The sequence below is a fragment of the Patiria miniata genome, unplaced genomic scaffold (assembly GCF_015706575.1).
Source record: "Patiria miniata isolate m_02_andy unplaced genomic scaffold, ASM1570657v1 HiC_scaffold_25, whole genome shotgun sequence".
In the NCBI taxonomy this organism is placed as follows: domain Eukaryota; kingdom Metazoa; phylum Echinodermata; class Asteroidea; order Valvatida; family Asterinidae; genus Patiria; species Patiria miniata.
Genome location: NW_024037064.1, coordinates 8,877,733 through 8,935,306, shown reverse-complemented (window position 1 = coordinate 8,935,306; position 57,574 = coordinate 8,877,733). Strand labels below are relative to the sequence as shown.

Below are 57,574 nucleotides of genomic sequence, written 5' to 3'. Positions count from 1 at the left end.
AAGAGGTAAGAATTCCCAGCCTACATGAAGCAGGATTGACTGGCTGTGACTGTCGATGTAACTCGATACAGCTTTGTTTTGACTGTGGGTAATCGATAAGCCAGCTGGGCCCATAACATGCCCGCTTTGTCTGTTCATGGTCTGTTGACTGAATTTGACTAGTCACAGTGCTTGCTTGACATAATGATCTGACTGCTGGTGACTAGCCTGTGTTAAAGGTACAGCAGGGGAAGTGGATAGACATTTTGACTGCCTGTGACTGTTTAAATAGCAGGAGGGTTAATGGATTACTACTTTTTGAGCAAATATTGCCGCTGGGTTAGTGTGCTTGATGTGTATACTGTTCATGCTGAAATTAACGGTGCTACATGTAATTCCTTTGCAATCCACTCTGTGCATGAACAGTAGATTGCAGTTTGTGACCACTTTTGAAAGTCCCCATAGGAGGGAATCACTATGTGAACATACTGGCTCATGCGTGTATTGGCTCGTGCCCATATGGCACGAAGTACCTGACTAATTGTATTCTGAATGTGCACAAAAAACACCCATAGTATCTTCGCATGAGCGTCAAGCATTATCGGCAATGGACCTAACGCCGTTTGCGAGTTAGCCACACCCCTTAGGCAACCCTATGGAGTTTGTGTACACTACTTTTTGTTTGTTCCAGATTTTGCGCGTTCCGCGTCCATTTGTATATCATGTAATTGGACAATATTTCACAAGCTGCATTGACGTGATTCTAACACGATTCTACCGCGATAGGTCAATTCATTTGAATGTCCCTCCCAGTGACCTCCAAGGCTCCCTTTGTAATTGTTGAGGGGTACTTGTGAACAGAGTCCATAGCACTAAGCAGCTCCTGGTACAACATATTTTAGAACACTGTGAGCTATTTCTTAAAGGTAGGAGCCGGAAGAACACACAAGCAGGGGCAAAGTACAATGTAAGTAGAAGAAACCCTCATTTTTTTTTAACTACATGTAGGGCTGTAGATAAACCACTCAACAGATTCAGGAGGAAATTTCCACAGCAACTGTATCTCACTGGAGTAGGGGATAGATGCTTTTAGAAGAGTCCTGTAGCTGGCTGCTCCCAAACCAACTGATGATGATGGTGATGATGAAGATGATGATGTAGACGATGATAGAATCTGGAGAATCCCTTTTGGTAAGTGAAGATTTCTCAGAGAAAGTGTCAATCAGTGTTGATTTTGTTCAGGTGTCACATCTATCACAGAGAGGGTAACGAGAAACTGAAGCTTTCTTGCTAGCCTACCTCTTTGTAAAGAATGGTGGAGACCAAGGGAGGATACAACACGGAACACTCGAGGACTTTGCATTCATCAGTTGGGTAGGTATCACACATCAATTGCAGGACCCAATTTTCCATGTATGAGAAGCAAGTCCTCCCCCCTTCAGGTTAATGGAAGAGTACAGTATGTACTTCATCAAGCATTTTTGGGGTCACTGCATTCTTTGCATGGGGGGTGGTTTCACCGTTGCAACACGGGGCCCAAGAAGAACCTCATTAAAAACGGTGCAGTTAAAAAAAACACTTATCTACAATGCTCTCTAGCTAAAATAAGTAATCTACAAATATTGACAGAGGTTAGTGGCTCACAACGGGGCTTTGTTGTACCACGCCCACCATTGGTGACTCGTCACCCTGTCTTGTTGGTTGTGTCGTCACTAGAACTGGGTTCACAGAGGCTTGCGCTGTTATCGAGTACCCATAGGGTGCCGTCCCCACAGCCGCTGCATAATTTATATTAGCGTTCGTTGCACTCGGTCCATGTATATGGGGGTTACTGCCAGACGTCGTCGTGTGGGCATGGCTCCCTAGTAACGAGTGGGTGTTCCCCCCGTAACCGGCTAATTGCATATTCATGGATCCGCTCTGGGTACAATCCAACTGTCCGTGGTACACATAGCCAGACCCTGTTGTAGCGTCCGAGGCGTTGTAGTGCGCATGCGCTGGCGCACCGGAAGACAAGTTCGTGACGGGATTTTGCGACGGCTGGGGGACTACGATGGTGTTTTGTGTGACCCCACCTGTACTGGAAGGGGACGCATGGTGCGGGTGGTGCTTACGCGAGTGTCCGTGGGAGTGGTACCCCCCGTGAAAGTGTCCGTGTGCACTGTTGTTTGGCCTGGCGGTGATGGAGTTGCCATCTCCGGAACCCCAGGTTTGCGACGCCGCGGCCGTGCCGGCACCGTGAGTTGCAGAGGGCTCATAATCCATCGTGCCGCTACCTGCGGCGGTGTGCTGGGAGGCATGATGGGAACCACCCTGGTGGGAACCAGTCGTGTTTGTCTGGGATGGATCTGAGCGTGCTCGACCTCCAGACCCTGAGCCCGACCCCCGACTCCCACCTGTTGCTCCACCTAAAAGTAAATCACAGAAAATGGTCAATGGAGGAATGGTTGCACTTTTAATCAGTCAATCCGACGAACTCAACTTTCTTCCGTTGATGAAATTTTGTGAAGTCACATTTTGTGATATCACATTTTGAGTTGCATTCAGCCCATGCCTGTCCACTAGTTCTATTATGCATATTACTTATCGCTCACTGCGTTCACACCACTGAATTTGACAGCAGTATTCCATCTATAACCTCAAGTAAATTTGCTTCGAAATTCCAAGTTTGCTAAACTTCAAAAACAGGCAGTAACGTACATGTAAAACCAATGACACATTCTTCTCAAATCTTTGAAAAAAATTGGAACATCAACTCAAGCCTAACATGAAGCAATGGTTATTATAACACCTCACCCACAGATTCTGTGTCTTGACTGGCCGAGAGCGAGTCACATGTTACTTTCTAATTTTGCTATCTTTCTGTGCACGGTCAAAAGTACTATACCCGTAGCAACCAAAGTACTATTTCCACGGCGCGGTATTTGTGTGCAAATGGATGCTGGTGTGCGCGTTGCACGTATTGTTCCAAAGACAGCGCGTCGCAGACTTGGGTTCATACATTTCGTGAAGGGGTAGTTTGGAAGAGAGAAATACATTTTCCACCAATTTTGTATTGAAAATGAAGTTTTTTTCAACTGTGTTCAGATTTAAATAATTTAAAATATTAAAATCAAGCAGAATCTGTGGGTGAAGTGTTATAAAACAAATATTGAATGCTTTTATCTCGTGGTAAAGTAAAACTAGCCTCCCTCGGTGATCCATGGACCATTCTAATGTCCATGGATCACCTCGGGAGGCTAGTTTTACTACACCACTCGAAGCATTCAATATTTGTATACTGGACTCTGCTATCCATATTCCATCCAATAACTGCAAATGTTTGTATTAGGTTTTAGCAGAATTAGTACAGTTTGGTTGAAGTTGACTCTTATCTGATGGAACATTCTAGGCGTGGGGTTTTGGATGCAAATTTGGATACCAGTTGATAAAACTGGATCTCTCTAATATTTTTCAAGTTTGGAAAGATGAAATCTCACTTAGGATCTTTAAAGGGAATATACATCATTTGCTTTTGCTGTAATTTTCAGAAATGGATGGAATTGGGGGGTTGGAAATATATAGCAATAATAGTTACACTGACTTTTTTGAGGTTTTGGGTTCGAAAATGCTATAAAAACCAAGAAATCATTTTCCTGTAGTCTGGTTCCCTGACTCCATTTAAGAAGAAACAGAGCAGTTTACATATATTGGGGAGTTGTAAGGTCAGGGAACCAGTCTAGCTGGCTTGTACCCGTTCATAGGTGTGTAATCGATTGCAAACAAGTGCGACTGGGGCCAGTATTTGAAAAAAAGCCAGTTTTTTTCCAACGCTGATCAGCCGATCAGCGTTGGAAATTGATACAAAAATACCACTTTTCTAGAAAATGACATTATACCAGGTGCCATGATTTTACAGGATGCTTTACACTGTCATTCACTAACAGTCCAGCAAAGGTATTTCAAAATGATTTGCTAGTTTTATCTTTTGATGTTTGCAAATGTTGTATTTGCCCTTTAAGGGGCACTGCTGGGGTGTCATTGGGGAAAGGAGGATTTTAAGATCTCCCATTCATCACTCATGTTGGGAAAATTGTGTTACTCTTAGCAAAAGCAGCTGCAAATTCGTGTCGGATGGTTTGAAGTACCAATAACCTTGTACAGCACCAGCTTGTGCCAGACGAGGCAAAAAGAAAAGAAAAAGAAAACCCAGAAGATACTGGTCTCTTAAAAAAAATCAAAACTGAAGACCTCACCTGAACTTGAGCCCGAGGAAGCATCCCCTGTTGGGGGCGTGGCGGCCTGGTCCATTGCGGGACTTGTGGAGGGGGTGTTACTCGTGTTCGTGCTCTCGTCCGCCGTTCGCTTGAAGAACGAGTGCTGGAGGGCGTAGTAGGGCTTGATTCGCACCGCTGGGTCGTACTCAAGCATTCTGATGGGAATAAAGGTAAGACTTTCATGTAAAAAGATAACAAATCTTACAGTTTAGGTGAAATATTGTCATGAAATAATGAGAGATACATGTAATGACTTTTGATATACAACATTGTTTAACTTTTTTTTTAAATGGCAAATTGTTGCACTACTTAAAAAAGTCAATTGCATAAATGAGACTAAAAAACAAATGTTTTTTGTACTTTTTGGATTGTTTTTTAGTGTGCACTGTGATGTCAAATCTTCAGCATGGAAAGAAAATAATGTAAGTAATTACTTTGAAGTTTTCTGTGATTTCAATTGTGAACGTTTTGTTAAAGTAACACAACTAAAGAGGGCTCTCAGTAGCTCTATAATGTCAGGAATGGAATGCTGGTTCCTAGCCCCTTCCATTATTCCTAGACCACCAAAGGAGGGGAAAGGAACCCGTCTACGTACCAAAACGGACCAAGGCTGAACAGACAAATTAGTTTGAATGGGGTTGGAGCTTGTGTCCATCAGAACACTGTATTCCACACATCACATTTTCTTTGCTCAATTTTCGTAGTCGTAGTCCTGAGAGTCATACCTGACGCACTGTGACCCTTTTGATGATGGAGTTACACCTGTCCAAAGCTGCCCGGTAGGCAGGTCAGAGACATGCCTGTCGGTTAATTTAACTCATCGGCCCAACAGAGTTTCTGTCTGCTATGTGAACGACTGCCTTCAACATTTCCTTGAACAATAATCTCTAGATTATCTACTTCTCTTCTTGAAACATGGCCAAAATACTGCAGTTTATTTTTGTCCTTCCTTTGGGACACAGTGGTCGTATCATCCCCGAACAAATTTCTGACATCATCATTTGTTTTCCACTCCTTCCTTGCTCAACTATATATTCTTTTAAATTATCAATCAGTGAGATGAATCTGACGGAGAAAATTACCAAGAAAAGAAAATCTTGGCACTTGGGAACTTGGCAACCCTACTCACCTCAGTATAAGGTCCTTGAACTTGAGGTAGTCGGACACCGAGTGGCCCAACTCTCCTGCCCGCCTCCCGCCTGGACCCCCAGTCTCCACCCCTAAAATGTCGTGGAGTTTCCTTGACCCTGGTGACTTGTACTGTAGGAAAACAGCCAACAGAAGTGTTATATTTACTTGTTATTTTTTGGCAATCAGCCAGGATAGCTAAATAAAACTTTTTGAATTATTTCCAGGGCTGTCCTGTGGAATTTACACTTTCTGAGGTAAGAATACCTCATACTTACATTTTTTTGTGGAGTATCATGGTCTGGCAGTTAAGAGCACTGGACTCATGCTCTGGTGTTTCAGAGGCAACAGTGGCGTGGGTTCGAGCCCGCCGGGTGGACACTTGTGCCCTTAAGCAAGGCACTTAACCATTATTGCTTTGTCCTTCGAATGGGACGTAAAGTTGTAGGTCCCGTGTGTTGTGTAATACAATACACATAAAAGAACCCAGTGACACTTATCGCTAAGAGAAGGGGTTTGCCCGGTGTTTCTGGCCTCCTGTTGAAACTCCCACGCGGAGTGTTTAGAAGAACCAACCAAGAACCAAGAATCAGGGAATCACGTAGATATTGATAACTGCCCTGGGCGGTATTTGAACATAGGTCACAGACGGGGAAGGTGAGCAAAGTACTGCTACGCTAACCTGATCCCCATCCATGATAGCTAATCAATAATCACTATCCTTAGCCATTATCTGAATACATACTCTATATCTTCCTATCAGATACGGAATCTTACAGCCAGTGCATTGCTGTCTTCATGACCTCTTCAAGTTTATATGATATGAGGACAGGTCTCGAGTCTATATTTTACCATACCCAGGCTGAATGAATCAAACCCCTACCCTAACAGAACATTTTCCCCTGCCTTTAACCGTGTCTGGAGGTTACGGTTTTGAGTTACCCCACACACTGAAGGAAAATCCAGGTCATACTGCAGGCCTGAACTACCTTTTTCCCCTCCAAATTTGTAGTCTAAAAACAAATCCATCACAAATCCGGTCGAAAATGGATCACAATTCAATTCACCAGTCTGGTCATCACAAGAACAAGGAATGAACAATTACAAAAGAATATTTCAATCTAACTTGACCAGAAAATGCATGATTTGTATTATTAAGTGACTTGTGACTGACTTCTGATAGGCTTTGTGACTGACTTGTTACTGACTTATCGTTTCAGTTTGCGGTAACACCATGTAGTAATAACTACTTTCGCTCAGTAGATATTTAGTTCTGATAAGAACTTGTCCAGCTTATTATAAACTTTCGCTAAGTAGTTTTAGTTCTGATACGAACAGTGTTGCTTTAAGTTCTAAAAGAACTTGTCTTTGGTTTCAACGGTTTGACTAGCCTCCTCTAGGAGACGATGTTACTGACTTGTGATAGATTCAATTACAAAACTGTTTTGATCTCCCTGAGCTAAGATTCATACAGGGTGTGAGTGACCACTGATCAAAAGAGCTGAAAACAGCTGAAAAGGGTGTAAAAAAGCTGAACTTTGGAAATCTCCTATAGATACTTTTGTACACAGTAAGTGAGGGAAAAAGCTGAAATCCAAAACAAAAAAAGCTGAAATCAGCTTTAAAGCTGAGATTTCACACCCCTGATCCATAGCTCTCTACCTTCTTGCCGTCTCTCGTCTTCTTGAGCACCCAGACTTTGTCGGATTTGATGAAGTACTTGTGGGCCTTGGGCGCCTGATCAATGATATGCGGCGGGGGCATCCCGAGAACCTCAATGATCTTGTTCATCTGATCCACCTGTGGTCAAAAGCAATAAGTGTAACAACAGCATGTCATGAATGTACCAAAACATTTCATTATTTCATCCTTGGTCCTACTTAAGAATTCAGAATGGGTATCATGCTCCCAGTTCTTTTCTAAGCAAGACATTGATAGGTAAATGTGAATATTTTTTATTTGAAGAATCCATGATCCCTGAACATACATTAAGAGTTGGTATCATGGTTTCTGCCTCCCAAATCAGATATTCACAGGTTCGCAATGAAAGATTCATAATTCAAGGAATGCAAACGGGAAGCAAATTTGATGCATATAACACTAGCAGTGAAACCAAAAACTTGACATTCGCATTCATTACGAGAAAGAAATGAAATGGTCCTCAAGAGTCACATCCAGACATGACAGATCAACTTGACTAACCTCGTTGGAGCCACTGAACAACGGTTCTCCCGTGTGCATCTCGACAAGTATGCATCCCAGACTCCACATGTCGATTGCCATGTCGTAGGGGATACCCAGCAGAACCTCTGGGGACCTGTAGAACCGACTCTGGATGTACTGGTATATCTACAAGGGGTCGATGGAAAGGTTACAAGAAAACCATTAAAATTAAAATATAAACAACAATGGAAACCTTACTTTTAATAATAATAGACTCTATTTGCAAGTATCCACCAAGCAGGAAGTGTGAAACATCACATTAAGGTCTCCGTGTTTGACAGGTTCCTATCCGCCAGTGTTGTAGTAAGGGCCATCCCTAGGCCTCAAAAGTTCATCACAAGCCAACCACAAGCTATCAGGTCCTAAAGTTAAGTCACAAGGAGTGGAGTGTCATGGCCTAGCGGTTAAGAGCACTGGACTCATGCTCTGGTATTTCAGAGGCAACAGTTCGAGCCCGGGCCCGGACACTTGTGCCCTTAAGCAAGGCACTTAACCATTATTGCTTCGTCCTTCGGATGGGACATGAAGCCGGAGGTCCCGTGTGTTGTATAAGGCCCAACGCACGTAAAAGAAGCCAGTAACACTTATTGCTAAGAGAAGGGGTTAGCCCCGGTGTTTCTGGCCTCCTAGTTATACTCCCTTGTGGAAGTCCTTAGGAAAAGAACCAACCAAGTACTAAGTACAAGCTATTCAAATGAGCAGTGACACATGCAGTCTATTGTTAATGTTCATTCTCTGTTACTTGTTAACTTGTGATTTGCTTGTGACTGGACTAATGATCGACTTCGATCGACTCTGATAGAGTACAACACTGCTGGTCCTTCCCCTTCAAAGTTGGCAACACTTTGTTTTGCTCGGTGCCTGGACAATGGTTTGATTACTAAACAACACCACACATGGAGTACAGACATACACAGTTAGTACCCTGCACTGGCCCTTGTTGCTAAGTTGCACAGCGCCCTCATTTGGTCACGCACGAAGTCCATTAGCCAGTAGTAATAACTGGAAAAACTATCCATAAAAATGGATACCACCTTCATAATCCAGATTCCACACCTAACAATCCAGTCTCAACAAACTGAACACGAGTATGAACAACCTGGATGTTTTCAATTTTCCTCACATTTTTTCAACCAAATACATGTACATGCACTTTCTGAACCAGAAATTACTTCAGAAGGCATACATACTTGTGATACACAACAATTTAGTTGAGTATACTAACTGGTGATAGCGCCCTCTTGTGACACTTTAAGACCATGTATTTCACATGTGCCAACCAGTTTGAATAAAGAACCTTTTATTATGCAGCAACCTTTGACCCTTACCCTTTGACCTAGCTGACAGGAGCTTCCAAAGTCCACAATCTTGATTGCACTTCGCTTTGGGTTGCACAGCAAGATGTTCTCTGGCTTCAGGTCGCAATGGATGATGTTCAGCTCCGGCGTGGCCAGAAACAGCAGCGCCGTGCACATCTGCTGCGCAAACTTGCGCGTCAGGTTGAGCGAGACGCCGCGGAAGTTAGTGTTCCTCAGAAGATCGTAGAGATTGTAAGAAAGAAGCTCGAAGACTAGACACAGGTGGTTGCGGAACATGAAATGACGCTTAAGTTTGACTGTGGAGAAGAAAAAGACACCCAGTTAATGTTAAAGACCAAAGAAAACATCTTATTGACCTCTGCCTTTTGCCTAAATTGAATAACATCCGGTACACAGACTCCTTCATGTGCTGCACACATGTCAACTTGGAATTCTCCAGACTAAAGATATTGTTGCCATGTTACCTGATTCAGGCAGGCTCTTTGCCTAGCAACAAGACATTGTCCAATTTGGGTGAAAGTGGCACCATACCATTCCATACAGAGCTTGACCTTCTTTTTGTTTGTAAACATTGAGCCTTATTTTTATGGACAATCATCAGTGGCATAAATTTCAACTGTGGCAGGTGACAGATTTTGCCCCCAAATCACAGTATTTAAAGGGAATATACATCATTTGCTTTTGCTGTAATTTTCAGAAATGGATGGAATGGGGGGGGTTGGAAATATAAAGCAAATATAGTTACACTGACTTTTTGGAAGTTTTGGGTTCGAAAATGCTATAAAAACAAAGAAAAACGATCATTTTCCTGTAGTCTGGTTCCCTGACTCCATATAAGAAGAAACAGAGCAGTTTACATACATTGGGGAATTGTAAGGTCAGGGAACCAGTCTAGCTGGCTCGTACCCGTTCATAGGTTTGTAATAGATTGCAAACAAGTGCAATGGTCAATTGGGGCCAGTATTTGAAAAAAAGCCAGTTGTTTCCAACGCTGATCGGCCGATCAGCGTTGGAAATTGATACAAAAATACCACTTTTCTTGAAAATGACAGTATACCAGGTGCCATAATTTTACAGGATGCTTTAGACTGTCATTTACCAACATCCCATTAAGGTATTTCGCAAAAACTTGGTAGTTTTATTTTTCGATGTTTGCAAATGTTGTATATTCCCTTTAAAAGAAAGGCTTCTTCATTTAACTCTCAGTAGTGCCTGTTGATTGTTCAGTGTTTGAATAGTCAGACAGTACTTTTAGAAAACACTGATAGTTACTTTTGTTTTGCAATGGTTGTTGCTTTAGATTGCTGACCTTTGGACGTTAAAAAGTGCAGAACGTATCGCAAAAGAAATGTCTATTCAAATCAGACTGCTCACTTGTACACATCAAGTACAAGTTCAACAGCTGTAAAATAGCGACACCTCACTGTCCTCACCCCCACAGTTAATACAATGTGTACAATCACGCTGAAACCCAGTAACCTGACACGACCCGGGCAAATCATCACCTGTGCTTAGGTGTGAAAACTATTCAGGTCGTGTTTCGACACATTTCTGACCTGATACTATGACGCAACTGTCAAACACAACTTTCAAGTGATGACATGATGCTCTTCTTTTTATCATATTTATCAGCCGGTTTTTTTTTCATGACCCTTACATCACCTTTGGAAAATAAACAAACTTGGGCTCTAAAACTATTAATATTCAGCCTGGGAAAGTTTCAGTTTTGGTCATGCTACAAAGCTGTGTACTACCGAGTCATTTGTACATGTAATAAGCTCAAACAGTTCAGAAGGCAACTTCCTTTTTTTCAAACAACTTCGGTACCAAGTACGGATGACATTTTTGCCAAGAACATTTCTGAATTTTCAAAAGTCAACGGAGCAGCAACCCAAATTTTCATTCAATGTACATACAAGTAGAACACCTTGATATTGAACACGATGGGGTCCATATTTTTTTTATATAAGTAGTCATTCGTTATAGTGATTGTACATTATGTGCTTGGCCAGTTTCAAACAAGTATGTTTAAAACCGGTTAGGGGCCTGGCCCAATTTCATAGCACTGATTAACAGTTAGCAGAAAAGTTGTGCTTACTATAGCAGAAAATCATGCTGAGCTGCTTAAGCACTATTTCATGCTAACGGTTGCGCGCGCATGGAGATTTGTATTGTTACGTCACTGATTTAAGCAAAGTTTTCTTATGGGTTAAGCGTGCTTTTGCTGTGCTTACTGCTTAACGGTCCCTATGAAATAGATGGAGGCTCGGTAAGCACGAAGTCGGCTGTTAAGCAGTGCTATGAAATTGGGCCCTGGGCGCGCGGATAATGGCCTGAGCTGAAGGCAAGGGTCAACAGATTTTAATATTTCGTAAGCCAAAGGGGCTGTTTGTTACAGCCAAATGTCCTTTTTGACATGTTCGGCATTTTAATGTACTTCCAAAGAGCACCAACCCCTTCGAATTTAGCTGTACCAGCACAAGTACTGCACTTGGTGTTGATTTGCCAGGTACTAATAATGTACCAGCTTACTGTTGGATAATTACATTGTTGTGTGTATCTACATTACACTGAAACCAAAAGAATGACCAGTATTTTCTTGCCAAACGAAAACCAATTGCTTCCCTGTATACACAGAGCATGGAGGTTTTACAGGAATAGAATTAAGCAAATAAACACACCACTCCAGATACATTTCCTTCTTGGAAGGGACTCTCCCTTCGTAAACCCGTTTCCTCTTCCCTGGCCGAAACTAAATATAGTGGATGGTGAGTCTTCATTCGCTATCTGTTTGATCGCTTTGCATAATTTATGCATCAATTAATATTATTAACATATTAGACATGTTTATTCATTTAAAGGATGTTCTAGAGCAGGTGTCACTCTATTCAAGCTCTTCAGCTTCTGAAATGAGGTAATTTAAATGGACTTGGAGTTTTTTCTCACAAAACAACTCATTTGCATAATTCACACCCATTACAAGAGCTTCCAATTAGTACCATAATTTATGTTTATTCACGAGCTGCTTTGAATTAACCGTGCAGGCTTATGCAAATGACTCTTAGAGATTTCCATTTAAGAAGGCTCTATCAGAATTAGTCGTTTGCATAATGAATTCGCACACTCACCAATATAGTACTTGCAATCGGTGTCATGTTTATTCATGAGCTCCAGGAGGCGGACCTCTATCTGAGCTTGATTGAGGAAGGGTTTCTTGTTCTTGATAATCTTGATGGCGACATATTCCTGTTCCTGGTGGTCATATGCCTTGGCAACCTGTGGGGAAACAATACATAAATCCTTGAAAAAATGTGCATTTTACGATTAAGTTTAACAACCATCGTTCAAAAATCCTGCTAAATAAGCCATTTGCGGGTTAAATTTGAATAAAATCTGGAACGCTGACTTAATACAATGCTTTGCACGTTTTAACCTAGCATTCTCCCGACCAAAGAGACTGTTACTATATCACGTGATTCGGGGCAAGCCTTATGCTAGCAACCCCCAGCTCCGGCATGGTCTGGTGTCTTTGTGCCATTCTCACCCATTGTGAGCGATGTATTGATGCTGAGCGTCTCTTACGTAACTATGCAAGAGCTTGCCCCCGAATCATGTGATTAGCAACAGTGTCTTTGGTCTGGAGAATTCACAGTTAAAATGTGCCAAGCATTCTGAGCAAGTCATTGTACCAGACGTTTTTCAAATGTAAATCCCAAAGGGTATAGGTTACACGCAAATGGCTTATTGGTTGAGAGGGGGAAATAAATTTGCATAATGCCAGAGGAGATTGTGTTCAATGCTTACTGTTTGAAATCTATCGGTAGCAAAAACAAGTCGCTAACCATACAAATGAAATTAACCAATGCAATACAAGAGACCGTCTGAAAGAACTCTGATTTATTTTTTGGGCACATTATTAGAATCCGTGGAAGAATTGACAGTCTAAAACAAGGAGAAATGTCATTCAAATGCCTGTAAAAAAAAAAGAACACGGAATAGACTGAAATTGATTTAATAATATCCCAGAGATAAGAATTAAAATGGAACACTAAGCAAACACATTCACAGGCTATGAGGCAGAGATAATAACTATAACCATAGAATACAATTGATAAACAAACAAGCAACGTTTAGCAAACTGATACAAGTACAACACTATCTCAAAGTTTAACAACATACATGTAGGCCAATGGAAAATCAAAGAAGTCAGAGGGGCTGATGATTCGACCCTGTAAGAATTTTTCTCGAAGAGTAAAAAGACAGATCCCGCAAGGCTGAAACGTCATGCCCTCTACCAGTAGCTTTTGTTGATTTATATATCTCGGGCCAATCCAGTCACTAAGCAGAATGTACAATGTAGCAGTTCTATTTATTTCATATTTCAAATGCACAAAGGAATACGCTCAATCAACTCTTCATCAGAAGAGACACCCACACGTGCTGTGTACACAACAAAAGGCAAAAGAAAGAAAAACATTCATTAAACGGATTGTTTGGGTCAGAAATTGCCTCAGGCACAGCGATATTCTGCGAGATTATTCACATAATCGCAATGGACCTGTCTGTCCGTTGATCCGATCGCAGACATCCACCCAGCACTAAGGACCCCCTGCGGTGCTTGCAAAAGTTTGTTGAACCCTCCTGTGACCCGCTCATGACAATAACTCAGTGACATTTAGGGGAAACATGTATGCAGCTTGCTTGGTAATTTCTCAATGGCTTATGCATGTGCACTTCAGTATGTTTGCAAGGCTGTTATTTTGTACATGTTGGAGATTCCTCCCCCCCCCCGGCTCAAAACAGGAAAAAATAATTAGTCTTTGAAAAACAAACTGCTTCCCAGATTAGAGTACTCTTTTGCTCTATAGATTCTCAAGCAACACACTGATGAACTCTCGTTTCACAAAAAGTATATATTACATCCACATGTATGTGAGTTAATCATTAATTTGGGGTCCAAAAGTGTGACCTTTTGAGTGTGTCCCCGTTAAACCTAACCTGTGTAAATTGCCATTCAAGTATCATTAAAATTGATTGCACACTATTGTGTTATTTGTTTGGCATGTACTTTGCTTTACATAACCACTCTTGGAGACTATAGAAGGCATTGAAGAATGTGTCCTACATTGTAAATTACAAAATCTTATACGTGTCAGATGTAACTGGGACACACAGAAATTGGACCCCAAATTCATGGAATGACCCATTTATACATGTACACTAATTTCTTATTTTTGTGCCTGCGAGTATGTAAACACCGGCAATCGTGGACCTAGGACAAAAGGGTTAGGGCACACACAATACATCCACGATTGACCGATAGTCTGCGATTGAAATTTGTGTACAAAACCAATGAGAATGAAGATTACAGACAATACGGGGTCCCCGATTGCCGGTGTTAACAAAGATGTTTGTGTGTGTATGTGTGAATGATACCTTCATTTCAAATGCACAAACCAAAAGAGTTTGTATTTTGTAATTGATCAGAAAGGCATTATTTCTGAAACAATGGACGCTCTGCTTCTACCATCTAGGTATATCTTTGGTTACATTTATAGGATTTTAAGCTTCATTCGAACTCATTGTGGATCAAGGAAACAAAACTGAAATTTAAAACCCATATCAATAAAAGCTCACAATTATCTTCTGTTTTCAGCCTTTTGCCACGGTCTCCTACCAACTGGATCCAGTGTGCAACACGTATAATTCCTGTCTGAGTATTTTTTTAAACAGACCATTCCTAGTCATTAACACATTTCCATTTGAAATCGGACAAGTCCCCATTAAAAAAAACCCTACATTGCAAACCAGCGTGAAATTAACCACCCCACCCACTACCACACTCATGAACATCAATGTGTAAACATTAATTCAAGCTCGAAAAGGAAAGGGAAAAAGAAGTCGGCTATTTTTAGAAATCCATTAGGGACGACAGAGTTTCCGTTTACTGGGAACCCTAAACAATCACATTGTAATAACCAATGTTCCGTAACGGAATGAGGCCAGTGCATGCATGATCATGTGCCGAAAGCTCGTAAGGTTTCCATGCGCACATCAAAATTAATTGATTTTTGGCCCCCTGGAATGTCTGTGTTTGAAGAAGACAAGCCACACGTAAATGTATGGTGGCAAACATGCAACAAACTGGATTTTTGTAAAAACTTATCAGCACAGAAAGTTGGGTGAATAAGCAAGTCAAAATTGTCAAGGATCTATATGTCAGTTATATAAACCAAACATTGAGTGGCTTTAAATTGTGAAATGGGAGGAATATTATCGCTCTGTAAAATCTGGACTTTTTCAGTTCACTCGGCTTCGCCTCGTGAAATGGAAAAGTCCAGATTTTACCTTGCGATAATATTCCTCCCATTCCACTCTGAGCCATTCAATATTTGTGTAACAGTTCATTAACGACTAATGACTTGACTTGAGACTGAAAGACTTGTGATGGACTTGCAGGGGCTCGAATGCAACACTGCCCAAAATATGCATCAAATGAAACCGGAAGGAAAAAACTCCCTCTATTTCATGCGTGACTGAGCCGTAACCCTGTATGCAATGCATGACGGAATGCACTCAATGCACGGGGTCATATTTGTGGGTCAAACTGTGTCGTCTAGGGAGCCAATGCCATACATCATACCACAACTAGATGATTAAATCCGGTCAAATCATCCATAGTAATTCCATTTTGATGTATGAGGAAATCAGCTTGAAAAACCGGGTGGATGGGTAAAATGACTTTCGGAATTCCCCTTTTGGAATTCCGTAGCCAACTGCAAGAATAGTGTACTTCTTTTTACGTGTACACTTGTCTGGATTTTTTTTGGTCAATTTCCAGGGAAAGATTATTCAAGAAGGTTAAGTTGGTCATTTCCGCATCAAAATTGACTCTTTTATTGTTGGGAAAAGGGAAACCTACATGTACGATTGTGCCATCAGATTTGGATAAATGACATACTTGAAAAGGTGGTAATTACCTTTACATTTGTAATCGCTTGTTTAAATATAACTGTATTGTACTTACATTATCCAACTTTGTATTGGTTTATTGGAGAGTGCTAAATAAATGTCAACTGAATTGAATTGAATTGATCAATGAAAAAAGATTCAAGAAAGGTACAAAGGACTAAATTACTGAATTTGTTCACAGCATCATACCCTGGTAACTTACGATGGTTGTACTTATCGCAAGACTCATCACTTCTAATATTCCTTAATTATGACGAGTTTGGTCAAATCAACCCAGTTTTGCCATGGATTTTAGCAAGAGCGGAATCTCGGCATCTTTTAGACACCCGCCTGTGCTAGGAATGCTATTTTAAGTACTCAATTTTGCTGTAAAATTTAGCAATATGGATACCCCACTTTTCAATGAAAAAAAACCACCTCAAATCACTTACAGAAACGTTGCCAATGTTCGCAAATGATTTCCCATTTGATATGCACAAAATCAGCTTGAATGTTGCCTATGAAAGTTGGAAAGGTTTGCACAAGTGGAACGCACACTAGCCTTGGTCAAGGCGTTCGTCATTATTTGTTCATACGCGGTAAACGATGGCCGCATATCCTCCCTATACAGTGCATTATGTTTTTCTTTATTTTGTGCTAGAGTTCCAGCGCACGACCTCATATGCGAATACAGATAAGTGTAGGCTGGGCCAATATGTGGAGTGTTCAATCACACCTTGATAAATCTCGACGTCATCAAATCATTTGCAGCCTTTCGCCCTTTGCGGACGTGTCAGAAACCACATTTTTTGTGCATTTGTGCGGTGTGTAATGTGAGACATCGACGTACACAACGTGTGTATGTATTACAGAATGTACAGTACACGTCTCGCCAGTACCGCTTGCTAACAATGCAAGTTTCCACGCAACAATTGACCATTAAGAAAACAACTTTTTTAACATTATGAGCACCACCCCCCAAACCTCACATGGAGGCGATCGTCTGGATCCAAATGATTTGCATAAAAAAGTGACCGCATGAGGTTGCTGTTCGCGCTGTATTTTAAATGCACTCCCTAGCTAGGATATGCCGCCGATTGTTTATCGCGTACGGACGAATAATGACGAACGCCTTGACCAAGGCTAAACTTACACCTGTTTTCTTTATGTTTTCTTTATGTTTTCTTTATGTTCAAGCTAATTGCTCACCTGACCGAAGGAGCCCTTCCCGATGAGGGAGTCAATCTCGTACCGATCTTCCCACTTTTCTCCGTTCCGTATGATGTAATCGTAATTATCGTCGTCGTAGCCATCGTTGTAGAGCCGTTTTTCTTTCTTGTGGCTCGTGTCGTCACCCTGAGCTGGCAGAGCGCGACGCTTCTTCTTAGCATAATAAACCTGTGTTCGGGAACAAGTAAAAAGGTTGTAATGAAAATCTGCCTAATTAACCAAAAGCTTTCAAGTTTCAGGCAATGTCCATATATGGGCTTTCAATCAAAGATCATTTTACCCTCTTTAACTGAAACTCACTTCCTATTGGCCCTCTCACTCTATCCAAAATCTCCATGATGCACCTGGGACGACCCCCCCCCCCCAAAAAAAAAAAAAAATTGGCAACCCATATCACACTAGCCAGTGTTTCCCCTGGCTAATGAAATGAGCGAGGTGGTAAAAATTCAAATTGATGATTGAAATAAAATAAACACAGTTTGCGACCTCCAAAGGATGCAGCCCTTACAAAAATGCGAGATGATTCCATTTACACATCCAAATTGTGAGTTCTTGATACATAGAGGTCAAGGAAAATGCTCATTAATTACACAAAATGAATTTTTTTGATTAGTATTTCCTTTAAGGCAAATCTTCACAGCGAGGTGGTGATATTGGCAAAAATTGAGCGAGGTGGAAAAACTGACACTAGCAATAATCCAGCATGGCTTCTACCGTACATGGTTTTGTACTTTTCAACGTACATGGGTACAATTTGTCCTTGTCAGGACTACTTTGAGAGGCTCGTACCAAGTTGAAAATCGAACAAATTATGGCTGGCCTATGAACAAATCAAAAAATGGCAGGCCTTGCTGACGAGAACCATGTTTGGAACGATCTGGGTCTGCTACAGGTGGACCCAAGTGGATTTCAACAATAGGTGAGGCAATGAAAAGGCTTCTCACTGCTGTGGCCTGGGTTCAATTCCTGGCTCAAATCATGTACTTTTTGAGTTGTTCGTTGGTTCTCTCCTGTGCCATGAGGGTTTTTCTCGGGTTCTCCGGTTTTCCTCCTTCTGCAAATATCAACGCTTTTTAATCTGGCTGTGTTCAGTGGAAAGACATGGGTCGTATGGCCCTGCCTTTGGCTTGACCAAGTTGTAGCTGCGTCCTTCGCAATTCAGCTTCTGCTGCGAGTTAAAGGATAAGCCGTTCAAAGTTATTTATTATATTTGTCTGCTTACCTCGTTGATATGCTTGTAGGTCTTGATCAAATCCACACTGAGCTTGCGCAGCGGGGCGGTTGTGGCGTCGCGAAACGTCTGTGGGATACGATTCTGCATGGCGGCCATCTCCTCTTTCTGGTTAACGTAGCCTTGCTCCTCAAAGCTGCCTGCTTGCGGACGGGACGAGCGCGTCACGTGATTGGACAGGGAGCCCTGCGCGGTCGCCATGTCAATGGTGTCTAGATGGCGACGGTGAGACTCCACGAGGTCATCGTCGTGGTAACCATTGGCCGCTGTCAGGGTGTAGCGCTTCGCAGTTGGGCCTGTTCAATGATGAGATCAAAAAAGGATAAAGAGATGATAGTCTTTGTTCGAACAGAAATGCCACCTTCACAAGATTTCACAGGGAGTATAGTGTCATTAAGTCTTCAAACAATGTGAGCTTTTTAACAATAATTTGGTCGGTTACTTTCATGATGATTGCGATGGAATTTGATTCAATGTTATAAATGTGCTTGAGATTGTTGTGCCTTTGCACAAACACAAAAGGTGCGAGATGGAATTTGATTCAATGTTATAAATGTGCTTGAGATTGTTGCGTCTGTGCAGAAACAAAAAAGCGCGAGAATTTCTAGTTGATTGATTCCCGATGTCATTGATCAAACACACTTTTTGGTCCTGGTTCCCTGCTGCATGTGTGCATTGTGATGCACAGCTATTGGTTACCAGCAATGCAACCAACCAGTAATCTGCTACTATTGTCAAACTTCAGGTGAAATTGTTTTTTAAAATGTTCCCGTTTTAGACAGAATTTAAAAGAGTCCTTTTCTGTATTCTTCCAATTACTAAGCAACTTTTTGTGTTTCCGTAACTTTAATTTTATTAGAATTATTGTTTTAGTAAATTCTAATAAATTTTATTAACGTTTAAAAACAACTTTTAGCAATGTATAAAAATAAAGTGGACACTAAAATTTCTCAACGATCAATGTGTTTTTTCGAATTGCATTCCTATTTAAGTTTCTTCATTAAGCGATTTCCTTTGACTCGCATCACAAACTGACTTGATGATTGTATTATTTGTTTCTTTATACTTCTGCAGTTCCAATTAAAAATAGAAAGCCAAACTTTATGATGCAAATTATTTTGAATTTCTTCAACATGTAGATGTTATTAATTTTTTAAATGACAAGACCTTGTTATACAATATTTATGATCGATGCACAAAATGTATGTAAAGCATACGAAACAACCTTCAATAAATCTTTTCTGAAGTGTGTACATTTTGAAGCCGATAACCCCTTTTTTCTTCAAACGCAAAGTACAAAAATCCTCAACTTTGTGCGAACTTTATTTGATGGGTCAAAGGTCAAGTACACCCGCTCAGTGGCTGGGCCTATCAAACGATAGCTTGTTATCAGCCCCCAGAGTTAAGGGATGTTTTTGGAAGCGTGAGAATTTGCACTTGGAGATAAACAAGAAATTTCCAGAAAAACTTGTTACACAAAGGGGGCATGTTCCATCAGCATTTCTATTACATTGTACTACATTGTATTACATTGTATTACATCGTATTTACAATGAATCTATAAAACCATAGAGTGATGTTTTTGGAAGCGTGAGAATTCGCACTTGGAGATAAACAAGAAATTTCAACTTGGGATGTTAGAAAAACTTGTTACACAAAGAGGGGGTTTGATAACCCATCAGCATTTGTATTACATTGTACTACATTGTACTACATTTGTATTACATTGTATTACATTGTACTACATTTGTATTACATTGTACTTCATCGTTTTTACTCCTTGATTAATCCATTAAACCATTGCGTGATGCAGCATTTTATGGCATTTTATGGCGATATAAGGAGTTACAGGCATGACACTTTGGGGGATATAGGGACTAACAAAATGGATTAATATTTGAAATTTTCTCACTTAATAAAGATTAATAAATACTCTAACAATTGAGTAAAATCTTGTGACTTAAAAGTTATTTAATCAATGATGAAGTGTTGAGATTGTCTTTATTTGTTAAGTTTATAACAATAACCCCCCCCCCTAAAAAAAATAAAAAGACATGTGGATTTGTGGTTGATTCCACTCAAGCAGAAACAAGATATTTTGCAGCAGTGGCCAGCCCTTCATTGTTTGATCAGACCGATATTTGGCAATATTTTCCCATTGTCAATGTGCAAATATTTCACAATACAGCAACTCTACCCGATCACAATGGGGCTGGTGCGATAGTCGGGAAGTGCAGGGCAATTGTAATTGTTTAGCCATTCCATCATGGGCCAGGAATGTGCGACTTAGGAACATGTAGGGACACGTGTTAAATGGAAAATACAACATTTGCAAACATCAAAAAATAAAACTACCAAATCATTTTGAAATACCTTGCCGGACTGTTAGTGAATGACAGTGTAAAGCATCCTGTAAAATCATGGCACCTGGTACACTGTCATTTTCAATAAAAGTGGTATTTTTGTATCAATTTCCAACGCTGGTCGGCCGACCAGCGTTGGAAAAAAACTGGCTTTTTTTCAAATACTGGCCCCAATCGACCATCGCACTTGTTTGCAATCGATTACACACCTATGAACGGGTACAAGCCAGCTAGACTGGTTCCTTGACCTTACAATTCCCCAATGTATGTAAACTGCTCTGTTTCTTCTTATATGGACTCAGGGAACCAGACTACAGGAAAATTATTGTTTTTCTTGGTTTTTATAGCATTTTCGAACCCAAAACCTCAAAAAAGTCAGTGTAACTATATTTGCTATATATTTCCAACCCCCCAATTCCATCCATTTCTGAAAATTACAGCAAAAGCAAATGATGTACATGTATATTCCCAGTTCAAAAGGAGACGTGATTTAGTGTTTTTGTTCAATTGCTGTTTGCAAAATAAAGTACCTTTTCAATACATATTTCCCTTTTCATAAAGTTGGGGATAGCTATGACATTAACAAGGGTTTTTTGTTGAAGTCACATGAATGTTTTTCTTTTTCTGCACAAACAGCTGTGAACTTTCCTCACTCTTTCAGGGACAAAGTTCCAGATACAAAAACATAGCACTTCCCTTTAGGGAAATGCAAAGCAAAACAAGTTAGAAATTTATACAAACAACATGGGCCTATAGAAACGATTTGTTAAAAACTGATCAGCAAGAACAAAGACACAGAATGGACTTTGTTCCTGAGCATTTCAGACGCCAATGTAAAGGAAACACGGTATTAGACAAGCAATATTTTCTGGCTATTGCCTCAATAAATGAAACATGAAGAAAGCCCCTCTTGTTTCAGACAAAGACATTCCGAACATAAACACAAAGTTCCTCTGTCTTCCAAATAAGGAGTTTCCAGCTGTGCCCAGTTTGCCCTCACCTCAACCCCCCCCCCAACCGCAAACCCCCCAAAGGGAGATTTACTCAAATTGCTAGCTCTATTTCACCCACTACAGGAAGTATGTTGTGATTTTAATGCAGCCATGTTGAAATACTGAACATTCATGTGCTGCTGGTGCGCTGTAGGGGGAACATTTTTTGTAGTGAATGTTGTGAGTCATGCATTCTTTCAAAACATTTACAAACTTTATATTTCCTAGAATTACATTGCACTATAAATAGATGTGTTGATTGAGATTCAAAAGGCCAATCTTTTCCCTAGCAAAGTCCAAAACGTTAATATTTCATTCTGAATGTCAGTACATGTATACAAGTTTGTACATCAGTAAATGAGAAAAAAAAAATCAAACATTTGTGTAGCTCTGAAATCCTGGTTCCCCTTAAATTGTTACCCTTATGTCTTTTTCAAAACAAGACATAAACGTCTTTTGTAAAAGAGATTTATTCACATGGTGCTACCACAAACTTATCTTGTCTTAAGGCCGTGTCCGAAATGGGCTTCCAGAGCTACGGCTACGTCTATTGTCAGCGCGTCCCCGCGTATTTTCAATGGGCGCAGACCTAGACCTAGCTCTAGACAACTGATTCGGATGCAGCCTTAGTATCTTTCCACCATGCAAACCTTCAAATCTCATTGCTTGTTCAATTAACAAAATGTTGTTTGTTTGAGGAGAAACGAAAAGCTTCTTTGGGCAACCACAAGACATCAAGCAAACCACTGTTGACAATTTCCAAAAATCACAAGATGCATCAGCAAAGTGCAATGTAAGAGAGAAGAGACTTTACACACTCGGGCATCAACTTTACACTTAATTTTTTTCGATCATTTAATTGTTCCTTTTTCGATTACGGTTTCGATTAATCGAAAGGCCAATTTTTTTGTCTTAGAAAATGCAGGTTGAGAAAAATCAACGATTGAAAAATGATATCGCCTATCTCAAATCTTTTTTAATTTCTTAGGAGATTCCGATTTTTTCAGACAAACATCATCTTCGTGGCGATAAAATTGTATCACCTTATCGTCCAGTGCTACATGTACGTGAAATGTTTGAGATTTCTGTTTTAAGACAGTTTTGGCCGTTCTCTTACACCTTCTGAATGGAAGCCTTTATTTTCACAAAGTGGTTAAATTTGATTAATCAAATAGAAAAATGTAACCGAAGAACTGACACTTTGATCGCTAATAATAATCAAGTCCATCTGCCCTCAGATGGAAGCCCAAACTCCAGGGAGTTGATCCTTGGCTAGATTTACACAGTTCCACTGTTTTTAAAGCCACACGTTCTCCTTTTTTAAAAGCAATTGTGGGGTCACTTTTTATGCTAATCAGCCGGCGTAAATTCTCGCTTGAATTAGTTCACTGCACCCCACAACAACAACAGAGGAGTGTGAGAGATTCCTTCCATCACCCTGCCGGTTCCTTGGCTCGCCAGACAGAATCCCAGTCAAAACATTGTCTGGCTGCCCTGGCCGGGTGGTGTCGGCAGGCCTCCTGTATTTGGTTGCTAATCCAATCCTACCTTGACATTAGAAGACTGGAATACATTAAAGGTACAGTCCACCATTTGCAATTTGTGCATTTTGTTCGTTTGAAGCAACAAAAGTGCTCAAGATCTAAAGAAGCGTGCTGAACAACTAACCTGATGAAGTTTCAGCTCAGCTTTAGCTGTATATTTCGAGAAAAACAACAATCTAGGATCTCGATTTCAAATCAAAAGTTGCTGAATCATGTTTTGAATTGGGCCTGAATTCAGCGTCCGAGACACGTTCTCACTCAAGCTGATTGCAGCTACGCGATGTCGCACACTGATCCGACAACTTATAACAACCGCACGCGCGTGTGTGTTGTGCCAAAGCTTGCGCGCGCTTTGCCGAATAACAAAACGAACTTCTAATTTGAATTTTCTACGGTGCTTCTTAAGAAGCACCATTGGAAAGGACTTCTTTGGTTGATTACTTCAAAATGACAGCCTGCCAGAAAGAATAATTTCACAGGGAGTTTAGTCCCCTTACTATCTTTTAACCAAATATGTTTTTCAGCAATAATTACGCTAGTTACTTTTGGATAGCTGCAAATGATGGACTCTGGCTTTAAAGAAGAGGACCAATAGCAATTGCATCTGTTGGATATGTTCAGACTTTTGGGGGGAAAAGAGATCTAATTACATCAGGACGATATTTTACACTTTAAATGACTCTTTACATATGTGCTCGGAGTACAGTTGGATGGAATTTCATTCTGGGGCTGTGGTGGAATGTTTTCCTTCGTGAAGTGACTTTTGGCAGTTGGCATACTGAGGAGCCTGCTGGCTCAGTGGGAAGTTAGTGTTGAGGCTGGTCCATACGTGTACTTCACACGAATGCCAATGGAATTTGACGTCAGGAAGCAGTTATTAATTCCTGAAACTTTAAACATGTAATGTTTATCAACCCTTAAGCCAAGGTGTGCATATTACTATGACGTCATGATGACATCATCAGGTATGTCGTATCAAATTACCAGCGATTTTTTGTTCAACGTATGACAATTTTCTGTCCTTTATAACTCATTAGAAAAACGGCAAATTTGCAGGGGCGGGTGACATGTTAAATTGTCAAGCTTTCCCAGGGTCTCTGGCGGTGGACATGTTTCCACGTTAGTGGTTCTCATTGTTTTTGTGCACACCGTGTGTTGAACTTGAACTTGGCATCTGTACAAGGCCCGTCATCGTAGCAAGTAGGCCTATCGCTCTATGGCAGGGCTTTGGGATGTTGCAAAATATGATGTTATGGTGAGAAGTATCGTACAAACATTGTACAAATGACTCACGAGAGTCAGCATTTGTGGTGTTTGACTAAAGTTTTCAAATTTGGCCAATACATTGTGTCTTTTTCCATATGGTGTTTTTCAGCCGAAAATGTACGTTAAGTAGTTGTGAATACATGTGCATCAACCCCCACATTTTACAGTTCACATGCCTATACATGTAGTTCCTCTGCTCCATGCTACCCATAGTGCTGTCAAACACACCACATATTTGATCATCTACCGAAAATCGGATCGGCGCGTTTTTTCCAGGTTGGGCGCGTTTGAATCCAGGTTCGAATAATAGACCACTCAATTATTCCAAAATGCACTAGCTGCCCATGATCAAGGGCGGATCCAGAACACAATTTTTTGGGGGGCCCAAAAAAAATTTGGTCTCCCAAAAAAGTGGGTCCCAAAAAATATGGCGTGGGGTTCGGGGCCCGCTTAAGGGCCCCGAAATTTTTTTGGATTCTAGATGCTCTGTGGTGCGATCTGAGGCAATTTCTGACCACTTTAACCAATGTTTTTTTTGAGGAAAAGATGTTGGTGTACTCATTGCCAGCCTTTATTGCGATGTCACATAAAAAAAAAAAAAAAATGGTTTCGTTTTGGGGGGGGGGGGGGGCCATGGGGGGGGGGGGGGCATGGCCCCCTTTGGCCCACCCCTGGATCCGCCCTTGCCCATGATCAGGGCACATTATTTCTAACATGTGCCGGTACATGTACCAGCTGTCTGTTTTGCCACTGCCTTTTCTGCCATTTAATTTCTTCACCGTCCGCAACAATAGAATCCTCTTGGTTTTGCTAATGTTCTTTGCCACGAAAGACCATGATTCATCCATTATCTCTAACAATAGAACATACTGCTGCTGATCCTCAAAATAGAATCGGAGCCTCAGCTAAAACGGATCTTCCTGATCAAAATGGCTGCTACTCCAAGGCCAACTGTTCACGTACTCGTGTTGCCATGGCGACAGGATAAAAAGCACTTAAGTACATGACACATGTGTGGACCACTAGGCCAGTGAACTTCCATGTACCGGTAGGGCACATGAATTTTATTATTTCGCTGACGAAAGCTCTGGTATCCATAGCGACGAAAGACGGTGGCAAAAACACAGAGGATTTGACAAGCACATTGCTACGTTCTGTTCTTGTATAAAAATGTACACGCATGTAGAAAAAAAGTTTAAGTGCAAAACCTAATTTGATTTATATCATCCGACGCAAAATTCCATCTTATAACATTGATTTTGTAATAAACAGACAGACAAGGAATTTACAAAATAACGAAATTCCAAGCTACTGGTATATATATATGTGGTAGTTTCTGTATTTTCTTTTTCTTGATTCTTTTATCAAATGGCAAAAGTCGGCTGATCCAAGGAAAAGATGCACATCTGAAGAAATGTTTCTGATTTTACTATGCAGGACATACACCTTCATGTACTGTACGTAAAGTTTGAACGGTTGTAAACTGATGCAAGAACTATGTGCAAATTGAATCGATGTAACTCAGTCTAAATTGTCAACATAAGTTGTTACAATTTTCTGTAAATTAAATCAGTGTTCAACGTGGTACAAAAAAAAATTAAAGTGACAAGTAACGTTTCTTATCATCGCAAAACGGAATTGATCACGAGTTGCTTTATTTGCACCTCGGGCGGCAAAACCCACACATTTTTCGCACCAGCCACGCTCTAACGTCATTAGGCCCCCGCGGTGACGCGACATCGAAGACAAGGGGCCCCTCCGGGTACCGGTGACATGCCCATATCAGGCTAGCTGTCAGAACGGCCCTCCTGTTGGTACTCCGCTCACCGGTATGCAGGGAATGCTGAACATGAGGCTCCGTCATGCCAACCATACCACAGCCCAGAAAAGGAAGGTCCCTTTTTTCTTTTTTGTTAAGAGTGGAATTATCGGAATCGTTTTTAAAAGGCCAAGCAGATGTTATCCGGTCCGGGATCCTTTGATCTGATACACGCATATCATTGATGTTAATGCCATAAGTGACGTCATGTTAAGCTCAATCCAATCCATTTTTAACCTGATTTTTGTTTGGGGGGGGGGGGGAGGGGAGGGGAGGGGGGGAAACTGACGGAAATGAGCAAGGATGAGTTTTAGAGTCAATTAGAGAGATAAAAGCCCTAAGTAATATGAACAGGTGCGAATGGTTAATTAGTTCTTTTCTCCTCTCTGTAATATGAAATGTCGTCATTTTTCCTCATTGTTTTTAAAGGTTGATTGCTATTTTAATTGGATATTTTACTTAAATTGAAATCTCTCTGCAATGTGAATTGAGGCTGTGCACTACGACAGCACAATCTGTAATAATTTTATAGATACAATATGAAGTGAAAATTGCTGAAAAAGTAGTGTTTCGGAGAAAAACCAGAGGTGTGTCACATCGGTAATTCTTTGAACCATCTCGTTTTTAGAGACATCATTCACCTCACATGTACATTATATTCAGTGATTCAGTGCTGTAGTCATGTCCATCACAAGTCCTTTCATAAATCCAGTCACAAGAAACAGGACGAACAATGAAAGGAATACTGATTGTAACAGTTCAAATCATGTGACTAGCTAGTGATTTGAGATGAGACTGAAGGACTTGTGATGGGCTTGTGATGGACTTGTGATGGACTTGTGATGGACTTGTGATGGACTTGTGATGGACTTGTGATGGACTTGTGATGGACTTGTGATGGACTTGTGATGGACTTGTGATGGACTTGTGATGGACTTGTGATGGACTTGTGATGAAATTGTGATGGACTTGCAGGGACTTGTGATGGACTTGTGATGGACTTGTGATGGACTTGTGATGAAATTGTGATGAAATTGTGATGGACTTGCAGGGACTTGTGATGGACTTGTGATGAAATTGTGATGCACTTGCAGGGACTTGTGATGGACTTGTGATGGACTTGTGATTGGACTTGTGATGGACTTGTGATGGACTTGTGATGGACTTGCAGGGACTTGTGATGGACTTGTGATGAAATTGTGATGGACTTGTGATGAAATTGTGATGGACTTGCAGGGACTTGTGATAGACTCGACATCACCAGTACATATTGCATCCATAAAATTCTCCCTAGTTCCCTGCACTGGCTTACTATTACACTGTCGCTCATTCACTAGATTAGACGTGACGCGATCTCATCTGTGACCGTTTGATCTGATGGACGCAAATCACATTTCTGTTGTGACTGACGTGATGTCATCTGCTTGGCAACAACCACCATAGCAACGTGCATGTCTGCATAGCTCCATTCAACTGGAATTATCTACATTGTAAGACTGCAGTCTCGCATCAGCCAATCAAAACTCTTCTTCAGGTGCATCTTATATCATTCTAATTTTGTAATAAAGTTGAATTTTGATTGTTTTTTCCCCAAGACCTTTCCTTGTCAATGTGATTATTTGTTTGTAAATAGTGTTGAGATATTGTGTATAGAAAAAATATTATACAACGTATCTGTTTAAAACAACGGAGGGAAAATGAATAAAATGTGCCAACATTATCAGACATGAAAAGTAACATTGATACTTTTAACTGGTATCTGATTTTTAACTGGTATCTGACAGAAAATCTTTCGAGATAAATTTACAACAAAATAATTTGATGACTGTTTAACATCTGCAAAAATGATGTTAATAACTTGCAAACTGTGGCTAAAAGATGAGCTTGCGCATCATTGGTTGATGGCACCAGTTTGAAATTCACAGTGAATGAATCAACAAACTTCCACAAGAGTGAGTCAACACTTTTGTTTTTTTTTCAAAGATGGGGAAGGATCAGAAAAGCATGGTTGACGATGTAATCATTCACACGGAATATTATTAAGAATGCGAACTACCCATCTTCTGTCTCCCCTGTCATCCTATGATCCTAGTAATGGAAGAGCCCGATGGTCAAATAATCCAAAGATGACAATTCAGAAATTAACCTTTGGTTGAATTCTCGAATCATGAGTGTAAGTCTTAGTCATAAATTCCACCATATTTTCTTTTAAGAACGAGCACTCCAAAAGTGAAAGATACTGTAGACAGATTCATGCACATACTGTATTCCCTAATTAAAAAAGTGTTTTATTCAAATGAAAATATTGAAAAAGAGTGGTCTTTTATTATTAAAAATTGACCTGATGTTAAAATGTTGGCTTCTACCACTCATGGGGGGTGTGTAAAGCAGGGGTGTAAGTGGAGGTGAGTGCGATAATAATGACGCAAATACTCCGATCTTTGGGATGCGGAATATGACGGATTATCTCCAGGGAGATGAGTGAAGAATTTGACGGGGCTTTTTATAGCAACATTGGCAATGAGATTAAATTCTTGAAGTATTTGCATTTTTGCATGATTAGGATGACCTCTGCAGGAATCTTCACATCCACTCCGGCTTGGGTACCGTCAACAATTCTGAAATTTTCAGAACAGAAATTCTACAAATTCAATTTGACTGAAACGTTTCTGAGCAAATTAAAAATCTGGCGCCTTGCAGGATACACCAATAAAATCCCCCCCCCCCAAAAAAAAAATTCACCAAGGTAAATCTTTAAACAGGAAATTACAATAAAATCATTTGTACTGCCAAAATTCTGAATAGAAAATAATCTACAAAATTCAATTTGACCAAAACATGATTTAGGTGGAATTTAAATGAAACTATCTCTTTTGCAATTCAAACATCCACTAAAAGGTAACTAAAAGGGGAAGGGGTTATAAAATAAAACAAAAATAATGAAAATAAAATAATACAATTAAGTTCAAGTAAAAAATATATCACGACTTCCCTGACCACAACAAATCTGTTCTGCTGGCATTTTTGTTTCATAATTTATCAGCTGGCACAAGCACATCCTAATTCACTATTCAATTTAACAAAACTGATCATAAAAAAGCAGTGCACTACTGCCATCAATAATTTCTAAGATCCCAAATCAAGTGCCTCCTTCCCTTTACAAAAATAAATCAACTCAAGTCCGGAAACGATAATTAATATATGAGTGGCTGTACCAATAAAAAATGAATGGCTCCACCGGCCTGAGAAACAGTAATTAGTTTATGAGTGGCTGCTACTAGGCAAACCATGGATGGCCATTGGCTGGTTGAATGACCTCTGTGTGACCTCAGCTGTGAATAATGCCACAGGCTTGCTCATTAAAGGGGCTCACCATGTACTGCCGTTGGCCGTTTGCACAGTAGATTGTGTATTGTTGGTTAGATTATATTTTGTGGATACTAGATAGGGCCAATTTGTTTTCCCTGATGTCTACAGTAGTTCCCTGCAGGATACATACATCAGTACATCCAGATGTCTTTCTTCAGGTTGATTGTTGACACTTTTGAAAAGTCCTACATTTAGTACAGATCTGTAGTGGTGTGTATACATTTTCTAGGACCTAAGGTTTCAGGAATAATAATCAACTTCATCATAAATCAGACATTAATGATCAAACCATACTGTGTATATTTCATGTACAGGTACTGACAATAAACACAGTACTACAAAAGAGACAAAGTAATAAACACTGGAAATGAAATGTATTCTTTACAAATATTTAAGTTAAAGCGGACGTAAAAATGAAGGTGGTTTGTTTATTAGACAATGGAAGTTGATATCTTACTGGCATTATGTTTCTACATGTACTAATTTTTTTTTTTTCTTTTTTTAAAATCTTTTTTGCATTTCAAATGATTAGGATTCAAGATTTTAGCCTAATATCGATGCTCTGTGGTACAGGCAATGAAACTTTAAAAAGTATAAATGCCTAAATGAAAAGCGATACCCTGTGCAAGAAATTAAAAAAAAAAAAAAAAAAAAAAAAAAAGGAGATTTTTATTTAGTCATGAATGCAATTTAAATTTAGGAGAAAATAAAATTATGGAAAGTTATGAAAAACAACGCTAGAAGTAGAAAAACTCAAACACACTCAAATCATATTTTGCTAAGCTGGGATCAAAAACCTTTTTGATGGTGACCAACATGTTTGGGTCAAATAAACAGCTGTTGTGAACAAGTCTCATGTGCACATATGACCATGCTTATAGGGCTACATGTAGGCCTACATGTACATGTACATGTATGTACTGTACGTCCTATCATTTTATCATTAAGATTTATTGCAAAACAAAACACGCTCTGTTAGTGTCCCCAGGCAAAGTCAGACTATTTTTAGACAAAATATTCCAGCGAACAATTCCATTATTCAGGTCCGTGTGCATATAGTGTCAAAACTATTGTTTTGTTCATTTTTTGTGTGTTCATTTTCACAACATAGGCCTACCAGTACATTTGATCCAGTGACGCAGTGTGTCAACGATCATTGGGTTATTGCCCTTGTGTCACTTACAATTTATGCGTTTATTTTCAGAGAACGATTACGCACTTACGACACCTGTTCCAAATATTGCCTCATTCACTTGTAAAGAACTGTTTATCTGAAAAAGTACACTTGCACACACTGTGTGCAAGTGGCTGATTGTGAATTTAAAAAAAAACGTGATTGGAAAACAACTATTGGTAAAATGGTAAATTGTCAAGTCCAAGAAATCGCGGACGCTACACACACACACACACACACTGTGTAAATATGCCCCATACATGTACATGTACAGTATGTATGCAACGAAAGTTTAACCTCGTGTCCATACAGTCATCAGTGTTTTTATTCTACTTTTGGGCATCTGCAAGGAGAATACCCACAAGAATTTGTACGTTGTATGTGATTAGTCTTGGTGATGATTAAAAAGAAAACATGGCGTTACGTGTGAGACAAAAAAAGGACCTTGTCTTGGACTTATCCAAATTCATTTGTCAGATCTGTGACGCTACATGTACTGTTCCGTGGGGGAGGAACTTTAATTTGGTTGCACTGCATTCGGTAAAAAATGGTACAATTTCATGTGAGAAATAACTGAAAATTCTGCTCACACCTTTGACCAAAATGTTTTCCTTTTTTTAGCATGCACATTTTGGCTGGATTAGTTTGGTTTTTCTTTCTCTTTATAGATTTTAAAAACTAAATATAAAACCTGATGTACTGAAATACCGGTACATAGTCTATCTTTTTCAAATTTAGGCAAAATGATGTTCCATTGCATTTTTATAACTTGAAACAAAGAGAAACAAAAGTAAAACTGAAAAGTGAAAACGGTTTCCCGGAAAATTGGGTGTACCGGTACCTGAACACAGCTTGCGTAGTACATTGTAGCTGGGCTTATGACACAAACACAAAGGAAAAGGGAAGTTTTTCACTGAAAAGTGAAAACAGTTTCCCAGAAAATTGGTTGTACCGGTACCTAAACACAGCTTGCGAATTAACAAGGCAAGACGAATTAATAATGTTTCCCTCAATGGATTATTAATTCCTGACTGCAGGATTGAAAATTTGGATCAGCTATAAGACAATCCTAATAAACTGCACGTATGGGTGATCCTATAGATTTGGGGCCGAGATTTTTCTCAGTGGAATGGCTGATATTTAACCCTAACGTCCTAGCCCTTACTTTGGGATAAAGAACTGAGTTCTAGGCCTACAGAATACTACATGTATGAGTGTTGTGCACACTTATGCTGAAGTAGTTCATACCGTTGTAGCGTGAATTTAGGTTGCTATGAAAATCGGACTCATTGGTAATACTGCGCATGCGTAAGTATGATAATTGGGAAAGTGACCGGTCACGTGAGAGGGATTAACCAATAAAAGGGAAAAGGGGTCCGATTTTCATAGGAGTCGGATTTTCATGTGACACCGGTACTACAGTTTACTGCTATCAGTAGTAGTATTTTGTAGCTTTAGGTGAGGCTAGGGTTAAAGTGCTTTTAAAGGAGAAATGAAATGCATGAAATAAGTCCCTTTTTTAAATCATGTGTAAAACTTGCCGCTTTAAACAAAAGTGAGGCACTTGACGAACAATAAATAAAACAACGTAACTTGGTTAACAAAAGAAAATTGAGAATGTTTTTCATCGTCTCCTTGAGACCACTCACATTTTGTGAATATTTGAATGGGCCTTATTCACGAGTTGGCCATTTTTGTTGAGTTCCCTGCATGTATTTCATTAATTGTTATCTGTTTAATGGGATGGCACCAGACTATTTATGCAGGCATAATGCAGCCTTATTTTACTGTCATTTTTTTTTCTTCAAATCTGGCTTTAAACATTAGGGAAAGTTTAGATACAAATTTGAGATTATTCACTGAAGCAGACTGGAATTAATTCGAAATTAACTTGCTTTCATTTCTCTACACAACTTCCAGAAATCAAGATTTTACCTTACTCTCAATCCAATATGGCCGACTCGTGAATAAGGCCCATTAAGGAATCTGATTCAGTTGACGACTGAATATTCGGTATATTATATGCAGGAAGTCCCCTACGTACTGTATGCATCATACAGGACTTTAATAAACACTGAATGTAACAGCTCATTCTCGATATTGACTGCTCGTTCAAAAAAATCCAAACAGTTTGACGTGGTACACAGTAGCAGTGCATTTGCGTCATCAGTCGGATGATATGACATCCCCCCTTTCTCTATATTCTTGAACGATACGGACAGCATCCTTTTACAGGTAGACCCCATTGCTTGCATACCAATCAAAATATTCCAACAATTCAAATCAACTCTCGCGATACCTGTCTTGCCTTGCACATCAGCCAAGACACGAAGAGGTCATCCTCTCGGCCACCCCCCCCCCCCCCACACCTTCCCAGACATGCAAGTGACTATGTTCTATCCCAGTGTCCCCTGGTTGACATCAAGCACGCCTAACCAACACGGACAGCAGGGTCTTCCTGCAAAATGTCACGATACCAACGCTGGATTAAGCACCCTCGGTTCCCAGACACAGACAGATTTATTTACCCTACTTATTTCCAAGCGACTGATCAAAGCCTCTCTATTTATTTGGGTTAACCGGCTTTTTTAAAAGCCCTGGCTATTCTGGGCAGCATTTATTTTAAATAGGAGATTAGATGAGATCACCATGGGGTTTTAAATTGAAAGCAACTTAACTTCCTTATTTTTTAATTTCTTCCGGGGACAGAAGGCTCAAAGTTTGCACATCCTGGTTAACACATGTGTTTTCTTTTTCCTTAAAGAATGTACACATTGATCCTATTCCAACTTGACGACCTTGACATACAGATAAATATGGTACAACTTTAAAGTTTTATCCTGCAATTGTCAGTCTTACATGTACATGTATCAATTTTTTTTTTTTTACTCCAATTTTTTTTTCTTGAGTGGCATCACTGTCAAATCCTTTGTTTACATTTAAACAAAATCAATGTGAGATGTGCGCCAAAGTTATCATTAAGGAAATTTCTGTGGACAACTGTATGCAGCTGTATGCATTAGCCACCATTATACATAAAACCTAAAATTTAAATTTTTCACATTAAATTAATTGTAGACTCCATGAAAGCATAGCAGTATAAAACGATCACAAAATTTGAACAGATTTAAAAACTACATCATGTACCGGTGCATATTTATATTGAACCAATCCAAACTACAAGCTTCCCTCCATTTAAATGTACCGGTACTGAACCACTACAATTCAAATTTCCGTGCCTATTGTAAATCACAACAAAACTCCCACAGCTGCAAAAAAATCCAAAATATTCTACGCAAATGTCTGCCAAGCGCTCACAAAATCGGAGCACGCAGGCACGTACATGTACCGGTAGAACGCAATCTGTGTCCCCGATACCCAGCAATTAATCAACGAACGAGAACACAAACACCAACCAGCATTGATCCGGGTAATTTGGGGCATCGGAACGACGGACAGACGAACAGGAAAGATTTAATTTGGGAGGGGAGCGACACTGTCTGCCCACGCGATTTCCGGTCGCCACTGATTGTGCATACGGTGCTGCGTCTTCTGACGGACCATGTATAAAATGGTCCATGGACTTCCGCACTATCCAAATCACTAGTTGTTTTTAAAGGGATCCACTATTAAATGAGTATGTATTTTAATGTCACAAAAAACGTTTTAATAACATAATTTTGAATTTCTTTTGGAATTTTTTCTTTATAATAAATATTGAAGACAGCTTGTTTTTTTCGGGATGGCAACTAAGCGAGGCAACGTGGCAAGGCAATATGTGATTCCAGACTTATTTGGTTTTTCTTTTGGGGTGGCCTTTCAAATTTATAAAAAAAAAATTTAAAAAATTCCAATCATGTAATTTTTTGAGGAGACATAATTTTAATTTATGGCAGGGAAATTTGAGCAGAATATTTCAGCAATAAAATACTGTGAAATATGAAAAAGTTGAGGATGGCTTCGGTACATTTAACAATTTTGTCAATAATTTCCAAATTTCACCGAAAAATGTCATGGCTCCAATTATCAACAGAAAATAAAGATCATCGATTTAGAATCTTTAATATTTCAAAAGATACCTAATTAGATTGTCAGTTTCTTTTGACTGAGCAGCTGTAGGAATCTACATGTGGAGAACACAAGTCTTTTGAATGTCTCAATAAACACCCCGCAATTTTATGTATTGATGACTAAATTTCATGGTTCCAATTAGCACTAACACAAAATAAAGATCTTCGATTTAGAATCTTTAATATTTCAAAACAAACCTAATTAGATTGTCAGTTTCGTTTGACTGAGCAACTGTAGCAATCTAAATGCATGTGGAAAAAGTGAGTCTTTTAAATATCTAAATGCACCCCCTGGAATTTTACGTATTGACGACCAAGCCCGACCGTTAACAAACACACATGACTGCTTCCGCCGCGCTCAGCTTGGGATTTTAATTTTTTCTAATTGTCCAGATGTTCGTTTGCCCGTCCGCCCACGTACCGTAAGCCGACTGGATCTTCCATCCGTCCACACTGACCTAAAAAAGAAACCTGTCTATGGAAACCGGTGAGCAGACAACCGGCTAGGTGCAGGGCTGCGGCGAATGCTACGTCGCACGCAGGATTGCGGGGGCGGATGAAGGGAGTTGTTTATTCAAAGAAGGTAGGGAACAGGAAAAATAGAAGGCTAAGTACTAGGCGTCTACGATTGTCAATTTGCTACATGGGTTAAAATGAAGAGTTTGCCTACCTTTAATTGAAGGGAAGGGTGAACAAATGCCAATTCTTTGAAATGTATTAATAGAAAAATGTAAGTAAAGTCACAAAATTTAAAATTGTGTTAATTTGTTTTATAAAATAAAATGTTTTCCTTATTGCTAAATAGAGGATACATGGGCAATTCTCCATGGGAGAGCAAAAAATGTCAAAAATAAATATTTACATATTAAACCTTTTTTGTACTTTTTCCAGACCTCAATTAAATGGTGAATTCAGTTCAAAAATCGAAATTGAAAAAAAATACATATTTCTGGTAAAAACAGTGATTTTTGCAATTTATGATTAAAAACGTTCAGATTTGGTAAAAACATTAACTTTTGTGTATGTATTACTTTCTGAATTATAGGGAAAAGGTTTGATTTATTTTATGATGTTACAAGTTACTAACATTACTCAGGGTCATTAAAAAAAAATCTAAAAATCTAAATATATAAATATATATAGTGTAGGCCTTCATTTAAAAATGTCAAAATTAGCATGTAATTCCGTTACCAAAAAAATGGCAAAAGTTACTTATTTCACAAATTTTCTTGTTTTTTTTCTTCAAATCATGTATGTTGAGAAAAGACCCTACTATAAACATAAATGAAAAATAAAAACTTTAAAATAGTAATTTCTTGGCATTTTTCCAAGTGGTAACGGAATTACGAAACGGTAACGGAATTACGGTAACGGAATTACGCATGCACAAAGTATGCACATTTCCTCCAGATTATGTACATGACATACATGTATAGGAGATTTGCATGTAATCTTGGACAATAACTTTAAATACTAAATTACTTGTTAAATCATTTCCCTCTTTAATTTGCTATTATACAATTAAAAATAATCAGGTGTTCCATTGATATTTTTTACTTTTACTTTTTCTTTTTTACTATTTAAAAAATGCTAATAGTTGTTTGGATGCTTAAAGGGAATATACAACATTTGCAAACATCAGAAAATAAAACAACCAAGTTTTTACGAAATACCTTACTAGGATGTTGGTAAATGACAGTCTCAAGCATCACCTGGTGTGAAGTAATTTTCAGGAAAATGATATTTTTGTATACATTTCCAACTACCTAACTACGGTATTTTTCAACTACTGCTCCAACTTTACACTCTTTCCAGTCCAAATTTGGTTTGCTACCGCGTATAGACATGTTCATGAACGGGTGCAGGCCAGCTAGTCTGGTTCCCTTACCCTCCAATTTTCCGGCATCTATAAATTGATCCATTTTACCTTTAGTGGAGTCAAGGAACCAGACTAATTGAACAGTTTTGTTTTTCTTGGTTTTCCAGCATTTTCGAACACAAAACTTCAAACATGTCAGTGTAACAATATTTGATCTATTATACTAACCCCTCAAATAGTTCATTTCTGAAAATTATAGCAAAAGCCAATGATGTACATTCCCTTTAAATATGTGTTGCCAAAGCCGTTGTCTGGTACCCACAGAAAATATATTCCACAACAAGTATATGAAAGTTGAGTACCAGACTGTACTTGTACTTCTACTTGGCATAACTTAACATCTTCCCTTGCTCAGAGATGCCAACCAGTGCAGTTTTATTGTATTTTCCACGATAAACTAGTGAAATACGATAATACAATTGTTCATAGTAAAATTCGATTTTCGGTAAAATAAAATATACATTGCTAACAGGCAATGCAGCCATCACCAGACTGCTTCATTTGACCTCGACCTTTGACCTAAAAAATGAAGCCCAGACATGTTTAGGCCTACATTTACATTTTGATCTGCTAATTTTCACTTAGCTTTCCCCTTGTGGCATTTTATAAACTTCTAAAATTTGTATTGTGATGAGTATATGTTGAATTCAATGTAATGTATTGCATTTACCTATTACATGTAAACCTATGGCGTAATTCCGTTACCGCCCAGGCGTAATTCCGTTACCGTGATTAAAATGCAAATTATGAAAAGAGTGATTATTTTTTCAACTTTGTTCTGCATTGTAGTTAACAACACCCCTGAACTCTACAAATAACAGGTAGTGTCCAATTTTAAAATTTCAAAACTTCAGAGAGTTTTATTAATTTATGCGAGAACTCAAATATGCTTGTCCTCCGTCCGTAATTCCGTTACCGATATTAAGCTCCGCCCCTTAAAGGGTAATCTTGTGGGATTTTTTTTTTTAGCGGTCAATCAATTCTATTGGGTCTTGGCTCCCTTTCCATGTTTAGATTAGTTGCCTAGCATAGAACATATTTTCTTGGGAAAGAATAATCCTTGACAAAGTGACAAAATTCCGTAATTCCGTTACCAAAGAATTGCCCACATGCATGTTTACACAGTATTGAGAGTTCCAATTTTTTGGACTAATTTACGCCCAAATAATACAGTATTTAAAGATATCTTCCGATTTAAAAATTGACATGAATATTGTACTATACAGAATCATAATTTTGTTGCTTTTAAATGTTACTCCATTTTTTGTCTCGGTTTTTTTATCATGCTTTTAAATAATATGATCAGCTGGATGGGGATTGTCAGTTTCAGTGCAATTTTGTAATTCTAAGCGTAGATGTATTTCTTAACTAATTGCCCTTAAGATAACTTGTTTTTAATAACTTATTGTTGTTCTTCTTGTCAAGGTCTTGTCTTTGTTTATATATTTGTCTTGATGTATTTGTTTGAAATGTGAGGGCCCCAAATGATCAGCTTCTGCTGGATGGGTTACCCTCATTAAAGAAAGTTTTAAATAAATAAATAAATAATAAATAAAAGGTACTATTTTTAGGAGAATTTAGAACAGTTTTTTTTAAACAACAGAACTGAAGCAAGGCAAATTTAATGCTTAAAAATGCTTTAGCCTTCAGGGCATTTGAACTTCAGCACACATTAGGCAGTAGCCTAATGATCTTATAACGCATGTGTTCTTTCCATTAGTGTGAAAGTAGCCACATCACACGTGGCAAAATCCACTAATTAATTTACATGTAGATAAGCTGTTCCATTTAGTGTGCTTGACCTACTGGATTCCATACACGTGCGTATGGGAGATCTAAAGACACCGGTGGTACGTACATGTAACGTAGGCACGTTAAATGAAACGAACAGAAAGGTAGGGTAATCCTGTAAGAGTAATGAGACTGCACACCGGCCGTGGGGCAAAGTACCAGCAGATATGATATTCTTCTGGGTTTGTCAATTAAAAACCTGGACGCAAAAATGCCAGTATAAAGCTGACCTTTTCTGTGCACTTTTGTGACAGGGGTGAACTTTTGCATGTAATGCCCTTGATCCAGTCATAAAACTAGAAGCATATTATTCTACTATACTGCATAAAAATAAATTATGGAAATGAATAAACTCAACAAAGTCATGAAAGAGTACTACGCAAACTACAGCTACCCTGCGCATTTAGTATTTGATTATTCGATCTTGGACTTCGATTTCAAAATGTACTGATCCAGTTACATATGCGCCAGCCTAAAGCAGGATAATTTGCGTACAGATGCGCTTGTTGAAAAATTGACAAAGAAAATAGTATAATTTAAAAAAAAAAACAGGTAGCGAAACGGCTGGTATTTGAACAATGTTAATTTAAAAAATTTGAGCTACAGAAGTTCTCAAATCATGTATACGTGGAAGTGGCTTTCAATAAAAGTATGGCATTTGACAGACAAACACAACTTTATGTGATTAAAACAACATTGTGGACATTTTCAATCATCTCCCCCTGGGGGCCGCTCAATGTTTTGAACATTTAGTACAGCAGATAGGTGATGGGATTGTGCCTTTGATGATACAAGCATCAAGCATGGTATTTGGCACACAGAACAGGAGTTTGTATGCATGGAGGAAGGAACATGGGCTATGTTGGGCCATTACATATTTGTCCTTTGAAGAAATAGGCCTATAGATCGGATAACAAAAAAAGTTTGAAAATTGCTAGTTATTCTACCAGCATACATGCATTTTTTTCAAGTGATGAATCTGCGATGGCCCTATAGCAAAATAACTTTCTTAAGACATACTCTGACTGTGTGCCAAATGTCATGCTTGTATAGGCACTGTAGGCACAATTCCCCCAAATATTTCCCCAATCGCATTGATCATTAATTTGGAACTGCGCTATTTAAGCACCGGTATTATTTATTATTAATTTCAATGAATAGACAAAAACGCTATTCTGATATTCATCAGCTCCTTTGTTATCAAACGACATTGTTTAAACATATAGTCCATCATTTGTAATTTGTGCATTTTGTTCGTTTGAAGTAATAAAAGTGTTCAAAATCTAATGAAGGATACTGAACAACTAACCTGGTGAAGTTTCAGCTCAGCTTCAGCTGTATATTCCGAGAAAAACAGCATTCTAGGATCTCAATTTCAAATCAAAAGTTGCTGAATCATGTTTTGAATTGGGCCTGAATTGCAGCTATACGCGATGTCACGCACTGATCCGATGAATCGTAGCAACCACGCGCGCCTGTGCGTCGTGCCAATGCTTGCGCGCGCTGCGCCGAATAACAAAACGAACTACTAATTTAAATTTTCCTACGGTGCGTCTTAAGACGCACCGTTGGAAAGGCCTTCTTTCGTTGATAACTTCAAAATGATAGCTTGCCAGAAAGATTAATTTCACAGGGAGTTTAGTCCCCTTACTATCTTTCAACCAAGTATGTTTTTCAACAATAATACGCCAGTTACTTTTTCGGATGGCTGCAAATGATGGACTATAGCTTTAAATGGGCACACTTTCATCTATTTACAGAAAAAAATTGTCTTCAAGATTTTCCTGGCATTTCAAGGAAATCAACCTTGATTCCGTCCCCTGTTTAACTGTATATCTGTGTCGAGCACTGCAGTCACACCCCCCTGTCAAATAAATAATAAATAACAACCTCCGAAGTTCTTCCACCCAACCAACTTCAACCCAACCGAATTTCCTTTTCATTCATAATCCCTCCAACATACAGCCCACTCCATCTTCCAAAATAGAAGCCGAAATAATTGAAAAAAAATCTCTCTGTCCCAATAAGAGGATTAGTGGATGGTGTGGGATGGCTTGAAAACTGCCTATTCAATGTGGGTACTTCTTCCTTATTGCCCCTAAGCCCCTTTTTGTGATTGACTTTTTTGTTTGCTGTGGACAATCGCTTTTGTGTTTGGACAATCACCAGTGAGTATTTTTTTTATAGGTAACCACAGATTTGCATGCAATGGTGTGGAGGAAGGGTCATTTACCTGGTCTGATTACACAACACAAGCCAGGTTTTTTTTTAGTAGTCATGTGCAGACCATGTGATAGGTCATGTCTGTGGTTTGGAAACCACAAAGATTTGGCGGGAAACTTTAGGTGTGAGAACACTTGGATCATAGATTAAGGTACAGGCTCTGTTGTAAACAGCGTGGGTTAACTAGGAGTTGCCATGTTTGTGTTCCTTCCTCCATGCCATAACGTTTACAACTGCTGCTTGTAGAGTATTTTGTAAAAAAAAAAAAATCAGCTCTTCGACTATGGGTTTGCTTTGAGCAATTCAAAATTTTTTTTAACTGATTGTAATTCCGCCCAGGAGCCACGATCCCGTTCACGTTCAACACCACATTTATCTATTAAAAATACACCCGTAAAGCCTCCAAAGTCACTTAATGCTACAGTTAGTTGGGCGCGGACAACCAGGCATTTTTTTTACATTGGCCTATCTAGATCCCAGACCCACTTTCTTTGAACTCAATGGTTTTTGTGTCTGGAGTGCTGAATGGTAATACATAGCAACCGATGAAAACTGGTGTCCGAAAGAATAGATGTTTTCACTGGCTGACGTCAACACGTCTGCACCTATAGACAAATCCGATGGCAGCCATTTTCTGCAGTGGTGTAAGGCTTGTGCGAGTTGCTCTGGCTCATGTAGGGCGCACGCGCTTCGGGCTCATTCAACCAATAGGAAAACCAAAATGCGTGTGTGCCGCGTCTTTAAGAACGCGTGCAGCATGCGCGTGAGCACAACACCACCGCAGTAAAAGCTTCTAATTCTGGTCGCCGGATTCCACTACAGTTCTGAATCACCGAGTGAAATATCACTTTTGTAATCCCCCTGTTAGAAATGAACTTTAATCACTAGACAAATTTTCTAAAAGTGTCTGGAATCTAATCTTGTTGGAAATGAAATTGTTACTCCTGGGCCAAAAAGTGAGTGAGGAGTCACATTAAAGCTACAGTCCATCATTTGTAATTTGTGCATTTTGTTCGTTTGAAGCAACAAAAGAGTTCAAAATCTAATGAAGGATACTGAGCAACTAACCTGATGAAGTTTCAGCTAAGCTTCAGCTGTACATTCCGAGAAAAACAGCAATCTAAGATCTCAATTTCAAATCAAAAGTTACTGAATCATGTTTTGAATTGTTTTGAATTGCAGCTATACGCGACGTAGCGCACTGATCCGACGAATTATAACAACCGCGCGCGCCAGGCGTCGTTCCAATACTTGTGCGCGCTGCGCTGAATAACAAAACGAACTACTAATTTAAATTTTCCTATGGTGCTTCTTAAGAATCACCGTTGGAAATGCCTTCTTTCGTTGATTACTTCAAAATGGAAGGTTCCCAGAAAGAATAATTTTACAGGGAGTTTAGTTCCCTTACTATCTTTCAACCAAGTTTGTTTTTCAACAATAATTACGCCAGTTACTTTTCGGATGGCTGCAAATGATGGACTATAGCTTTAAGGCAAGTAAAACTCCGTGCGTGAACCTTACACAGTAGCGCATCATGACCACTAACTGCAGCTCCAGCCGTGGGCCATGGTGCGTAGTGGTTCACATGCAAACAGAACACCAGGTTTGACAGGGCCTGACCCTCAAGCGTTCACATTATGGAAGTGTGCACATTCAGAATAAATAGGCACAATTGCAGAATACCCCGCCACTCACCTATCCCACCTCGTATCCGGATACGCGGATACGGAGACACACTTGGATGCTCAACCAAAACCACACGCGTGCGCCACCCCGTATCCACTTCCCGGCACCTACTTTGGACTTAAACGTTTTTCCCCTGCTCCCCATTCAACTCACGTTGTCTCTGCCTTCGTTATTTTCCAACACATGGATATGGATGCTTCGTTCTCAAAAATAATACAGGGAAATAGCGCCCTCTTTAGATCCTCCAGCGCTCAAATCCACCCCGTATATTGTATCCGCGTACGTATCCACTTCCCGACATCTACATGTACTTTGGACATTTGTGCAACATTTTCCGACTGCGTAGCCATTTATTTTTAGGGGGTAATTTTCGCGTGGCGGGGTATTCTGCAATTACTCCAATAAATAATTTGATGTGCGTACTTCGCGCCATACGCATGTGAACCAGTGCACCATGCAGTGTGTCTCCTGCACTGAAGCTGCCAGTGTGGTGACGAAACACCATCTTAAGTTCAACTTCATGCAAGGAATTCAGAGACGTACGTTGAGGGGGTAGTGTGTGTAATCCATGAGGCTGCAGAGTACAGACCAGTAAATCGTCTCCCATAGGCAGGCATGCAACTGGGAGTTTAGAAAATACGAGGAAATTCCAAACCACACAAGACTTTGTACAGTGTTTTTCAATATTCCTAAAACAAGGAAATCAGCCAATCCGAGGAAAAGTTGCATGCCTGCGTAGACCTCAGTAATTTATTACGCGCACTTCAAAAAATTATTTAAAATACCCACAACTCTCCAAGGTGTGGAGCAACCATCAAATTGAAGCTTATTGTATCATTTTTCATTTTCTGTTCAATTTTCGGGTGGTAATCTGATGACTTTTGGGAAGAGAATGCCACCCAAAGATGATGAATGCCACCCCTACAAGTAGTCCTGTGGCCCATCGCCACATGATGCCTTCGATCCAGAACAATTTTACGGACCAATTTCATCTAAATTTCACAGAAATACGAGCTCGCAGTCCTGTGCACGACTGCCACCCATCTTTTTATCAAACCTTCAAGTTGATGGCCCACATAATGCTCTAATAAAAATAGCAAAAAAAATGAAGGCATACAAAATTGTGCTTTGGCCCGCATAGGCAATTTTGTACCTATGTACTGGTCTGCACCCTTTATAGAAACAAGAAGAAAATGTGAAGTACGTACGTCTTCCATTGACCCTCCTACGACTGGCTACGGTGAGGGGGTTGACAGGCAAGTAGGGGGAGCCTTCAGTCTTCCGCCACGAGGCGGAAGTGTCTCGCGACAGCATGCCTTGACTTGGGTCTCCGTGACCTTGCTGAACCATCGGCAAAACCACCGCTTACACCCTCCGCTCCAAAAAAAACCAAACAAGCAATCTCGGATTTTAGAAAAACGCAATCCCAACGTTTCAGAGTTTGACCTGTTGTCCACCTCTCAGCAACAATTTTTTCTTAGTATTTGATATCCTGGGCAAGGAATAAAGGTGTATTTAATCCAAAGCAAGCTTCTGTAACGGTGACAACTTTAAACCGCATCCAGGGTTCGGCGTTTTTGCAGCACCAGTGTAGAGTTTTAAGAAAACATTTGTCCTACCAGTTAATATCAGCGACACTGTCATAGTTAATACTGATGTCATCTTTTCAACAGATTCCAATTTCTCCTTTTTGAAACCGCTTAAAAATCATACACTAATTCCTGGGGCAAAGTATTTCAATCTGCAGACTTCTAAAGCATCCAGAGAAGCTGATCAGTGTTAAAGCAAAGCTCCCGAGGAAAAAATGTGGAGATAAATTGGAAACTGGGTAGGAAACAAACCTTCAAATTTGTCAAAAGGCAAACACAGTGCTTTTAACATCCATTTGTGCAGCACAATTACAGACAATTTCCCATTTGATCATGAAGGTGGGTATGTAGATCGATGCAATTCCATCAAAGGGACCTTCGTCATTCGCAGCTGCTATGTGACATTTAAATTCCACAGATTTGTGCGTCACAAGCTAGCATCATGATTGAAAATTAAAACCAGTTGCTGTCGCGTCGAACTCTTGACGGTAGATGTATAGTGTTTATACAGTTGAGGATGGAGGTCATCCGGGGTATGTAGTATGTTCATGAAGCTATAAAAAGGATTGTTAACTCCACAGTGCCCTGATGTCAAAATATAGAAATCACGTTGCTGTTTGTTGACAAACAAACCAAACAATGCCGCCACGTTCCTTCGTTGACATTCAACAAATGTGGAGGTCACAAACTATGCTGGCACTGCCAAAAAAGGTGAACGTCGACAGGGAAGAATTTGAGTGAATGACAGCGACGAAGATGGTGATCCAGACAAGCTGTCCAACAACTCATGCCATGAGCATCGCGCTGATCGCTTCAAACACGACAATGCTGAATATTTCCTTCCGTACTCAGAATTCCCTGTTGTCGGTGTCACAAACTGGAGTAGGTACCGGTAGAATCAAGGTACAATGAAGCTCTATCAAGCACCTCTCTTGTGTTTAAAAGATGCCGCTTTTGATGAACCAGACGCAACGGGCTGATCATACAACCGTCAAAACATGCCGGCGTTTGGCTTATGCCCTCGCGTACATACACAGGTTTTTTCCCTCTAGCATAGATCCAGTGTGATGCACTAGACAGTTAATTTGCCCAAACATGCAGGCTGCTCGATGTAGCTCGCACAGCTATCTGCATACGCCCACCAGGGTACCCGACAACCCTTAAGACCACCCAGCTGATTGGTCAGACACAATGCTTCTGGGATTACAGCCCCGGTAACAGTCAGCCAATCAGAGGTGAGGTCAGTGAGGGGTGAAGCATTGACTGCCTGGCCACTCAGCTGACAATCATTCTGTGGGTAGAATTTGGACCGTACCATTCAGCCAGACAGGGTGAGTCATAATGAGTGCAGTTCTCTAGGGAGGGGACACAGTTCAGTGGGTAGTAGTGTTAATGTGTACGCCTTGACATGGTGAATTTACATAAATATCCAAATGGTGATGCATAATAAACAACTTACATAACAGATTACTCATTATCAGTCATAGTAACAATTTAATCTTATGAATAGAAACAATTTAGTCCCGTATACTGTACATATGTAACAAAAACAAGTCCTTATTGTACTTCCAATTTTACAAGTACATGTACCTTAATAAACATGATAAAAAAAAAATTCTAATGAAGCGATTCAGATTTGTATTAATCATATTCATAATATGAATCCTACATTGTATACATACAGGAACAATTTGGTATTTTTTAATAGAATAAATAAAATATAAAATTTTCGGCAAAAGAAAATTGTTTTGAGGCATTAATATTTATAGCCTATGCATCAAATTTGAAGGCCTTGAAGAATTAATTAAAAGTAGGGGGCCTACCACTTCAATGTACTTTTCAGTAATATTAATATCAAATGCTGATTTTTTTTCCCCGCAATTTGGATAAACTTTGCAAAATGCATCTCTCCTGCACAACAAACCAATGCAAAGCATTTTGGCTATTTACACCGAAGACCATTCCAATCAAAGCCATTCTAGAATTAATGAAGAACAAAAATCATACAAGGCCGGAGTCTAATTGCACCATATTGTAACTCACTAATCACAATACAAACAATGCAGGCTACCTGCTGAGTTTATTATAATGAGGATTAGATAAGATAGGGTAATATGTTAGAAGGTATCCTATACTGGGGAAGCTTACAGCGACACTCCGCAATTTTATCCATGATCTGAATATCATGGAAAGTCCAACTGATACGACTTTCCAAAATTGCAATGTTAGGGAAAGATGTCTACTGAGAAACATAGGATATCACAGAAAGAAGTAGTTTCCGAGATGGAATATCTAAAAAAGATTTCTTTTTGAGAAAAAAAAAAATTCAGGGAAAGACGTCTTTACACAATGTTGAATCTCAGAAACTCTTTGGGCTTTGCCAAATATACCAAATATTTGAATATTCATCGATCATCCATCAAATATCCGAATAGCAGTTTTGCCATTTATAAAAATGTGCATAGTCTTGAGAAGATGATGAAAAACATCTGCGATGTTATTTTAATCCTATAGCCTACCGATAGTTGCATGGTTTTGCTGTTTGACAAATGCCACATTTTTGTCCGAAGTCACTTTACAGTATGCCTAATTTGAAGAATTAGCTCTAATTTGCATCTTTAAATCTGTCAAATATCAGCCAGTTGGCTAGTCTGAGTATCATCTCCGCAACCAAATGTGAGCTTGCAAATTTTATGTGACCCCATTCAAATTTCGATCAGAAATGTGAACTGAGCTGATTGGTCAATCAACCTATCGCGTTAGAATCACGTCAACGCAGCTTGTGAAATATTGTCCAATTACATGATAAAAAAAAAAGATATACAAATTGATGCGGAACGCGCAAACTCTTAGACAAACAAATTTAACGTACAAAATTCAATAGGGTTGTCTAAGGGGCGTGGCTACGGTAACTCACAAACGGCGATAGGTCAATTCGGCTGCCATGTTTTTGTAATGAAACGGGTTGCTGAAGACACGACAGAGGGCGCCATGCTGAATGGTCAGAATCTCGAGGTCAAGACGCAGTCTTGTTTTGCATAATTCATCACCAAATCTGCTCGCATATCACAGACACTTGCTGTACAATGGGATATTCCATAGACTACCAGTTGGCTAAACATACACGATAATGTTAATATTATTGTAATGAACTCACTGTCAATTTTGAACAGGTGCAGTGCACACAAATTCCGATCGGTGACCCATTTTTATTCCTGACTGGTGCAGGCAGTTTAGGCTGGTGCATGTAAAACCTGATCGCCGCGTTTCGAATACGTATTCAAATATTCAATCGAATTCTGTAAATGGAACAAGTGAATACTGAATTATTCTATACTAAGCTATGTTTAATCTCAGAGACACCACAGACAACTTAAATGTGTATCTTTGCATTATAACTTTGAATAAAAACAGATGTTCACTTTTAGTTTCAGCTTCAGGCCCGCAGTTCATCAAATGTGAAATAAAACATTACAGATGAGACCGAGGCCTAAGGGTTTGCGCGCTGGACTTGATCAATAAATGGGAGGTTTTTGGAACAATGTGTGAATGATACATGTGCAGAGGTCTCTGTGTGATTTGTGTGGTTCTGAGAACTGAGAACCAGGGCCCAATTTCACAGCTCTGCTAACCGTAGAATTCCGCGCTTACGATCACCATCCTGTGCTAACCGCGCTAGCAGAAAGGTTCTGTGCTAACCCTGTACAAATGTAAGGCACACAATCCTCAGTTACGGGATGTACGCATGCTCAGAAGCCAAAATTCCTCGCTAACCTGTGAAATACGCTTACCGTAAGAACGGAATTATCTGCTACAGTATGAGTAAGCAGGGATTGTTTTGCTAACTGTAAGCAGAGCCAAAAATTTGGGCCCAGTTGGTTTAACTCCCAGCTTGAATCAATCTGTCTCTTATCCTTGTCGCAGACAGACAAATATTTGAATTTTGAAAATGAAACTACAGCGGCGAAAACAAACAGCCAATAATTAAAATGAACGTTAATGTCTGAGCATAGTCTGTGCACTGATGTTTACTTCAATGACTCATTTGATTGATTTTTCAACTGCGCTTTAACAAAAGAATACAAAAAAATCTTTGTAATTAAAGAAGGTAAGTTACCAGTTTTTTTACAAAATTGGCACAACACCTATCAGCAGGCATGCAACTGGGAATTTAGAAGAAACAAGGACATTCCAAACCACACAAGACTTTGTACAGTGTTTTTTTTTTCAATAATTTAATGGCATTCCTGAGAAATAAAAACGAGGAAATCAGCGGATCAGATGAAAAGTTGCATGCCTGTATCAGGCATTTTAAAAACAAGGAAAAATAATAAGAAGAATTAGGAAGAAGTTACAAATAAAATGAACAAACAAAATGACTGACAAACCAACTGGACAAGAAACTATTTAATTGAGCTACAGTTCAACTTCAAGTACATGTAGGTAATTTTTCAGTTTGGCCAAATTATACAAACAGAAAAAAACCTACATGTAGCTCAATTAAAAAGTCCAAAAACAAAACAGACAAAAAGAACAGGAAAAAATCAATGAAAAACAATAAATTGGTGGCATCCAGACACACAAAATAAATTCAAAGTACATAAAAACAACAATGTAGAGAGCTATTTCATAACAGCCAATTGTGATGCAATTCATCAAAAAATAAATCCGTGCATTTTCCGCAACACTGGGCAACAATAAGTACGACCACGTAGCCCGCCCTTGAACCTGCATAACTAATCGAAGAGATTCTATTCTCTGCAGCTTTTACATCAAAACAACAATCGTTGCCACGATGCGTAATCTGCGCCTTGCTGTTGCACAACTGACGCGACCTGCACTCAAATGCGCATAAGCTAATTGACGGGGATTCGATATTCGGATGCCGTGTTTCTGACATGCCGTGCTGTGACGCTGCTTTTGTCGATTGTGTTGTGCGAAAAAGAATGTAAATCTATGCATTGTCACTCAAAAAACAAAAACAACAACAAATTATTAAGTTGGAGAACTGCAGATGGAAATGAACTTGCTGACCTTTTCCTGATGAAGGCACAGCATACTCTCATGACTTTTTTTTTATACTAAGGGAATAAATGTGTGCTTCGGAGGTTTTTATCACTCTGTTTAATACCACTTAGAGTCTGGGTGCTGATAATTACCCGAGCCCGAGGCAAGGGTAATTATCAGCACCCAGACTCTAAGTGGTCTTAAACAGAGTGATAAATACCGACGGAGTACATATTTATTCCCATTCATAAATACCTTTTCGGTAAAAAAAAATCATAGAATTCGTTCAAAACATCCCGATTTTGTTCAACAAATTCACTTTATGCTTTTTGAAACATCCCTCCTGCAAAATAATGGAGTGTTCAGCTGGCGAGTAAGATGAAAACAACCCTTTTATGGAGATTGACGCGCGCGTATCATGTTATGTCGCGCAGAATGCACCTGGCGCATTGCGTTTTGAATTTAGACTTATAAAATTCTAACTCCCTGGTAGTGTTGCGCATGCCTATGTGAGGATTGTGAATGTTCAACCAATGAAACGATAAGAGGCACTGGATTTTTAGGAGTCCACATTTTATTGTGACACTGGAAAAGTGTTTAAGACCAGCTAGCCATGTCTTTATCATCCGTTTAAGACCGGCCACGTGACGGGCTCTCGACCAATAGGAATGCGTAAACTGTCTTAGGTATTTATGAATTTTGGTTAAAATTGTAAACATGCAAAATTTTGAAACAAACACCAACCAAGCTAAACCATATGACACCCAAAAGCCCTACAATTTGGCTGGATTCTGCAAGATTCGCATTACATTATTGTTGGATTCTGTAAGAGACTGTAGAGTGCTTGCAAAAAAACACAAAAAAACCAGGAAGGCTCAGCTTTTAGTTTAAGTACAACTGTATTGATTTTTTTTTATTAAAAAAAATAAATAATTAGGGGTCCATAAGCAGTTTAGTACCAATTTCAGAAACACCATTTTTTTCATCCTGAAATCATAAAGGTCAACCTTGGGTCACAATTCTGTATTCGTACAGAACAAAAAAAATAAAAGGGTAAGGGGGGGGGGGGGGGGGAATCACCAAACAAAACCTTATTGACTCTGTCTGTCCCAGTTTATATTATCTGCTCGTACTACGTGAGGCCCACTTTTTGCCCAAGACAAACTTTACACAATATACGCTCAATTGCCCAATATTGACCCATTAAACTCTAAAAGGAAGCCCAGCCATTCATAGACACAAAGGCCTTTCAATTTACGGATTCAAACCTGTTAAAAAAAAAGGGCCATCGTGAGAACTTTTTTTTCGCGACCTTTGTATTGTCATTGAGTGCTACAATGCGGGTTGCATTGTACTTTATTAAAAGCTCACTTGAAAAATTTACCAGATAAAAAACCAACTTGATGTTAAGGTTAATTTTTTTTTGGCGGGAAGTACGCTTGACCTAAATAATGCTTGCAGAATGCTGTGATTTCAGTGTAAAAAAAGAAAAGAAATTTCCAACAAATACAGTTAAAGAAATGGGTCTGAGCAGTGCCAGTAAAACAGACAATTTTTGTTATTTTATTATTACATTTGCTTTGTATTTCTATAAAATTCAAGTAGCCGTTACTCTTCAAGTTTGCTAATAAAACTGGTCAGTGGTGATAGCAAAATAAAATGGAAATGAATGGCAAAGATATGTGATCAAATTTGTAAGGCTAGAAACTCACATGACGATGAAAATGATGCTTAAATTAATTTTTAAAACGGAAACCATTTGTGATATTTTTTAGTTAAAAGCAATTTGCAAGTGGTTGCATAATAAAAGAATCTGGTGCAGTAGGGCATATTTTTCTATGTTCATTACTCTGTGAGTGCTTCGAATAAAAATTTACTACAAATCGCAATTATGTTGCAGTGTTTGTTTAGGGTTTTTAATTTTAATTTAGGCATGCAAGTGCAATTGGGAAGTAACAACCCCCGAAAAAAAGGAGAAGGCATGCCAAGCTTTGCATGACTTGTGTAGAGTAAAGTAATGTCTGTCCTGAGCCAATGTGGCACATCAGGCCGGCGTTTATCTCCGGTTTCAGTAGCATGAAACGACTGAGAATATTTCTACTCCCCCTGGATGGGATGCTAGTCCATCGCAGGTTACTCCCCAGCTAATGCCGGTACCCCTCCTGGGTGGAGAGGGGCAAGTGGGGGTTAAGTGCCTTGCCCAAGGACACAATATATGACCAGTGGCTGGATTCGAACCCCGGACCCTCTGGTCATGAGTCACGAACCCTAACCACTAGGCCACACACTCCCCTAAGACTTGTGTAGAGTGTTTCGAAATTTTTTACGATGCAAGTGTTAGGTGAAAAACAAGGAAATCAGCTGAGCTGAGGAAACGTTGCGTGCCTGTTAAATTTTGATCAAGAAGGGAGCTACCGGTACATAGTACAAATGTAGGTACAATAGGTTTATTGCAGCATCCCAGACTGACATGTCACAACACGATTGCCCGTGTTCCGTTCACCATACCAGCCGTTATTTTGATGGTTTTCTGCCCTCATCAGTTAAAAGTGGAGCAACGTCTTTGCGCACTGCTATCAGGGGATTTGAGTGTCCCACATCGGGGAAGTCAACTGGCACTATTACAGGCTTAATAGCGCAGTAATAAGGCCAAGTATAAACATGCTCACGCAATCAATCGCGCACCGCGTCGGCTCGGCGGACAAAGTGGGACATGGGTGTCGCGGCCCTGCGCATAATAACGACAATCTGGGGAGCACATGCCAATTTTCACAGGAAAAAACATCATTCCGCATCAGGTCAGTCGAGTCGGGCGTTACGATTTTTCCGGTAAGCTTCATTGATAATGCAAATTTAAGCAAGCATGCTCAATATGACTTTGAATGACAAATCAGACAATCAAATTCCTAGGGGAACTGGCCTAAAACAGCAAGGCATCAGCATCATTGATCAAGTATAATAAAGGAAACGAATATTGGATTTATACCTGGAATACCGAGCTATTCAGAAATTGTTTTCATAAACAAAACAATACAAAATCGAATAACCAGTTTCTCAACTTAGTTTTATTTTTTAATAACAAAAGGAGATCATGATGACATTATCACATGTCATGTAAGAGGTTACGTCACATTAAAGGGGCATAATTTCTAAGGCGTTACGCCTTAGAAATAACTGACGGTCTGATTTTGTTGTAACTTGGTATGTACCCAGTACCTAAACCGGGACTATGTGTTAGGGCCTATACATGTACAATGTAGATAAATTGAGTGATGTCATGACGATGTCATCACATGTTACACGGTCGTTTCAAGCGGCCGAACAGGCTGCACTTCTAGAAAACTAAATTGTGATTGGGGTTTGAAAAGCATTTGGGTATAGTCCAAGAATTCTTGCATGCTATGTTCCATTCATAACGAAAATGTTACCCTCTATGATATTCATGGATTTCAGTATTTTTTACTCTACTGTTGGGACTTTTCAAGGAGATTACCAACAAGACTTTTTGCTTTATTAGTTTTTGCTTTATTAGTTTAAAGAAAACCTGGTGTTACCAATGGCACAAGAGGGGCCTTTTCTTGGACTTCCCCATTTCTTTTTAATCTGTGAACATTTTTAACCAATTTGTACAGTTATTTTAATGAAATTTTTTAGATTGTTTTTACGTTGATTATTACTGATTATTTTATGAGCTGTTGAGATTATTTTCTTTAACTGGATATGAAGAGAATTGAATTGAATAAAATATTTCAAATGGCTTTATGCACATTTAAATTTAAAAAAACCCAGGAAATCAGTAAAATATCAATTGTAATTATTACTTGATGTAGTTCGTTAACTATTACATATTTTGTAAACAATGTAGTTTGAAAAAAATGAATTTTCTTTTGTACAGTATATATATTTTCCGAAAAAAAAATCATCTTTAGTCAGTTACGTCATTACTAACCAGTTTCCTGCTTCTCATTTGAAAGATGAATTCGAATATAAATTTCATCCATAAAGAAACCTGGACATTACATGTAATTAAAGCAGTTTTGGTTTTTAGGGAATTGCCATTAAATATCCATGCCCGGCACGGTGAGCATCATCATGCCATTTACGCATCACCGTCGCCTCATGTTGCCGTTTCATTATCCGCCTCTTCGCTTCATGCTCTACGTATCTGGCGCGCGGTGCACACTGCACATTATGCATGTCGCCCATTATGCGTGTCGTGTGCCGGCAGCACTACACCTGTCAAGTTAACCTTTCTGGGCACATTCATGTGGGGGTCTGTTTTGGCTGTTCCATTTGGTGGAACTACTCCCCAGTGTGGTTTGTGTGGGATAATTTAAGCCTGGATATTGCGAGGCATGAACATGGCCATTCAGTAAAAAAGGTAAATTCATGTTCAAATTAGCCTGAAAAATAGGGTTTAAGATTTGTTAAATATTATTATTTTTTTTAAAGTTCACTTCTTCTGTAACTCACCATACTGTTACAGCATTATTTTTGCTAAAAAGAATATTGGAGTCAATGCATGTATAGCAGGGTTTGACCTCAACTTTTTTGTTCACTAGCCAGCCGGGCTACTGAAACAGCCTCTAAACTAGCCTGCGGGCATTTTCACTAGCCCGCATTTTTTTTTCTTATCTCAAATACAAAATGGCGTATTTTCTTTCTGAATTTAATGATTTATTTCTTCCTGTACATGTATTCATCTTTGCCGTATCCCAATAATTTTTCACTCGCCAGCCGGGCTAGTTAAGGAACAGTTTGACTAGCCCGCCGCTGTTTTGACTGGCATTTGGCTAGCAGGCTATTGCTAATTTTGAACCCTATATAGTCTTGGAATCATTCCGTTCGAACTCAGTTTAAATTTCTAAAAACAAAATTGGAAAGAATCGTATAAAATGCATAGTGTTGACTTTTTTCTGTTTCCAGTTTAATTACAAATTTGTAGTCAGCATTAAGTACCAGCACAGACAAAATTTGAGATTTAGTTCGTCACTTTGTTACTGTTAGCTTATAAATCATATACATTTGGTGAAAAAATATTGAATTTAAGTGCACTTCTCTTAATTTGAAAACTTCTGTATTCTTGTACATATTTTGTAATCTTTCTTTACTCTGGCTGATAAGCTTTTTTTTCCAAATTATACATGTAATGTCAAATGTACAGCAGTCCGCAAGACTAATTCTCGGTCATTTTCGCATACTTGGTCTATGAACTGTGACAGTCAGAACGCGGAAGGAACTTATTACTAAGCGTTTCTTGTCTTCACGGTGACTAACCGTGTCAACTGGACTAACCCAGACAGTGTCTGGGTCACACTGCAACAAAAAAACCAGATTTAGAACTCGTAGACATGTCTGCACGTGTAAGGTTGTAAGTAGAGATTTAATGCAACACAATTTTGCGATAGGGTATCAAGAAATCTGTCACAATATGATATCGATACGTATTGTGAATTTAAAATGTAGCAGTGATGGAACTATTATGGAAGCTGTTTGACAGAGTTCGGGAGATGTGATTGAAAACAAATTGAAATGCGAAGATTTTGCCTCATTTCAACTTGATATATGGGCAGTTCCAAAGTGTTTGGCAAATATTTTGAACAATTCAACAGTGTGCATAATTTGTAGTGATCCTAAAGCCAAAAAACAATAGTTCTGCTTCCGGTTTTCCTTCCTATTTCTACCTTTTACCCTTGACTACAAATGTACACGCAGAAGCCTCCATATGATTGTACACAACAAAATTTGAAGAAAAAAAAAATTCCCTACCTACCTAGCCTATTTTCAAATGCTATGTAATCGGAAGCAGAACAATTTTTTTTGTGGCCTTTTCATAAAGTGGATTTTAATTGTGATAAAATGTAATTACAATAATAAAATTTAAAAAATTAAAAAAGATTCATCCAACTTGTTGACTGCAGTGGAATTCAACTTGAAACAACATTATTTTTTTTTTCTTTACCTATTTTTTACGAAAACTTGCGAGTAACTCGGAAGTAACATCCCTCCCCCGCCCCCCAAAAAAATCCAAACTTAAAAAGACTTTTGACAGTGCTTTTTTTTTCTCCAATTTTAAGGTGTGAAGTGATATACAAGACAATCAGCTGATCGGAGAAAATGTTCCATGCCGGATATGTGTTTCATTTTTGGCATTTGGATCATTTTGAAACTGTGGCACTGAGGTTTATACTTCTGTGGAACTGCCCATGGATTCCTTAATTAAAAAAAAAAGAATTTTAAAGTTGTCCACCTGTTGCAGGAACTTGCAGGTTTGCACTGAGTTCTACTTTTTGTGATGTCTGTAATGCTGTGTGACTATGCTACATGAACCACCTCTTTTGGGAATGCCTGGTTCGGTTTGGTTGGTGCTGGTTTGTACAAAGAGATGTACACATGTAGGCTGAGCCACAGAATACGGGAAAGAAATTTTAAAAATCTAAGCAAAACCCTGAGAAGTATGCTTGAAGAAACTGAAGAATAAATAATGAATACTGTGCAAAACGTATTGCCACTGAGAAAGGAAAGATGGCGGCTTCATGCTGCCATAATTTGTTTTTTTGTGGGATTGTGAGCTTGAGTTCCCCTAACTTTTTACATTTTACGACCTATAGCTTTCTTTAAGCTCCAGCGCGTTTTAAGCTTGTTAACACTTTGTTGACGCTGATCATTGTTTGTTGACCCTTTGTTGACGCTAAAGCATTATCAAAATGAAGGGGTACAAAGCATGCAGTCTATAAACATGAAATAAGCCGCACTAGGCCTACTTTTCCAAGGCCAAATAATATTTTAAACTTTAGGCTATTCGGGAATGCATGACTAAAAGCCATCAGTCCATGTGAAAATATGCAAAGCATTTGAAGCTTCGAACAATATTGCAATATACAATGTTCTATGAATTCGCACAAACGGTATCCATCCATTTGAAACGAAAGCTTTTTCAAGTTATGCCCAGTCAGTTGGAACCATATAACTAGAGGGAACTTAAACCATTCTGGAAAGAGTGTTGCAATTTTGGATTTTTTTTTTTTACCATATATTATCTCAATGAAGGACAGTCTCGACAAAAATGTGGGAAAGGCATGAATCTGGGACTGAGAAACATTTCCAATTTTGTAAGAAAATACTTAAAGTTCAAAAGTACATGCAACTCTCTTTAGACTTACACAACCAAAGAAGTGGCCTAGATACACTTTCCACAACGCCTTTAAAAATATCACAACAAAATTTGTTTAAAATTAAACCACTATTTTTGAACACTTCCTGAACTATAACACATTGTGTGAATAATAAAAAGAATTTAGCAATAGTGCGTTTTGATCATCAAACAATATTTAGATTAAAACCACAATATTGGCAGCCACGTTATATTTCCTCAAACTCAAGTCATAATCACGTCAACATGGTCAACGATCAACAACAAAAAGTCAAAACCCCGAGTTTACAGAAGCTGTGGACGCACTTTTCATCAAAGAGAAAAAAAACAAAACAAAGGCTGTTCATCATGAAATTCAAGCCGTTGACCCGATTTCCGCGAACGTGCACGGCATAAACTGGGCCATGAGCGCCATTATTATCGCGATCGTTATTTAGCACAGACGCGTGGCCAGACAGAAAACACAGTTCATGATGACAGCGCGAAAAAAAAATTGCGAGAGGCCATTATGCAAATGAGGCCCCAACGACGACATGGCAGACGTGTTTCACGGCACGCCGATCAGCTGACGAACCAAAACATAACCACGAGGTCTCGGTCGAAATCTGCCGTCTAACAACCCAAAAAGATACAATTTGAACTGAATGTCACACACCAGTTTGTTGCTAACTTATCCAGCATGTCGCCTGTGTACCAATCAGTGACTGATCACGGGGAAAAGTGGGATTTGGGGATGTTTTTTTGAAGACCGAACCTGATGACTGGGCGACCGGTCTGCCGACTGGGGCGTCCGGCCGTGTGAAGCTAGCTAGCTACACAACCATGCACAAAACAACGCCAACTTTTCACAATTTACACGGTTACAAGTTTAATTGGAATCATCCAAATCACGCCACGAACCCTTCTGAAACCTAAGATACACATATGGACAGGAATTGGGGGATATACAAATATTTTGAAGAGGGAATTGTTGGGCAAGTTTTGTGATGATAGCGTGGGCCGTCACAGACGGCAGAACAGTCACCGTGATTCACGCCTCAGCCTCGCTGACTCAGCCCCTGTATCATCTTCAAATTACCCCATCAAAATTGTCACCACCAACCCAACCTTGGAAAACAAGTACACAGGAAGACAGCTTGTATTTTCGAGTATCCTTGGTGGTATATCGATTCAGTGATTTTGTCTTCAGAATGTGAAAACACGAGGTTTGAAAACGTAAACAAGGAAGTGCGTTCCCCGCGAATGTAGTCGGGTGCCGGCATAACCGGCGGACTCGCATGAAACAGGGCTAGCGCCCTCCAGAAAAATCACCCTAAAATCTGCTTGTTTGGG

General features: G+C 39.3%; 1 protein-coding gene across 1 annotated transcript; it reads right to left on the bottom strand.

The window, feature by feature from the left end:
• Nucleotides 1–1,247: 1,247 nt before the first annotated feature.
• LOC119733451 (dual specificity tyrosine-phosphorylation-regulated kinase 1B-like) lies at nt 1,248–45,274 on the bottom strand. Its single transcript, XM_038207014.1, has 10 exons — nt 43,702–45,274; nt 18,309–18,613; nt 17,066–17,254; nt 12,034–12,181; nt 8,915–9,201; nt 7,566–7,712; nt 7,026–7,163; nt 5,365–5,495; nt 4,215–4,390; nt 1,248–2,387 (listed from the first exon to the last, which is right to left on the bottom strand). Exons 1-10 carry the CDS (start codon nt 43,841–43,843, stop codon nt 1,612–1,614), a joined length of 2,439 nt encoding a protein of 812 aa, XP_038062942.1. The 5' UTR covers nt 43,844–45,274; the 3' UTR covers nt 1,248–1,611.
• Between the last annotated feature and the right edge of the window lie 12,300 nt (nt 45,275–57,574).

Bases quoted from the DNA above. Each gene is read 5' to 3' on its own strand.
- LOC119733451 (XM_038207014.1), bottom strand. From the start codon at position 43,843: ATGGTTCAGCAAGGTCACGGAGACCCAAGTCAAGGCATGCTGTCGCGA. The intron at 17,255-18,308 runs GTAAGCAGACAA...TCCCGAACACAG, and splicing joins CCTACAAGCATATCAACGAG to GTTTATTATGCTAAGAAGAA. The intron at 4,391-5,364 runs GTGAGTAGGGTT...TATTCCCATCAG, and splicing joins TTCAAGGACCTTATACTGAG to AATGCTTGAGTACGACCCAG.